We start from the raw sequence: 68,400 nt of genomic DNA, 5'->3' as shown, positions 1-68,400 counted from the left end.
CCGTAGCCGCATCGCACGTGGTCGCTGAGGGCTGCGGTCACGCCATGTCTGTCGACCGCCGGGCGGGTGAAGGACACTCGGCGAACGCACCGTGGAGCGTCGTTCAGTCCTGAGAAGGGACGTGTCCGGCCACGGGCCGCGTGGATGAGCCTGGAGGCCACCGCGCTGAGTGAGCGAAGCGTCATGGAGGGTCGGCACTGCCCCCCGTATGGGGCCTCGAGAGGACTCGGGAGCTAGAATGGGGGAGCGGTGGCGGGGGAGGGTAGTTTCAGGGCCGGAAGACAAGCGGTTCTGGAGCCTGTCTCCCAGCAACGTGGGTATAAAAAAAGCCCAGGAAGGGCACTGTATGCCCATATCTGTTGAGTCCGGGCCCCTCCCCCAGGGGCCCCCAAACAAGGGGTGTAGATGCATCCCCACTGGAGGTGACAGTCCTGTGCGGGCTTTTTGGGGATGCTGCCTTCCAGGCCCTGGGGGCAGCCTCACTCAGCAGCGCCTGACGCGCAACCTTTCTCCTTCTGTAGCCGCCATGGTGTGGACGGTGGGCATGGCCAAGCTGGACCCCTCCTCCCAGGGAGCCCTTCAGCTGCCCTACGACCCTGAGATGGGTGAGTGTCGGGGGCTGCCCTCTCTGGGGGGTGCAGAGCCGGGTGGGGCGGAAGGGAAAGCAACTCCTCCTGGACGGGCGCGTGCCGGGGACTGAGCGAGGTGGGGACATCCAGCTCCGCCCCCTTTCCTTGTGACACATAGCAGAGAGCTTTTCTGTGTGTCTCGGGGGGCGCTGACTGGTGGGTGAGGACTGGGGGAGCCCTGAGCTCAGAGAGCCCTCTGACTAGAGTTTTGTCTCTCTCCCTCGCCCCTGCCCCCACCTCACACCGTGACTGTTCTCGGTTCTCTTCGCGGACACCCAGAAGAGGACTCCTATGACAGTTTTGGGGAGCCCTCGTACCCGGAAGTCTTTGAGCCCCCCCTGCCTGGTTACCCAGGGGACGAGCTGGAGGAAGAGGAGGAAAGTAAGGTGCCCAGGCCCAGAGGGTCTGCGTGGGCCCAGGGGTGGGGGCAGGGGTGGAGCTGGGGCTCCCTGAAGTCAGGGAAGAGTGTGGGAGAGAAGCACCCCCCTCACGTCAGAGGTGGGCACAGAAGTTCCAGGACCAGCCTGCCAGAGGTGGTGTCTTGTTGGCTACGCCGGGCTGCGATGGGCGCTCTTCCCGCTTATCACACGGGAGCAGGCGTGGGTGGTGTCTGTACCGCGCTGGGTGCGAGCAGTAATCCAGGCCTGGCTCGGGTGTACCTGCCGTGGGCTCTGATCGCCCCCACTGGGCCCAGGAGGACCATGCGGGAGAACAAGGGGGCCAGAGCACAGTGACCCAGCTCCTTGACCTGGTCTCAGGCCCTGGGGAAGTTACCTGAGGGGCTTACTTCTGAGCTGAGCTCTAGGGGTTGAGCTCTGGGAGCAGGGGATGCAGGGGTGGGAGTTGGGGTACAGAGGCCAGGGGCCCACAGTCCAGGGTGAGTTAGAGGAAGGCCAGGAAGGAACCCTAGAACAGAGGTGCAGACATGGGACTGGGAGGCTCTTGGGCACTCAGAGGGCCTTCCAGATCGAAGTGGGGGGTTCCGGCCTGTGCACCATCCCCAGGGTGGGGGACCCCGGGGGGTTTTGAGTTTTGTGGGAGGAAGGACATGACCCAGTGGGGGCAGGGTTGTAGGTTGTGGAGAATTTATCCTAGTATGCACTTGTATGGCCTGTAGGAGGGCCCAGTGTATCTATGGGAGCACAGGGTATGGGTTCGGGGCTCAGGCAGGCTGGGCAGAACAGCCACTAACAGCGCTGCCCCACACTCAGGCCACCATGGGCTGTGGAACACAGGGTCCCATGTGCCACTCAGCACAAAGCAGGTGGGCTGCGTCTGTGTCCTGGTGGAAAGACTGTTTGCATCCCCCTTGGCCATGTGCTCTTGGACCTGTCGTCAAGGCCGTCTTCCACACAGGCCCTTCCCTGTCTCTCCCTGGGAGTCACTACCCAGTTCTGCCCCACTACCCCTCCAGTTGCAGTAGTCCCCTAGGATGACTCCGGGGGCCAGGAAAGTCCTGTACTTACAGTTTTATTGTAAGGGAGATAACTAAGGACCAGCCTTGCGAAGGGATGTGGAGGGCAGATGTGGGAGCTGTGGAGAGCTCTCTTCGGGAGGCATGAGGGCGGGTTACACACACACGCACACGCACACACACGCACACACACGCTGCCGCCGCCGCCGCCGCCACCACCACCACCCACCCCCCAGCACGTGGATACGTTCATCAGGCTTCAGGGATCAGAGTCTTACTGGGTTGCATTACATAGATGTGACTGAGTCCTCGCTCAGGGCCTGTTCTGTCCCCCCAGAGGCCAGCTGGGCCTAGTCCTGGCCCCCTTCTCACAAGGTCGGTCTTTCTGGTGGAGCAGCCCCTCCAGGTCCTGTCACTCAAGGGTTTAGGATTCTGGGTCTCCTGAGTAACAGATGCTCCCGTTACTTGGGAAATTCCGGGATGTAGCCTCCCTCCCAGGGACCAGGGACAAAGGCCAGAAAATTCTTCATGTCCCAGCAGCACTGGCCGGCTTGAGGAAGGAGGAGGGAGCCTCGGGGAGTGCCGGGAGCAGCTGTGGAGGGCCAGCCCTTGGGGGTTATGCCACACTCGTACTCGGGGTGCAGCTGAGACTCTGCCCTGGAGGCAGTGGGGAGCCCTTAGTGGCTTCTGGGCCTCGCATAGGCACAGGATGGGAGCATGGAGCTCATCTGAGATGTGACTGAGAGGGAAGGGCAGAGCCTCACAGTGGGGGTGGAAAAGCAGGGGGTGGGTATGAGCGAGAGGGACACTGACAGACCCCCGTAAGGGGCGTGGTGGAGACGGACAGACAGCAGAGGAAGGAAGGAAAGCAGGCTGCGAGAGGTGGTGAGCCGGAGGCCTGCTTCCTCTCTGGGGGCTGGAGCCAGCCTGCGGGGTTCTGGCCTGACCAGGGAGCCCCTGTGAGCCGTGGGAGGCAGCAGAGGGGCGGACAGGCAGCAGGCCTGTGTGGGCAGCCTCGTTAGGTAAACGTCTGCCGAGAGCCTTGGCCTCTAAAGGAGGACTCCGTGGGGCAGGCCCGCCTGAAGGAGACAAAGTCTTCTGTGCACTGTCAGTTCTCAGCTGATAACCGGAGATAAGCTAATTACCAAATAACGCTTATCTCTTGTCACCAGGAAGGGTCGCCCAAGGCACTCACCGCAGTGTTTGTGCTCTGGAGAGGAGTGAAATTAACCTCCCTAAAAAATATTTCTAAGTTAGCCCTAAATTTTACAGCCTCCCACCAACCCCTGCAAGTACGTTTTATTTGCTCTTTTAACTAAGTGTCAAGCACCAGTTTTACCCCAATTGTCAGAAATGCTAGCTTTTCACAGCCCGGCTGGCAGGTGGCCCCGCCCAGCGGCCCCTTTTTCCCCCTGGCCGCTGGTTTTCCACTGCAGCCAGTCCCTGCCCCAGAGGCCAGGTGAGGTGGGCTGGCAGCGACCCTGCCCTGGGTCTCAGACTCAGGACTCTGGTCCCAGGTCCCCTGGATCCCTTGGAGTAGGCAGAGCAGCTAGGCTGTGGGCTGGCCTCTGCCTTCACCCCTTCCTCTTGGGGCTCCCGACGCTGATGGGCTCGCTCTGTCTTCCCCGCACAGGGGGCGTGAAGCTCGGCCTGGGGGACTTCATCTTCTACAGCGTGCTGGTGGGCAAGGCGGCGGCCACGGGCAGCGGGGACTGGAACACCACGCTGGCATGCTTCGTGGCCATCCTCATTGTGAGTGGGCTGGGTGTACCCCTGCTCTGTCTCCCCGGTTTGGGGGGGAACCTAGATCCAAGGAGAGTTTCAGAGGCTGCTGTCCCTTGGAGGGGCAAGATGGTGGGGGCTGGGCAGGGCTGTGAGGAAGCCCCTCGAGATGAGACCAGGCTTATAGGAGGGTCTGGGCCAGGCAGGTGTGGCTGAGGGACTCCGGCATCATGGACCACACGTGGCCGCGCAGAGGCTTGGCCGACATTGTGTGCGGTCTCATGATGTCTGTGAGGCAGGGAGGGGGCCCTGACACTTTGAACCCCAGTGGTGACTCAGTTTGGCCAGACACCCATGTTGCGGGAAGTGCCCCAGGAGGACTGCATCTAAGGAGAGGAAGCTCCGAGCAGCATGTGCTCCACGTTCCAGCCCCTTGAAGCCGGGTGTCCGGGGCGTGTCAGGGATCGGGTAGTGGACCCCCAGACTGACCTGAAGCCCTGCCCTCCCCAGGGACAGGGCAGCTTTTCTAGTCCCCTGTCCCCTCCCTGCACCACTGCCCCCGTTGGCCAGGACAGAACGGGCGGCCACTTCCAAGGGGATGGGTCACACGGCATCTTTGGTTTCCTTGAGGTACTAACTGCTGAGAACCTCCCCGGCCTTTCCATGGAGCTTGTGCAGTTCTTTACAAATACATGTCCCTTAAGGAGAGGCCACCGGCCACTGGTCACACATGTCACCGCTGTTGCCAGATGGGGCGGTGGTCTGGGAGTCGGGAGGCTCCCACGAGAGCATGCAGGTGTTAGACGGGGTGAGCGCTCCCCCTCTGGCGCAGCACAGAGCTTCGAGAGGCCCCGGGAATATCAGGTGTCCAGGGCTGTTGTCCGACCCGTCCCTTGCTGACACCAAAGCCCGGGGGTTGGACCTCAGCTGCTGCCCGTCATCCACACCGGCGGTCACCACCCCCCTCCCCTCCGTGTCCTGCAGGGTTTGTGTCTGACCCTCCTGCTGCTTGCTGTGTTCAAGAAGGCACTGCCCGCCCTCCCCATCTCCATCACGTTTGGGCTCATCTTCTACTTCTCCACCGACAACCTGGTGCGTCCGTTCATGGACACCTTGGCTTCTCATCAGCTCTACATCTGACGGGGCCGGCAGCCATGGGAAGCTGTCGTGGGGGCCCTCACGTAGTTCTACACTCTAGTGCCATATATTTTTAAGACTTTTCTTTCCTTAAAAAAAAGAAAAAGAAAAGAAAAAAGTGTCGTGTTTACTTGGCGAAGAGGAAGAACCAACTTTCTGGTGCTAGTGGTTTTGTCACCTGACCATGGCTCACTGGCTGGAAGCACCGGGAGTTGGTTGGGGCGTGCCCTGGACCGCTGGGCCATGTGGGGAGGGTGTGGCGAGGTCGCCCACCCCATGCCACAGCCCAGGATGCTTCAAGAGCCAAGGCAAAGGAAGGGACCAGGAGCTCGTGCTCGGGATGGCACCTAGCACCTGCCCGCTCTGGCAGGAGAAGAAAGCCAGTTTGCCCTGAGTGTAATGTCCCCAACGCTTTGTCTGTGATGTCATCGTTATTTTACTACCTTTAGAAACCAAGTCCTGTTCTTGTTACAGCAGTTACTGCTGGGAAGTGGCTTAATATCAATAAATAGGTGAATCTTCCTGGAATGCTGGACTTGGGCATGTGTGTGAGTGTGGACCCTGCTCGCTGGATCTCGTGACCTCGCCTGGGAGGATGTGTGGGAGAGGATGGGGGAAGATTCACCCCACTGCAAAGGAGAGCGGTTCATACTCATGTCTGTCTGTAGTCTTTTCTCCAAGTCCAAGGCTTCCTGAGCGGGGCTGTGCAGAGCCAAGACAAGCAGTATCACTCCTTGGCAAACCAGTGCACTGTGGGAGGCTGGGAAGGGGCCCATGTTTGGAACCCAGTGTCATCCCTCCCATGTCCATCTCTGGGCGCTGTGACCAGGGCGTGGACCAGTCAGCTTCTCCCTTTCCTGCCCCATCGTCCCAGGCCAGGGAGAGAATCTCAGTGATGCATCTGGCCAGGGCTCGGGTGCTCAGGGCAGCGCTGGTGGCCGCTGGTGGTGCAGGGCAGCGTGGCCAGCCACTGAGCCAATGCAGGGCCCGTGTTTGCAGTTCTGACCGGTAGCCCTTCCCCAAATGGTCCGCATTCCCCAAATGGCATGAGTGCCAAGCAGCTGGCGATTTATTGTGAGAGAAATAACTGTTTTGATGTCTGGTATAGCTTGCCGTTCCCTGGGCTGTTGGTAGAAGCGTGGAGGGAATGGGGGAGCCCGGAGGCCAGGTGCAGACGGGCGGGAGTGGTGTTTTCTGGGCTGGCGGTTGGGATCCGGGCACCAGCCGTTGCTGACTGACTCATGGTCATGGTCAGAGCCCAGGGTGATGGCATCACAGCCCGGAAAGCGGACCGTAGGTTGGGGTCTCAGAAGAAGAGGGCTGGCCCCTGGTGGTAAAGGGGAGGAAGAACTGGGATTAACTTGTTCAATTTGGCAATCAAAACAGTAGTTGGGGGGTGGGGGACCCCCAAAGATTAGCTTTGATAAGTTCTGATTTGTTAGGTGTAGCGATGTCTTTGTCAAAGGACTGGCCAGGATGCTGGGGGTGCAAGCCACATTTAGGGGCACAAGCAGAGGCTGGAGGGCCCCACGTCCCAGCAACCAACCAGAAAGCAGAGAGGAACGGTGCCCACGAGGAAGGGCCAAGACGGGAAAGCCAGTGAATGTGAGCGGCCCCAGAGTGCAAGCCCTTGCGGGGGAAACAGCTACTGAGGACACCCAGCCTGGGGAGGCCATCCCAGGGGCTGGGAGTCTGGGACCCTGACACAGAGTATGGGGTGGGGGGAGGAGGACAGAAAGGTGATTCAGATATTCTGGAAGGAATAGAGAACGGGATGCACGTGCCAAGCCCTCCCACCCCCATGTCATCAGCCAACTAGTCCTAGTGTTCTTCCGTATTTGCTCCAGATTTGTTTTTAGAAATAAAACCTTATCATCCCAAAGTCCCATTTGCAGCCCCAGGGCCATCTACCCACCTTCTGCTGTCCCGAACACAGCTCATATCCGTCCCTCCACGTTCAGCACAGCTCTGCGTGCCGGCGCGTTCTTTACGCTTGACAGAAACGACACATCCCACACCATACTCACTTGACGACTTCTGAAGTTTTCATATTTGGTTCTTGAGATGTTCATGGACGTAAATGAAGCTCTGGTTCAGTTATTTGAACTGTTTAACATTCCGTCTTGTGACCGTCCGCCATGCACCTGTTACGCTGTTGACAGATGTCGTGGGTGTGGTGGGGTTTCTGGGTTAGAATCAGACTGCGGGGAGAGCTGTTTCAGGCATCCCGGGTGAGTGCGTGTGGTCCCCTCGCTGACGGCATGTTCATGCTTGCTCCCCAAGGTCACGGGACCCTCTGTCCTCTGGCAGTGTCCCCCCCACACTCCCCAGCTGGACCAGCACTCGGCATCTTCGGATTTTTCATGTTTGTTGATCGGGAGGGTGTTCTGTCCCTGAGGTTTGAGTCTGCCCCGAGCCTGAGCCTCGTCTCATCGTATGCTCTGGCTGTGCGGAGTTCCGTATCTGTTTCTCCTTCACGCACTTTCCATTGGGACAACTTGCCTTTTCCTTATGGGTATTTATGTCTGTTAAAATATATGTTCCGGAGAGATGCTAACGTTTGGTCAGTGACAGGCATTTCGAACATGCCTCCAGGCGGTGGCTTATCTCCCTCGTGGTCTTCCCTGGCACCAAAGTTGCGTTTAAATGTTCCTATTAAAAAAATAAAATAAAATAAAATAAAATAAAATAAATGTTCCTATTATTATGCATGTCCATCCTTTACTTTTGGTGGCTTATGCTTTTTAGGCTTCTTTGAGTGATCCTTCCCTACCCTTGAGGCTTTCTAAAAGCTTAAATTTTAATTTTCAGTGCACCTGGGTGGCTCAGCTGGTTACGAATCTGACTCTCATTTTCGGCTCAGGTCATGATCTTAAGGTCCTGCGATCGAGCCCCTGCATAGGGCTCTGTGCTCAGTACTCTGTATGGAGTACTCAGTACTCTGTGCTCAGTACTCTGTGCTCAGTGGGGAGTCTGCTTGAGAGTCTCTCTTCCTCTGCCCCTCCCCCCTCTCTGAAATGAATAAATAAATCTTTTTTTTTTTTTAAGATTTTATTTATTTGTCAGAGAGAGAGGGAGAGAGAGCGAGCACAGGCAGACAGAATGGCCGGCAGAGGCAGAGGGAGAAGCAGGCTCCCCGCCGAGCAAGGAGCCCGATGTGGGACTCAATCCCAGGACGCTGGGATCACGACCTGAACCGAAGGCAGCTGCTTAACCAACTGAGCCACCCAGGTGTCCCTGAATAAATAAATCTTTACAACATTTTTAATTTTCCCATAAGGATATTTTATACATATGAAACTTATGTATATGTATTGTATTTGGTGAGGAACTGAGTTTTATTTGTCTGTATCTGTAGCCCTCTTTATCGAACAGCCTCTCCTTTCTGTGCCATCTTGTAGAACTGTCCAGACATTGCCAGGTTTCCCTGGGCCGGGGGAGCGGCCCACAGGTAGGTATGTCCTGTCCCACAGGTATGTGAGCTTTCCCAGGCCGACACCTCGCGAAGTGGGTGGAACAGAGAAGTTCCTGGGGAAAAGAGAGGTTGGGGATCCTCCTGAGCATGGCCATTCCCGGGGTCCTGGAGGTGGGAATGGGCTCTGGGTGGTAACCAGGGGGACCAAGGTAGATGGTCATCTTGGAAGTAAAGCGAGGTGGGAGCGAGAGAGACGGAGGGGAGCCATGCTGCCATCCGGGCAAGGCGGGGTGCCTCCCCCCCGTGGCTTGCATTATGGGTGCAAGGTGGGGTCCAAACCTGCGGCCCCTGCGTCTCCTGCTTCAGGCGGCACAGGCCCCCAGGAGGGCAAGCTGACCAGCCATCCAGTGTAGAAACGTGCCTGTGGCCTGTGGTCCGGAAATGGGGGTTTCTTTTGAGTTGAGGAGGAGGAGGGAGGGTCCTGGGCCACCTACTGGGAAGGAAGGGCCCTGTAAATCCCCACCTTCCCCTTGGCTGTTCAGGAAGGGTCGCGTGTCGGACGCAGGACCTCCGGACAGCTTTGTATGGTGGTGGAGAGGGAGGATCCAGTCTGAGCGAATGGTCAGAGGGCTCGGCGGTGGCTTGCGAGGAAGTCCGGGAGTGGGGATGGGGGGACATGGGGTGCCTTTGGGCCTGAGGCAGTGGCCACGGACTTCCCAGAGAGGCGATGCCGGCAGCAGACCCTCCCCCAGGCGCATGCTACGTGAGTTCGTGTGGTTAATACCTTTCATCCTCATGCACCGGGAGGTGAGCTAACATCACCTGGATAGGAATTACGGCATCCGCGTGGTGAGGGAGGGAAAGGAGCTGAGGTGTGACCTCACTGGACCCCCAGACTCTGTGCCGAGGACGCACCCTGCACAGTGTGTGCGCTGAGGACTCCAGAAGCCGGGAACCAGAGTTCCTCACCCCCATGGTCCTCAACCCCGTCATCCTCCGGAGGGAGCGGTGCGTCTGCTCACAGTCGGGAAACGTTCTCCTTGGATTTCCTCCGCTCTCTGCAGGAGTTTTATTTTTTGAGACCTCGGTCAGATTGCTCGGACTGTTCTTATCTTCTCCGAACAGTTCCCTTCTGCTCTCCATCCCTTGGTGTCTCTTCCCCACCCACATTCTACAACCTATCTTTCATCTTTGCAGTATTTTATTTTGGGGCAATTCTACATTTTTATTTTTATTTTTATTTTCAGTAAGCTCCTTTATCCAACGAGGGCTTGAACTCATGACCCTGAGCTCAAGAGTCGCTCCACGGACTGAGCGGGCCGGGAGCCCCAGCCATCATGTGGTTCTAACTGGGGTGTCGTCACTGTGACCGACAAGCTGCAGCAGGGGGGCTCGCTGTTCGCCTGTGCTGCGCAGTGACCGCCACCCCGCGTCCGGCTGGCTTGGTCACTGGGACACGCTTACAGGATTCTGTGTGCGAGGAAAGCTGATCGTTTCTAAAACTTCCCAAACCCTTCCTCTCCACCTGCTCCTCGCCCGCAGCTGGCTTGTCACTTTTTACACAGGCAACGTCTTCTCAGATCTCCCGGGAAAAACAAAGGCACTTTTATTCCCAGAATCCCATCCGTGTTCTCCACGGTCATCGCAGTGGTCCACCTCGTCCTTCCCTCTCTTACATCTTCTCAAATGGCCAAGGGTGGGATCTGTGGATGAGGAACCAGTAAGGGCACTGAGCATGACCCCCACCCCATCTCTGTGCACCGGGGACCTGGAGGGCGGGGCTGCTCAGGGGTGCCCCCTCCCTCCCACCTGGCTTCCTCTCCCAGTCCCCCTCCAGGTGAGCTTATGGGTGGGGGGGCAGGTGGAGACAAGCCCTGCCCCCACATAACCCGGGGCCCCCTCTCTTCTCATCAGGCGATGAAGGCTTTCCTAAGGTAAACCCAACGCGCAGGTGGGACTCCCCTCTGGTCACGGTTCCCTAACAAGAGAAGAGCGAACACAATCAAACACATGGGAGTCTGGTGCCTTGAAGGCTGATTCCTAGTCTACCACCAGTAGCCGCCACCTGCTGGCCGGTTCCACTCTCTGGGTCTCAGTTTCTCTCATGCATAAAGCGAAAGACAAAACACAGTAGTGACAGGGGCGCCTGGATGGCACAGTCGGTTAAGCATCCGACTCTTGGTTTCCACTCAGGCCATGATCTCGGGGTCTTGGGATCGAGCCCCACGTCAGGCTCCACGTTCACCAAGGAGTCTGTTTCTCCTTCTCCCTCTGCTCCCCCTGCTTCTTCCCTCCCTCCTCCTTCTCTCTCTGCTCCCTCTGCTCACACACTCTCTCTCTCTAATAAAATCTTAAACACCTACACATTAGTGATTCCACGGCTAGTGATTTGAACTGTTGTGCAGGTGACCCTGAGGCATTTAAATGATTTTTAGAAGCTTGGGCAAGGCTGCTCCCGCTGTCGACTAACGTACAGTGAATTCTGTACCAGAATGAAATAGAAGGTGGGTGAGGGATACGGAACTCTGGGAGAAGGGAGAGCAGGACCCTCCCCCCAGGGGGCGCTCTGCCTACCCAGGCACCCTGCTGAGGACTTCCTGCCTCAGGCTTGGCCCTACTGGGGGCCCCGTGTGTCCAGGGTAGTTTGCAGGGGCTAGTCTGGGTGGAGGGGGACTCGTCACCACGGAAGGGGACTATTCTGGGCACCATCTGCTCTGTTTGCAAGAGGCAATTAACTGATTCATCCTAGAGAACGTACCCATCCTTGATGTAAACCAGGCAGCGTGGAGATGCAGAAATGAAAAGTGTCTGGTCGCAAGGGGCTTGGAGTCTGGTCCACTGAGAGAATTTTTAGTTTCCAGAAGCCCAGGCCAGAGGCAAGAGGGTGGCAAAACCAGCAGCAGAGTAGAGCTGGGGAGAGGCATCCGTGCGTGTGGGGAGGCCAGCCTCCTTGACTCCAGGAGACCACGCTGCGGGATGCGGGGGGACTCAGCTAACCCCCGTGTGCAGGTGTGAAGAAGTCATCAAATGTTCTGGACACTTGGGCTGCAGGCACCTTCACGCCCTGGTGGAGGGTCACAAATTGGTTAAACTAGTGAAGCCTTGGCTTAGTTTGGGCTCCAGGGGGCTCATGCAGTCGGGAGTTTCTCTCCGTTGCAAGAATGGGGTGCACTGGTCTGGTTTGGTTTATTCAGTTCAGTGAAATCTCATTGATAATTCCCTCATTCTTCCCATTTCCCTCTCCAGCGTTCCTCCCCCCTGCACAGAGCCAGGTGTGCAGAGCCGAGGGGAAGGAGAGGGGAAGAATAGGGGAAGAATGAACCTTCCCATGTCATTTTTTGAGGTTGGTGAAAATCATTCTTGGCCCCTGCCCCAGGCAGATTTCCCCCTGAATCCCATTGGTGGGATTTGTGTCTCTTCCCTAGGTGACGAGTGTGGGGCTGTCAGGGCCAGCAAACACCAGTTGGGACGTGACCCTGAGTCTCATGGGGGCAGGATGGGCACCTGAGTAGAATCAGAGCTGTGTTGTGAGGAGGAACGAGAGCGGAGAGGGGAAGGCTTTACATACGTTGGCAAGCACCAGCACCTGCTACAGTAACTTTCTTACTTTTCCGCCCCATTTTGCTCAGCGTTAGAAAATAAACTGGCCAGCTCAGCTTTGTGGGCCGTACCCTGCTCTCTTCTCCTGGGAATAGCACCTGCGTGATGGGGAGGTTGTGCCTGGGGTCCTGGGACACCCCTGTCCCTTACAATGTATCATTTAATCATCTCACGCTTGCCCTGGGATAGTGTCACGGGGCTCACCCAGTTGCGAGTAAGGTCTCCAGAACTTTCTCATCTTGCAACACTGAAACTCTACCCAGTGAGCTACTCCCTGTTTCCCTCCCCCAGCCCCTGGCAGCCACCATTCATTCTGCTGTCTGTATGATCCTGGCTGCTCTAGATCCTTCCTATACGTGGAGTTGTGCGGGATTTGTGTTTTGGGAACTGACCGACTTCACTCAGCATAGTGTCCTCCGGGATCATGTGTATCGTGGCCTGTGACGGCGTCTCCTTCCTTCTGAAGGCTGATTCGCATTGCATGGTGTCGATCGACCACATTTTCTTCCTCCGTTCATCCGTCCGTGGACGTCTGGGCTGCTGTGAATGCTGCTGCAGGGAGCATGGGTGTGCAGACACCTCTTGGAGATCTTGCTTTCAGTCCTTCTCCATATAGACCCAGAGGTGGGACAGCTGGATCCTGGCGTAGTTTCATCTAACTTTTTGAGGAGCCTCCATACTGTTTAGGCAACAACTGCACCAGTTTGCATTCCCACTGCCCGTGCATGAGGGCTCCCCCTTCTTGACATCCTCTCCAGCACTTGTGATTTTCTTTTTGACTGTGCCCATCGTAACAGCTGTGAGGCAGTAGCTCTTTGTGCTTTGGGTTCACATTTCCCTGATGATGACTAATGTCAAGCATCTTTGCATGAGTTTGTATATGCCATTTATAGATCTCCTTTGGAGAAATGTCTTATCCGAGTCCTTTGCCCATTTTAAATCGGATTTTTTTGTTGTTGAGTTGTAGGGGCTCTTTGCATATTCTGGGTATTAACTTTTTTTTTTAAGTAGGCTCCATGCCCAGCATGGAGCTTGACATAGGTCTCCATCTCACAACCCTGAAATTATGACCTGAGCTAAAATCAAGAGTCAGACATTTCGCCAACTGAGCCACCCAGGCGCCCCTGTGTATTAATTTCTTATCAAATTATGTATTTTGCCAGGGTGCCTGGGCAGCTCAGTTGGCGAAGTGTCTGCCTTCACCTCGGGTCATGATCCCAGAGTCCTGGGACCAAGCCCCCCCATCCAGCTCCCTGCTCGGTGGGGATCCTGCTTCTCCCGCTCCCTCTGCCACTTCCTCTGCTTGTGCTCTTTCTCTCTCTCTCTCTCTGACAAAAAAATAAAGAAAATATTTTTTAATTATGTATTTTCCCCCATTCTGTGGGTTGCCTTTGCACTCTTAATAGTTTCCTTTGATGCACAGAAGTTTTTCAGAATGATAAAGTCCCATTTGTCTATGTTTATGTTTGCTTTTGTCACCTGTGTGTTTGGGGTCATGGCCAAGAAACCATTGCCAAGTCCAATGTCATGAAGCTTTTTCCCTATGTTTTTTTCCCTAGGAGTCTTATGGTTTGAGGTCTTATGTAATCCATTTTGAGCTAATTTTTGCATATGGTGTAAAATCGGGTCCAGCTTTATTCTTTTGCATGTGGAGATCCGGTTTTCCCAGCACCATTTGTCAAAGAGACTGTCCTTTCTCCATTCAGTGGTCCTGACATGCCTTATTGTTTGACGCTTCACATTGAGTTCATCTCCGGGTTCTCTGTTCTGTACCATTGGTCTGTCCACACTGTTGTTTCAATAGCTTTATAGAAAGTTTGAAATCAGGAAGTGTGGGGCGTCTCAGCTTCTTTTTCAAGACTGTTTTGTTTTGGGGTGCCTGGGTGGCTCAGTGGGTTAAGCCTCTGCCTTAGGCTCAGGTCATGATCCCAGGGTCCTGGGATGGAGCCCTGCATCGGGCTCTCTGCTCCGCGGGGAGCCTGCCTCCACCTCTCTCTCTGCCTGCCTCTCTGCCTGCCTCTCTGCCTACTTGTGATCTCTGTCTGTCAAATAAATAAATAAAATCTTTATAAAAAAAAGACTGTTTTGTTTTGGCTATTTGGGGGTCCCTTGAGACACTGAATTTTAGGATTTTTTTCTATCTCTGCAAAAAAAAATGTCATTGAGATTTTCATAGGGATTACATTGGATCTACAGATTGCTTTAAGTAATACTGACACCTTAACGTTCTTTAATCCATGCTCACAGGATATCTACCTGTATACTTACAGCTTCTTTAATTTCTTCTAGTGGTTTCCAGCATACAAGCCTTTCATCTCTGTGGTTAATTTTCTTCCTAAGCATTTCATTCTTTTTGATGCTGTTGTGAATGGCATTATTTTCTTAATTTCCTTTTTGGATTGTTCGTCGTTGGTCTGCTTTGGTTTTAACTGAGGTGACCTCTGACCGTAGGAGCCACCTGTCCCAACTGTGGGACCTCATCAGTCTTTCCGTCCCCGCCCATCTGTGGGATTCTGTGCCCATCGTGCGGGTGCAGGAAGGGCACTGCTCTCTGGGGCTGCAGGAAACCCAGGGGAGTCTTGGATTCTGCCTGTAACTCTGCTCTGGAGTGTCCATGTCTTGATAGGACAAGCAGGAGGGGGTGGGTCCCCTGTGTTGTGTGGGGCTCTCCCACCTCCTGGGAGGGAAGCCTGAGGAGGGAGACGAGGGCACATGGAGGCTGGGCTCTTCACAGACATCCATGCCAGAAACATCGAAGCCCCCACTGTCTGTTCCTACAGAAGTTTGCTCTTGGAGCAGAGGCTTGGGCTGCTACTCAGTCTGAAAGCCAGTGAGTAGGAACGAAAGGAAACGGGGACAGGGGGCTGTCCCCTCACCAGCCCTTCACCAGCCCGCTTCCCTTCCTAGCATCCCCTCCTCCGAAGAGGACCCAGAGTCAGGGCTGGATCCCAGTGTGGTCCCGGGGCCCACGAAGTTAAAAGAGTGTGATAATAATGCTAAGATACTCTTTCTCTGTATGTTCTCCTCACACAAATGTGAGCACTGGAGTTTTCCAGAAGCTGCCTGATGCAGTATTAGAAGGGATCGAAGGTGAAAGGGAGGAGAACCCAGCTGTCTTACTACTAGACTCTCATGTTGCAAAAATGTAACTAAATGCCACTCTTTTCATCAAAATACAGCTATTTTTTGTAGCCATGCTATTTATGCTAACATGAAACATTGTTACTTTTCAAGGAATTAGATAACGTCTCTACTTTTAAAAAAAAAATTTAGCTGTGATTTCTAAAGAGGATAGAATTATTCCATGTAACAGAAGGTCTTTGGAGTCCTGAGGAATATTCATGAGTGTACAGGGGTCCTGAACCAAAACGCTGGGAGGACCACTGCCTCCATCTGGGGGCTTTTGACTCAAAGGCCCTCAGGTCTGGGCGGCGCCCCCCTGCACCTGGACTGGCCCGTTCCGTTGGCGCCCGCGCGGGATGGCCACACGGGGGCAGCAGAGTCTTCCCGGAGCCGGGTTGCGGGGTTCCACCTGCTGCTCTGGGCTTCTGCCCAATCGGCTGTGGCTGGCCTGCTCCCTGCCCTGAGCGGGTGGGGGGGGGGAGCCTGGAGAGGCCTGAAACAATCACAGGCCCAGGCCAGAACCTGATCCCAGGGCCGGGGCTGACGTGGTCCGTGAATGAGTCTCCCTCGTCATCGTGAGTAGCAGAGCAGGGAAGCTACTTTTCCAGATTCTCAGCCTCACCCTGTAAGAGGTAGTTCTCCTGGCCTCACGCACGAGGGAAGGGCATCCTCACTGGAAAGTCGCCCCTTGTTACCACGCAGGGAAGAGGGGAGGCGAGAGAGCGAGAAGAGGAAGCCCACCTCCCTTTTATCTCGTCCTGCTTGAAGCTGGTGGGGAAGGGGTATATGCAGATTTCACACAAACCTGGGGTCTTGCTTCTCATCACCTCTAGCAATGAGAAAGGAAGCCTGTGGCCATGCCACACAGATAATCCCCTCCCCTCCTTTTGGCCTCTCCTCTCCTTACAACCGTATAGCTCCCTGGCCCGGACAGCAGGCTCCAGTGTCGGTTGGTACAAAGATCATGCCATTGAAACCTGCGAGACAGGTCTCCAAGGCCCAAGACTCCGGCTGCGGCGCCATGTTCCTTCCCTCTTGCCTTAATGGCAACCCCACGCTGGATTTTGTCCTCAGTATATAGTTAGCCACAACACTACACAAGAAATCAGCAAGTCATCTGCCTGATTCCTCACCTTTGTATGGCCCAGTGGTTCAGGGTCGGTTGAAGGAGCAGGCCGGTTATTGTCCTAGTTCCACTGGGTGTTAGTTCCGTGACCTTGGGCCAACTGGCTTCACCCTGGTCTCAGTATCCCTCCCCCTGGCGCCAGTAAAAAGGGGATGAGGGAGAATGTCATGAGTTTGCCGGAGGATCATATGGCTTTTCATCTCTAAAGGGCTTAAATCAGTGCCTGTCTCCTGGTAAGTGCTCGATAAACAGTAACTTGGAAACATTCAAATGGAAACTGCATTTGAAATTCATAACTTTTTCAGATGCCAGAGTCTGAAAGGACCTCAAGTCATTGATTTCAGTGTTTTCTAAAGTGCCTTTGAAATGCTTTCTTCCTTCAATATGTTTTGTGAGAAAGGGCTCTGTGGCCAAGGATGACAGGGCATTTAAAGTTCAAGGTCACATATTAAAGGCTCAGAGAAGGCACAGGGTCAAGAAACTGTTCAACTTTGATTGTTCCAGAGTTGATCAGACTGATCAACCACAGGACCTTTGAACATGATCCCTTTTAACTTTTAGGTTGTTAGTATAGCACAACACCTCCTAACCATGCAGTAGTCTGTCCTGTGACTCTTTCCATTAGTGATCATAATGATTCTGTCGGGACATCCAGTGACAAGGCGCTCTATCCCCACCACAGGCAGCAGGTAACAGTGGGGAAGGATTTGTTGCACGCCCGGCACCACATAAGCACTAAGTGTGCATTATCTTATTTAATTCTCACAATAACACTATGCATGCATCCTTATCTCCTGAATCTGAAGAAACTGAGGTTAGAAGAGCTGAGTGATCTGCCCGAGGTCACAAGGCTAGAAAGCACCAGGACACAAAGATCAGCCTGGCTCTGGAATCTCCACCCCTCAGTGCTGCATCCCACGGCTGCTGGACAGTCCTCCCTGTCTCAAGTTGTCGCCCGATTCCCGTTCCTCCCCTTGCTCCCTGGGGCACACACTCAGTTTCACTTCTGACATCCTCTGGTCTTCGTTGTTCCTGGAGCTTTATCCACTCTTTATCCACTTTTTCTTTTGCGTTAGGTAACTTGGCATCCCTTTTGTGCTGTAATACTCAAAACCGAACACCATTCTGTCCACTCCACTATCATACGATACTTACCCTTGTAGGAAGTCACGCATATCAAAAAACAGAAGAATTTTCCTTTTTTGGACAAGGTTACAGGATAGAAAGTTCTTGATGCACAATAACAAAAATTTCCCATCAAGACTTCTGATGACAGCTGTTTTTCATAGCTCCAGTGGTGTTGCTCTAGAACCTTCAGCCTCACTAGATTCCCGGCTGCTGCTCTGCCCTGCCCTCTGGTCCCCCACCCCCAACCCAAGCACTGGTTTGCAGCTTCTCACCAGGCTTGCCCTTTCTTTTACCCCTGTGTCTCATCATTTTGGTAAACAAGGCACAACGCCCTAAAACCTAGCAGCTGAGCTTTTACCAGGCTTTCCTGTCCTGGGCAGCTGGGATCTGCTTAAACCCATAGCAGTGCCTAGTGACACAAATTGCTTTTTTTCCCTTCAATCAGTAGCACCAATTCCAGTTCTGAAAACACCACTGAGGGAAAAACACTGACACTCTCCGTGTGATCTGACCCTCATTCCAAGCCCTCTACTTCATTAATTCAGCCCAAGAGCGCATTGTTTGGGGGGAGCAGCATTACCCCATAGATCTATAAGGAGCTGGTCTTTAACCAAAATTAATTCCCCCACAATTCTGCCATACACCAGCAAGTGTATTTTAGAGGCTCCAGATTGTACGTTTATATCTGCTCAAGTTCATCTGATTAAACCTGTGTCGTTGCACCAGCCCACAGTGAATTTCTGGGAGGCTGGTGGTGAAGGAGAAGCTGGTCTCCTCTGCAAAACTGACAGGCGTTACGCCTGGATCAGCATTTTACAGCTAAGCTGCACACCGTGGTACCTACCTAAGTGGCTCGTGAGTCCCCAAAATAAGGCTAGTGCGACTGAGACCTGGGTTATAAATTGTATGGATCCCTGATTAAGTGTTAATAGTCACATATGGCTAACGGATCCCACATGGGACAGTGCACATCTAGAGGTCTTCCTGACGCAGAGGCAAAGATTCTGAGCAGAACAGGGGCTGCTCCCGGCACTGGAGACCCAACTCTAGACTGAAGAGGCTCGTTCCGTGCTTATCAGCCATCTGTATGTAGAGAGATTGAGTTGCACTTCCAGAGTGGCGGACTTTGCCAGATGCCCTCTGAAATCCACACATCCCACATACGTGCCATTGCCCTGCACTGCAAGCCTGGTGATTGTTTCTTAAGGAAAATAGTTGTTGTTTCCTCTATTTGTAGAAATCATTCATGCCCACGGTGGCAAAATGCAGGAAAGCGCGTCGAGGAAATTAACAATGACCAGCAATCCTGCCACTGGAGACAACCGCCACTCCCAGTTCGGCGCCGTGCCTTCATCTTCCTTCTGCGGTGGTATCTTTCCCATCTCTGAGAGTGTACCTTCTCTCACATTTGCAGCTTGACTTTTTTTCATTAACAGCATTTCATAAGTACTTTCTTTTATTAAACATTCTTCCAAAACAGTCTTAAATGCTGTGGTGTAGTTCATTATGTTAGTGATTAATACTTTGCACAACCATCCCCCTACTGCTGTACTTTTGGGTTGTATCTAACATTTTTGCTATTATAAATAAAGCAACGAAAATATGTCTTGGTCTGAAATAGCTTTGTTCATAATTGGCATTGATTCCTGAAGAAGGGGTATTAGTAAGTCTAAGGATAGGAACCTCGTTAGAGTGTATTCTTGCAAGAGAGGACAGAAAGTTGGCCTGCACCACATGCTGGCTCTTTGCGGCCCATGCTTTCCTCCAAATGTTCGAGAAGGTTGCTTCTGTGATCCCAGTTTCCTAGCCTTTCTGAAATCAGGGCGACCCTCGGTCCTCCAGCAGCACTTCTACGGTCAGCTGGTCTCGAGTCTGCTCGGTACGTTCATCCCAGGCCGTCCTGCTGCCTCCTGCTGTCCTTGGAGCTTCAGCTCTTCTTCCCCACTTGGTTCTTCCATTTTCCACACTGGTGTCTCTTTCACCCTAGTAAGGACAGTGGAACGAGCATGTGGCAAAGACTGACAACCACTGGACAAAATCCACCTTCTTCTCCAGCTTCTGAGCACACACCCGGACTATATCCCCCAGACCCCCACGGTTGGGTGGCCGGCCGTGTGACTGACTGCCCGCTGATGGCACATGAGTGGAAGAGCCTGTACCCACTGCCAGGCCTGGCCCATGACAACCTGCTCTGTGGAATGGCCACATCTCCCAGGGCGACCCCGGAAGTCCCGTGATGAAGATGCCAGCGCTTTTGCCAACGGGTTTGCACACCTGCTGATCCATTCACCTACCTACCATTGTGTTTGGTGGTTTCCCCTCTTTGGGACCATCTGCAATTTATAACTTCATTTAGTCCTGCTTGAGCTGTCCTTCCTTTCTTCTTGGATCATGAGCTCAATGACACCTACCTTTTCTCCAAATATCATGGGATTCTCTGTCCTAAGTCTTGGCACACACTTGAGCGTCCAGTAGGCCATCCCCTGGCTATCCCAGACTCCTGGATGACTGGGAGCTTTCTCTCACTTCACCTTACAGACACACACCCATGGTTGTGTGGAATTTGATCTGAAATGGTGCTCCTCTTCATTTTCTCTGCTTTCTAAGAAATGGAACTGTCCCTGTGGCAAGAATTTAGCAGAAATGGGCAGGGGAGGACAGGGGAAAACTGGACACCCCATGAGGGGAGACAGCTGGTAGAAGCCCTCAGAGGAAGGGATGGCCGAAGAATCCTGGGGAACAGAGGTGTCTAATGGTGCAGCCGTCAGATAGATCCTCCATTCCCCTAAAGGGCTTGGCCGGTTCTGGACAGGGACAGCCTGCCGATAGCAGGACGGCCCACAGACTGACGGGACTTGGCGGCTGCCAGAGCTCAGGGCCAGAGGTGACCACGTGGATGGGAGCCTTCTTCTACCTTCTGCCAAGCCAAACTTTTGGGGAGGATTTGGAGTCCCATGGGATGTAGAGGGGACGTGTGAACCTATTTTATTTAGGGAGGCTTCAGTTGACATCTGAGTTACGCCATCAACCTAGCCATTGCTAAAAAAAAATCATAATATCATAAGGTAAAACTAAGGATTAGGTAGGTAGTCAGGTATTTGGCACCTCAGAACACTGAGGCCCGAGAGGATCTGTCATGTAGCTAAGGGACCTGGTGCCCTGGCAGAGCTTTGCCCTGTTCTCGGGTTCTCTGGCTCCCGGCCCCTCGTTCTCACTCCATGTCAGGGAGGAGAGAGCTGGGGTAGAAGGGGTCCAGCTCCTCCGGCCCCGGGGTCTCCCGGGGGCTCCCGGGCACTCGTGGACTCAGCTCTTCCCTGAGTGGCTCCCACAGAGCCCTTGAGGGGTTGATGCTCAGAGCTCAGGGGTATGGATGGTGCGAGTAAGGAAGAGGTTCCGTCCCACCCTGCCCCAGGGAGATAAACATTCCCCAGTGAAGAGAAGCACTCAAGAAACAGATCCAGGAGTAAGCTCATTAGGGTCATAAAGCTTTCTTGTCTGAATGTCAGAAACGGTCCTTCATTTCGACCAAAGGATTTAGGCCCCAAGCTGAAAGCCTGGAGATGTTGGGGCCATGCAGGTGGCCATGGAGGGAGAGAGTTTATCAGACCCGCTGTTCTCCTCTGTTCCAGATAAGCGTGCGTGTTGACTGGTGTGGAGAGGGGGAGGTTTCCTGAGTGCAAAGTACCAAGGGACAAACCCTGAGATAAAAAGTCATAAATAGACTGAGGGCCTGACCAGTGCCAGGCTCAGTGTCCTTGTGCTGGTAGGACTCTCGGGCCAGGTCCCAGGTGGGGGGAGCCGGGGCCGAGCAGCTGCTGTGGAAGTTTCCACGGTCCATCCACCCAGCACCAGCGCTGGGGCTCCTGACAGCAGGGGGTTATGAAAGAGACTGGAGATGCAAGACAAGTCCCAGCTCACGAGGAGCTCGGCCCCTAGAGAAGACGCCCAGGGACGCGTGCCAAGAAAGCAAGTGAACAAGCAGGTTGGGAAAATCTTAAAGTTGTAAATAGCGTCAAAGCATGGGATTAGTCAAGAAAAATGTCAGTATCACCTCTCAAGTATTAGAACCCCATTTCACCTTTTGAAGAAAATGTTGAAAAGTACAAACTTCACATTAAGGTAGAAGCTGACTTTGGGGCATGCCTGGCTGGCTCAGTAGGAAGAGGTTTCAAGCCCCACAGCGGGTGTAGACATTGCTAAAAATAAGTAAATAAACTTTAAACCCAAGCTGATTTTATTACTTTTACTAAAAAGGGTCACAAACAATATATTAATTTTTTAAAAAATTTTAAGGATTTTATTTGTCAGAGAGAGAGAGAGAGAGAGAGAGAGAGAGAGAGAAAGCATAAGCAGGGGGAGTGTCAGGCAGAGAGAGAAGCAGGCTTCCCGCTGAGCAAGGAGCCTGATATGGGACTAGATGCCAGGACCCTGGGATCATGACCTGAGCCAAGGCAGAAGCTTAACCGACTGAGCCACTCAGGCATCCCTATATTAATTTTTTTAATGGAAAAAAATTTTATAATTTGTTAACAGTTGCTAGAGTCTGGGATAGTCTTAATAATTCAGGTTAAAATTGCATAATCATTTTTTTAAAAAGATGTTAGTTATTTATCTGAGAGAGAGAGAGCACACGTGCGTGCACAACCCAGGGGAGGGGCAGAGGGAGAGGGAGTATCTCAAGGAGACCCCTCACTGAGCATAGAGCCTATTACATGGCTTGATTCCACGACCCTGAGATCATGACCAAGCGGAAACCGAGAGTCGGGTATCCGCCCAACAGACTGTGTCACCCAGGTGCCCCAAAATCATTTTTAACACAAGAAATTATTAGAAGACATCAGTTCCATGTCTTATTAATTGTTACCAAAGGAGGTGTGGGGGGGATTTGTCTCCCAGTAAGGTGGGGTGTGTGTGTGTGTGTGTGTGTGTGTGTGTGTGTGTATGCACACGCACGTGTGCAAGCCCACCGTACTCACCATGGTACTGCATTCCCAGTATATTGGTCAGGATGATGCTTGGGGGGCAAGAAGGAGAAACCATGGAGAGAATTTATTGTTTCACACGGCTCCAAAGGTAACTGTTAGGGCAAGCTTCCAGTAGGTTTTAACCAGGGCTCCACTCTGTCTCTTGGATTCTCTTCACCCTGTCCTCCTTCATGAGCCGGATTCCCTTCCAGGTGGGCTTTCTTCCTGGTCCCTGATGCTGGTAAACAGAGGCTCTGCAGGAACTCAACAACTTAGTTGGAATTTCTCGACAACGAGTCTGGGGAGCGTGGGGCTCTCGCTTCCAGGAGCCCCTGAGCACAAGTCCTGAAATTTATTCTGGTTGGACCACCCAGGGCCAAGCGCTCTGGGCACGCCATCCACGTGCGGATCGGCTCAGCCTCCAAAAAACCTATCACTGCGGCAAGTGGTTTGAGATGGGCTTAGGTATAAGGCCTGGAACTGGGTGACGCCAAGGCCTCTTGCACTGGTGGTGACTACACAGCGAGGGGGAGTGCAAGAGGTGTTGGAAAGACACTCCCAATGCCTACCGCACCTTGACAGCGATTTTTTAGGATTTTATTTGTTTATCTGAGAGAGAGAAAGAGAGCGGGCCCCACAAGCAGCGGGTGGGGCAGAGGGAGAGAAGCAGACTCTGTGCTGAGCATGGAGTCCCACGCTGGGCTCCATCTCACGACCTTGAGATCATGACCTGGGCCAAAATTGAGTCAGACGCTTAACCGACTGAGCCACCCAGGCGTCCCACAATTTTTTTTTTTAAATAAAAGGGGTACTTCCTAGGTACGAGGCACTATGGGAAATACCAAATCATACAGTTTACAATGTATTAGATATAAAAAGACGAGTTGGCTCCTAACTACAATACACTACTGGATGTAATGGGAGAAAGAGGCATGCACGTACTAAAATGCAGTCCTGTAACAGTTAGAGGAGACCGGCTGCGTCTGGCTGAGGGACCAGAGATGCATCACGTAGCCAGTAACATTGGAATTAGGTCTTAGAGAGTGAGTGGGAGTATGAGGCTTGCAGGTGTGAAGGGAGAGCATGGGAGGCCAGGGGAGCAGTAAGAATAAAGCCCCAGAGGCAGAAAGCCAACGGGCATGGCAGCCCAGGTTAGTTGGAGCACAAATTCTAGAAGTTGCTGTTAAGGCAGGAAGGGTTAGCTCAGTACAGAGAGATCTCGGGGTCAGGTGAGGCCTGAATTGCCCCACAAAGTCAGATTGTGGGGCAATCCTGCCTTATATTTTCCCCAATGAAGAACTGGCTTCATTCCCCATTTGCCTGATTAGCAGCAAGTTTAGTCCGTCTTTCAAACCCAGAGGCTTACGCAGCTTGTAGTAGGGGCCACAGTCAGTCTGACCTTCAGAGGCAAGCGGGGACCACTGGTCTCTAGTCTGGCAGTCATGTGAGTCCCCAGGTCCCTGTGACCCCTCAGGAAGGACAGTTGCCCTGCTGTCACTCCGAGCTTGGCTAACAGTACCCCTTCCCTGTGGTCCAGAGCCATGATCTCAGAGCTCTGCTCTTCTGTTAAATTCATAGCTCCCCACTCCCACCCAGGCACCCGCTGCCCTGGGGACTCTGGGTAAGAGGTGCCTTGGACATGGTATCCCCATGGATGCAGAACTCTTGACCTTTACTATTCCTTGGGGTCCATAGCACTGGGAGGCAGCGAGCTTTTCCGTGTCAGCTGAAACACCCACCGTTATCTGTTCTTGCTCCTACCACTGCCTCCCTGCACACCCTTTCCCCGCTGCACACACCCCTGGGGTTCTCGGGGTGAAATGCTTTGCCACGACTAAGGTGACTGAGATCATCTCTTGCACCAGCACAGAAAAAGAAAACAAAACCCCAAGTTCAATCACCAGTGGGACATTCTGCCCTCTCCCTGGAAGGTTCCCAGCTCTCTAGCAGGGATTGCTTGTTTCCCTGAGGGAGCCAGGCTTTCTCTGTTCTTTACCGAAAGTTCATGTTGACCTTCAACCTCCTCGGTCACTGGCAAAGTGGAGTCTTGCGTGTGCCCTTGGACTGTCCTCACCTTCAGGCTGCAGTTCTTTTCCCTTTAGGCCTCTTCCTCGCCTTGGGCACATGGCTTTTCTCCTTCCCGAATTCCCCCTTCACACCCCTGCTGTCTTCACTCTGGTTCTGTATGTCTCAGACGGATGGGGTGCGAGTCACCAACACACGGTTTGGCTCTGTTCACAACTTCCAGTTTCCAGCATGTTGCTGCTTCTTTAATCTATGAACTGGGGGCCCAAAGCTAAAAATTACTCTAAATACAGGTGAATTAAAATTTTTAAAAAATATTTAATTTATTTATTTGAGAGAGAATGAAAGAGAGAGAGAGAGAAAGAGATGGATAGCCTGAGTGGGGCCAGGGGAAGGACAGAGGGAGAAGCAGACTCCCCACTAAGCAGGGAGACCAAGGTGAGGCTCAATCTCAGAACCCCAAGATCATGACCTGAGCTGAAGGCAGATTCTTAATCAACTGAAGCACCCAGGTGCCCCCCCCCCAAAAAGTTTTAAGTAAGTATCCAGTGGCTGAGGGAGAACAAAGTCAGATACATACTCAGCAACCAGGATGGCTTCCCACACTAACTCAAGAATTTAAGGACAGGAGAATGAATTACCCGCCCTTTTTTGATTCACGCTTTGCTACTTCCCCATCCCTGTTGTAGAATTAGCTGTTTTTCCTTAATAAAATCATCTTAGAACAGTTGCCCGGGGCAAGGTGGGGGGTGACTGGGAAGAGGGCATGGAGGAACATTCTGGAGGGAAAGAAATTGTTCTGCGTTCATTTATACAAACTGGTGACATAGCTTAAGATCTGCGCCTTTTACTCCGTATCAATTTCATCTCAGTTTAAAAATAGAAAAAAGTCAAACCAACAATTTGGCTACTGTCGCTAATGTCCATATGCAGCAGTATGTTGACAGAAAATTAATGTGAAAAAGAGAAATAATACGCCATTGAGAAGCGTGTTGCAAGCATGGGCAGGCGTGATTCGTGGGCGGGGTCGGGCTGTCTCCAGTCACAGGCCGCTGAGCCACTTCTGTAATGTGCTTAATTCCTTCCAATTGTGCACTTGGCTAATTACAGTCATTACTCTTCCTTTCATTGAACAAGCTTGGGGATTCCTTGAAGTGATTCTCTTAGCAGGACTGGGTTGGATTTTCCCAAGTCTGGTGACCTCCTCAGATGGTGGCATGTGGTGGTCCATCGCCGGTGCTCAGGAAATGATCTGTTCTCACCACGGGGTGTTTAGCGGGGGGTGGTTGTGTGGTGAATCTTGGAGTCAGCAAGTCATGCCTGTCAGGCCTCCGAGCACAGTGAGGATACTCATGGCCTCTGCCCGCCAACCCAGCCTCACCGAGGTCCAAGCTCATCATGTTTCAAAAACCGGGTTATTCCCTACAGCACTCTTTGAAGTAGCAAGAGTAGAGACAGTCTGCATGTCCATCAGTGGGAGGTTAGTTAAAGAAATTATGGCTTGTCCATATAACGTAATACTGAAAAGAGAGTGAAGATGCTTCTCTGTGTACAAATTTGGAAAGTTTCAGGCTATATTGTTCAATAAAAAAAACAACAGAGTGTATAATATGACTGCAATAGAATATGAGTGCGGGTGTGTCTTTGCCTATATATAAAGGAACATTGAGCGGCATCTGGGTGGCTTAGTTGGTTAAGCCTCCGATTCTTGATTTGGGCTTAGATCATAATCTCAGGGTCGTGAGATGGAGCCCTACCTCAGGCTTTGCCCTCAGCAGGGAGTCTGTTTCTCCTTCTCCCTCTCCCTCTGCCCCTTCCTGTCCACTGGCACTGCTCTCTCTCTCTCTCAAATAAATAAATCTCTTTTTAAAATTGCATTTATTTTATTTGATGGGGGAGGAACACAAGCAGGGGGCATGGAAGAGGGAGGGAGAAGCAGAATCCCCACAGAGTAGGGAGCCCCACACAGGGCTTGACCTCAGATCATGACCTGAGCTGAAACCAAAAGTTGGATGCTCAACTGACTGAGACACCCAGGAGCCCCTCCTAGCTAGACTTTAAATCAGCTATTTTAAATATATTTAAAGAAGTAATGAAACCATGTCTAAATAATGAAATAAAATTTTGAGAATGTTATCTCCCCCAATAGAGAATATCAGTAAAAAGATAGAAATGATAAAAAAAATCAGAAAGGAGTTCTAGAGTTGAGAAAAACATGGACTAAAATGAAAAATTCACCCCCATGTTTCCACAACAGGTTTGAGCAGGCAGGAGAAAGCATCTTGACTTGAAGAAAGATCAATTCAGATGATCCACTTTGAAGGGAACAGAGGAAAGAGATTGAAGAAAAATGAACCCAGCCCCAGAAATCTGTGGGATATCATCCAACATACCAACATACATGTTACAGGAGTCCCACAAGGAGAGGAGAGAGAGGAAAGAGTGCGCTAAAGAATATTTGAGGGGCACTTGGGTGCATCAGTCAGGTAAGCGTCTGACTCTTGATTATGGCGCTGGTCATGACCTCAGGGTCCTGAGATCAAGCCTCACATGGGTTCAATGGGGAGTCTGCTTCTCTCCCTCTCCCTCTGTTCCCCCTTCTCTCTCTTTTCTCTCTCTCCCAATCATAAATAAATAAATCTTAAAAAAAGAATATTTGAAAAAAGTGTCAGAAAACTTCCCAATTTTAATGAAAAACATTAATCTGTATGTCCAAGATGTATATCAAACTCCAAACAGAATAAGCTCAGAGATAGGATAAACACCTAGACACATGTCAGAAGACAAAAACAAAGAACCTTGAGAACAGCAAAGAAGCAGCCACTCATGGGGTAGAAAGATCCTCAATAAGATTAACATCTGATTTCTCATCAGAAACCATGGATGCCAGAAGGCTATGGCATGATCTGTTTAAAGCACTGGAGGAAAGAAACCCTTTCAACTAAACATTTTATAACCAGCAAAACTATCCTTTAAAAATGAAGGACAGGTCGACTTTGCTAGATGGGGGTGACTGGGTGGCTCAGTAGGTTAAGCCTCTGCCTTCCCCTCAGGTCCTGGTCTCAGAATCCTGGGATCCAGCCCCACATCAGGCTCTCTGCTCAGCAGGGAGCCTGCTTCCCCCTCTCTCTCTGCCTGCCTCTCTGCCTACGTGTGATCTCTATCCCTGTCAAATAAATCAATAAAAATCTTAAAAAAAAAAAAAAAGACTTTGCCAGACGAGCAAGCACCAAGGGCATTCATGACTGGGGCACATCTGCCCTGTAAAAATAATAATAATAATAATAATAATAATAAATAAATAAATGGAATCCTTTAGGCTGAAATGAAGGGACAGTAAATCAAATCTGCATGAAGAAACAAGGAACCCCGCTAAAGGAAACTATATAGGTAAATATAATAGGCAGCACAAGTGTATTTTTCGTTTGTAACTCTTATTTTTTCGCCTGATTTAATGGCATAAAGCACTAATACGTCATCTGTAGGGTTGGGTAACGTATAAAGCTGTAATTGTAGGACAATACCAACATGGGAGGGCTTGAGAATGGAGATATAGAGGAACAAAGTTACTGTGTATTATTGAAATCAAGCTCGTATTAACTTGGACCAGGATGTTAGTTACACCCCAGGGCAACCACCGAGAAAACAGAAGGGCGTGGCCCACTGTGTCACCTGCCAGGGACTGTTTAGATGAGCCCTGAGGACCGACTGCTTGGTTCTGGCAGCATGGAGGTGCCAGGTGCACTGTTCTGGGGGTGGGCGGGGGGAGGGCTGACCGGATGGGTTCAGGCAGAATGCGAGAGAAGGAAGTAAGAGAAAATGAATACAGGTAACGCTTCCATGAACCTTGCTGGAAACGGAAGCAGAGAGCCGGGGATGAGGTGAACGGTGAGAGGTAGCTCACTGGGTTTGCATGCTGGTGGAAAAAACTAGGTGCCGTCTCTCTTTGTGTCATGCGGAAGAATTCTGGAGATCGCCGACGGACTATTGGAGCGTCGTGCTTCCCACCCGAACGCCCCAAGCACTGCCGTCTTGGGTTATTGGGGCGGGGGGTATGCACACACCCACTGCAGGACATACTAATATTTGGAGGGCGGGGCGGGAGGCGGGAGAGGCGCCGTGAGCTCCGGCCGGGGCGGAGAGCTGGCGGAGGGTCGGTCCCAGGTCCATGCCCCCCGGCCCCGGCCCCGGCCCCGGCCCCGGGAACACCCCTCCGCGCGGCCCGCAGCCGCAGTTTCCCAACTAGGGCGAAGGGCAGCGCGGAGGGTGAAGGGGGAGGGGGCTCCTCCCTGCCCGCGAGCGCTGGACGGCCTCCCATTGGCTCCCCTCGCTCCGCCCTCGGTCCCCATTGGCCACGGCGCGAGCGCACGGGCCGAGCACGCTGCCCCGCGCCACGCAGCGTGTGGCCGGCCGAGGCGGTGCGGCCAATGGGAGCGCCCGCGGGGCGGGGCCGCGGACGCCCGGAGCCCCGGCGCGGGCGAGTCGGTAAACAGATCCGGGGCGCGTGCGACGCCGGCGCTGCGGCTGGCGTGCGCGCGCAGGGGGCGCGAAGGTGACCGCGGAGCTCCGCTTACTGCCGCGGGGTAAGGCCGCGCCGCCGCGCGCTCCGGGGGCACAGCGGGCCTCGCCTTACACTCGCGCGCGCCCTTCCCGCGTCCAGCTCCACCGCGGCGGCTTCCCGTGGCCTTTCCGCTCGTCCGCCCGCCGCGCCTGCCTCTTCTGAGCCCCCTCCCGGTCGTCTCCCTGGCCGGGCTGTCTCAGGGTCTTCGCTCCCGTGGCCCGGCCCCGCTGTCGGGTTTCACGGGGGTTCAGGGTGTACTTGGAGAAGGGGGCCCTTCTTGGTCCTTTTCTCCGTTCGCTTGTCCTGGGCCTTTGGGCTAAATTCCCTGAGCTGCTGCCTCTCCCTAGCCCCAGCTCCCCGCCACACGCAGTGTGCCCGTCTGCCTCGGGGACAGGAATGCTGCCATATCAGGCCTGGGTGCTGGGGCTCTCCACGTGGCTGAGAGGTACCAGCCTACTGAAGGGCGAGGGGCTCTCGACTGGCCGGGCACAGCCCATTGGAACACATGTCTTGCTTCCTGGGGCATTGGGTGTGCGTGACACAAGACCCAAGAGCCGGGCCTGCCAAGCTTAAGTGGTTACCAAAGGAGCCGAGAATATGCGTGATACCAGCCTGCCTGCTGTCCTGTTGTGGATGGACAAGTCATCCTTCCAGGAGGGCCCTTCTGAGAAGAGACAAGGGGGTGCTCTTGGTTCACAGGAGCAGAATCCTTAAGACTCTTGCGATGGCTCTGGGTATTTTGTTCCGCCTTGCAAGTAATGCAGGCAAGGGTTATTAGAATTTTTGGCCTAACCTTGTGCACCTCAGAGGAAAAGTGACCTAGGTGGTCTGAGCACATCCCTGTGTGTCGCCTGAGACAGGGCTTTCCAGTCTTCAGACTCCACGTTTGGGCTGGACAGTTCTTTGCTGTGGGAGGGTGACCTGAGCTTTGTCCACTAGAGCCTGGAAGCAGCTCCCCACCCCAACACACATACTAGTGTGACAACCAAATATTTCTCCAGACGTTGCCGAATGTCTCCTAAATGTCAGAATCGCCCTTGGTTGAGAACCATTGAGCTAAGACTCTAAAGAGTCTTTTAGTGCTGCCAGAGAGGTGTGCTGGGACCTGCCTATGAGTAGTTGAGAGGTTTGGCCCAGGGTAGTGCTGTGCTCCCTGCCCTAAACCAGGGATAGAAGCCGTATAGGTGGGCTTCCAAGGGGACCCCACCTCTGCGCCTGGAGGGACAGGAGAGCGATAGGAGATAGAAACTCATGGGCATCCACTTTGCCTGCTGGATGCAAGGCAGTGATTGGCTGGGTCCAGAGTGCAAAAGGAGAAGGCTGGTGGTTTCTGTCTTTGGAGACTTTGCAAGAAGGTGGGGGGTAGGCATGTGAAATAACCATGGGACAGTTTTTAAACAGTGACCAAACAAGTTCAAGCTTCTGAACCCTGGCAGAAAGGCAAACTCCGTTATCCACAAGGTGATACCTTAGTCATCTTCCTGTGTCTTGTGATGTGGGAAGGGGCCGGCCCTGGGTGTGCAGAGTAACTGGCTGCATTTGAGGCTGACGTGTGGGGATGTTTACATGTGCTGTGTGCCCCTCCATGAGAGCTTGCAGCACGGACACCTGTATCATTTGTAAAGGGCCTCTGTGGTCGATGGAAGCATCGGTGTCAAAGATGCAGAGAAAGATGCTTTACGTCTGAGTCTAGATGTTGCCCTAAATATAACCTGGAGTTTATTTCCCAAAGTTCTAAGTACCAAAGCAACGGGGAATGCAGAATAGCTGAAAAACAGTGATTATGGCATAGAGCAGGGAAGGCTATCTTAAGCTTCTCCCTCCTATGAATTTCCCTGTCTTGTTCACTCATCCTGTGGGTGTGTACCTGGGTTTTCCCGTTACATTCCTTGGTTAGGTAGGCAGTCTTTTGCGTTCCCTTTGTTGCCAGTGGAAAAGGATCTGGACGGAGAGCTCACTTCTCCTTTCTCAAAAAGAAGTTTAGAGAAGTCCAAACTTGGCAGGATAATTTTCCGCCAAGAGCTACGGACACTGAGTCATTATCTTTGTCATTTGAAACAAGAGCTGTGTGCAAAATTAGACAGGAATATTTAGAGCGCTATCTTGATCTGACAGTGGTGTCTGGAAATACTTCGTACATTCCTGCCGAGTAACGGCCAGGAACTTGGAGCCAGTGGAAGGGAGAGAGTGGCGTGGGGAGTTCAAGGGCCCACATCTTCAAGAGTGGCTCCTCTGGGATGGGTGAAGTCCGGGGACCCTGAGGCAGGGCCAGTACCCTGGGCACAGGACGTGAGAGGGGGGCTTCTGCCCACACTTTTTACAAAGCTGAATGGGTACCCGCTGGTCTGTCCGCAAGGATATTGTTCCTTGTGTGGTTCCAGGTTCCTGAGCCCTTGACCTCTTGCTTTGAGGTCAGGGGCCCACAGAGTATTTTAAGTTGGAAATGACCCTGAAAATGTCTTTTTATTCTTCATACTTGGGAGTGATTTATTTTCAGTGGGTGCATGTAGAAAAGATTCATGAGAGAGCCAAGTGTTTTTCGCTCAGATTTACATTTCGGGGTATTATAGAATAGTGACTGTGCTCTTGTCCCGAAAGTCCTAGACTTGTGGGGTTTTTGTTTTTTGTTTTTTGTTTTATGTCCTCATATCCTACCTGGGCTGGGGCAAAAGGACTACACTTAGTCCAAACCTGGAAAAATCCCTGTGTGCCCTGAGGGTCAGTGCCCTTCCACACCTTGCCCCTGAGGAAGAGCCCACTCTGGAATTGTAGGGGGATCTGGTTTTTACTCCTCATTGAACACCTCTCGATGGATTGACCTCCTCAGGCACGGCATTGGGAATGTGGAAGTGAATGGCTCCTGGGTCCCTGAACTGGGGGACCTTATAGTAAGGGCCCTCAGTGTGGTTTGGACTAGGAGCTCTGGGTGGGAACTGAAGGCTTCTTGGAGGAGGAGCGTTGGCGGGGGCTTTGAGGATGAGCAGGATTTCAGCAGGAAGAGGCAGGAGTTTGGCGGGGGTAGGGTCAGGGGTCAGTGCTTCCCAGACTTCCCAGCAGTAAACATGGCTCGGCGTTGCTAAGTTGCAGTGGAAGTTTCTAGGCACTCACTCCTGGGGGCTGTTAGCGGTCCAGGGACCACTGTGTGCCCCGCCCTTATGGTTTGGGTGAGTTCAGGTGAGGCAGAGCAGTGCTTCCACACATTTTCTCTCAGCACTGGGGTCGGGGGCCAAGAGGGCTTCGCTCTGTACTTGCAGCAGTTTCCAGCTGAATTCCGTTCAGGCCAGAAGGGTTGCTGAGCACCCGCAGCTCCTGAGTCCAGCGGCAGCCCAGAGGGCCCCGGAGAGAGACAGACAGAGACAGAGACTGAGTGTGAGCCACCTGCCCTGATACGTGCACAGTCCGGGGGCTGTAACTTGGCAGGACCCACAGGGGGTACTGGCCCTCTGCTGTGGGGACCCAGGGTGGAACACAAGCTGGTTCTGCTGGAGAAAGGCTGGGAGAGTGCTTGCTGGGGCCTGAAAGGTGGGTGCACCCCACCCCGCCCCGCCCCCCAGAGAGAAGTGCTTAGAGGCTGAGGCCAGCGGGGGCAAAGGTCTGGCGGCCAGTGGGTGTTGCTCTGGGGAGGGTGCCAAGGTGGGCTGGTGTGTGCGGAACGGGCAGGGAGACCAGTGAGGCGGGTTGTGAGAAATGAGTGTGGCCTACGTCCCATGTGGGGGATGGCGGAGCGAGGGCGGGGGCAGGTGGGGACATGGAATGCGAGGCGTGGATTGGAGAGAATAGAAATCTGTGCGGGTGGAGGTCCAGATTAAGTGGCTGGCTGGGCACTGACGGCTGAGGTTTCTAGTTGTGGGGAGGAGCTGTTTGGGGTGGATGGCGGTGTCCCTGCAGAAAATGGGGTGCAGGAGGAGGGCTGGTTTGGGGGAAGACAGACGGTGATGTTCTAGACACGAAGGGGTTGAGGTACCTCTGGGACTCCACTCCCCCCCCCCCCTTATGTTAAGATTTAATTTGTGTGTGGTGGATTCACCCTTCCTACTAAGTAGTTGTGCAGTTTGAGAGACATGTATGATGTCGGGGCACCTGGATGGCCCAGTCGGTTGGGCAGCTGGCTCTGGTCATGATCTTCGAGTCCTGGGAGGGAGGGATCGAGCCCCGCATCAGGCTCTGTGCTCAGCGTGCGGTCTGTGTGAGATCCTCTCTCTCCCTCTGCACCCCCGGCCCCTGTTTCTGCACACACACTTTCTCTCTCTCATAATAAGTAAATCTAAATGGTCACATAATCCTTACTACAGGTGAGGTGTAGAACAGTTCTGTTCCAGACACGTTCCCTATGCCCGTTCATTGGTGCCTGTGGGACTTCGAGGGGTGCTGTGGTGCGTGTGTAACTGGGTTCGTTCTAGAACCGCCTTGGTGGTTGAGATGGCCTGCCCCGGCTGACAGCAGGGATGCACAGACCTAGGGCAACTCCGGCACAGGGAGGAGCAGTCAGCAGGGGAATTTTTATATTTGGCCCAGGAAGGCAGAGAGAGAGGGTTTGTGGATGTGAGAGGGAACGTTTTTCTGGAAGGAGAGAGTGAAGGCAGAAGCAGGCTGGGTGGGGAGCGACCTTGTGGAGGAGGGGGAGGAGCTGGGCTGGAAGGGGTAGGCTGGTTCTGAGGGCTCTGAGAGGTGAGCTAGAGGGGGTGCGCACAGCACATTGCCTCTCGGGGAGCAAGGAGGCAGCTGCAGGGTGTGGATGGGAGCCCCGTGGGCTGGGGCGCCGGAAGAGAAAGCAGGGCGGGCGTCCTGTGGTGCCCTCCCGCCCACCAGGCCCTGCTTCTGCCCGCTGCTGAGGAACTGGTGGTTCCTGGTGGGCAAGTGAGTGTGCGCGTGAGTGCATGTGAGTGCAAGTATGTGTGTGAGTCCTTGAGTGTGTGTGTGCCACTTTGCGAGTGCACGAGTGTGCATGTTTGCGGAGGTGAGTGCAAGTACGTGAGTTGTGGGAGTGTGAGGTGGTGTGTGAGTACACAAGAGTGCATGGGTGTGTGAATGTGAGAGCAGGTGAGTATGTAAGCATGAATGTGTGAGAGCATGAGTGCATAAGTGGTGGGTGTCCATGTGTGTGAGTACAGGTGCATGAGTGTGGGCTTGGGTATGTGAGTGGATTGTGAACATGAGTGCGCGAGTGTGTACCCATGTGGATGTGTGTGAGTGTGAGTACGTGAGTGTGGCGAGTGGTGTGATTGTGAGTGCAGGTGCATGCGTGTGTGCATGAGCATGTGCCTGTGTGTGAACGAGTGTGGTGGAGGGGCAGGGTGGTGGGTTTCCTGGAGGCATAAGAGACCCAGACTGGACACCCTCCTGCCCCCAGGGTCTGTCTCCCGACTAGGTCTCTTGCGGTGCCTGGACGGGGTGGCGCTAGGTTCTAGGGCATCATTCTTCCCAGACCTTGTGAGCTCTGCGTGTGCCGAACAGCCCTGGCCAGGGATGAACAGCTTCCTGTGCTCCAGGGATGCATGGGTCCTAGTCTCTGGGAGCTGGAGACCACTGTGGGTTTCTGAACAGAGGGAAACGAGGAAGCACAGGCCCGAGAAGGAGGGCGGGTGTGCCCGAGGTCACACGTGGCGGGTGTCCCTGGGAGTGGGGGGGCTCGACGTCCATCCTCCATCCCCACACTGCCCCCATCTGGGTACTAGAGGCCTGGTGGGGACATCCTGCCATCAGTGGGGCTGGATGCAAGGTCATGGGGATTGTTCACACACACATGCAGCTCTTCAGGTGAGGTCCAGAGCCTGGGGTCAGGCCTGGAGTTCCTTCCTCCTGCCTGGTGCGTTTGCCCTGTGGCCCTGGCCCTGGCCAGCAGGAGGGTTGGGGTTGGAGTGGATTGCCCTGTGCCCCACAGGCGGTTACTATTTAATGGGAGCCGGAGCAAACATGTCCTGTCCCTGAGGTCGGGGAGAAGTCTGTGGCTCTTGCTCCTATGCATGCTCACTGCCAACATGTGATAAAGTGTGGGGCCGGTCCCCACATACAGGTGGGACCAGTGTGGACCTCTGCGCTGGGGGGCCAGGCCTGCCGTCTTGCCCCTCTTTTTCCTTTTCGATTTCTCGTAAGCAAGGAGTGGGGCAGGACAGCAAGCACTAGAGGTGCTTCGTCCTGCATGGGTGCCCTGGGGGCCGTGGACGCAGTGCCAGCGCCCAGGTTTTCGTCCTCTACCCCCACCCTGTGAGCACAGGGCTGCCGCTGTGTGTGTGTGGGGGGTGTCTCAGGGTGGTTGGGGATGGGACCCCTGGATTCCAGGTGTCGGGGCTCCATCAGTTAGCAAGTACCGTGGGTGCAGACAGGTGTTCAGCTCCAGGGGCGGCCCCCTTGGGGAATGGAGAACTGGGTAAGAGAGTCCCCTCTCTAGGAGCTCACCGCACAGCAAGGGAGACGGGACTGCTGCACGGTCACACAGGCCAGCTGGAGGTGACCCCAGGCCATCAAGAGATGCGGGAGTTTAGACGGAGATGAGGGTGGAGGCCTATCATTCTGCAGGGTCTGCTGTTCTGTCATTGGGCAGAGGAAGTGGTATTCTGGGGGTGGGTAGGAGGTACATGGAAGTAGGAAAACCCCTGTGTGTGTGTGTGTTTGTGTGCATGTATGTGTGTGTGCATTGGGGGAGGCCATTCTGGCAGAAGCACTGGGGCATTGGGGGTGACCTAACCCCGGTGATCCTCTTCCCGTTTCTGTCCCTGAGTACAGTTGTCTGTCAAGGGTGGTTTCTTGTCTGGGTGGGGTCCCTGGTTCTAAAAAGCCCTGGGCTTTGTATGCACACATGGCAGCAGCGTCCCTGTCTGGGCTTGGTGTGGTATGTGGAGGGGCAGCTAGTAAAGGCTGGTACTGGGTGTCCGCGTGGCGATCTGAGGACCGTGTGCCCAGTGTCACCTTCTGGTTATGCACACGGTGAGGTGGCCTTCAGCGTGGGGCTTCTGCCTCTCTCTGCCCTTTGTGTCTGAGACAAGATTCAAGCCAGCCCCGAGGGGCTGGGCCTGCTGGTTTTGGGAAGCTGATGCTCTTAGTGCAGGTACCTTGGGAGCTTTCCAGAAGGGGCAGTTCTGAGAGGCCAGTTGCCCCTTGAGAGCCCTGCCAGCTCCAGAGTTCCTGTGTCTCCAGGAGACTGTTGATTTAAAATGTTGATTTACTGCTGTGGGGCAGGTTTCTTAGCTGCTTTCGTCTCTGCCTCCTGGGCAGCAAGGAAAGGGCTGGAGCCTGCGGTCAGACCAGGGTGGAAGGCCCAGCGCCTGACGCCCTTGGGAGCCGCGGAGATGTCTGCTCCTTGCTGAGCTCGCTCCCCGCTGTGCGTAGGGACAGCACCTGTTGTGGGCGGGCAGGGAGTTGAGTGAAGTGATGGGCACACAGAGGGGTCTGTGTTTGCCACTCCTGACTAAAGCGATTTCTCTGGAATAGTCTATGTGAAGTGGAAGTGTTTTGGAAGATGAAGAGGGTGAAGCTGGTGAAAAGCATTTTGGGAGTAGGGCCTGCTCCGTGGGCTCTGTGGCACCCCTAGGCTGTGCACGGTGCCTTGTGGGCAGCGGACCCTCAGAAGTGGTTCGGATGTTGAACTGAGCCTCAGAAGCCGTGGGGCACCTTGGTCCTGAGAGCCAGCGGGACTCTGCTGTTGGGAACAGGAGTGTGTTCTGAGCTGGCTCCGGGGTAGTCCAGCCCCAGGCACAGCACTTGGCACATGTTTGGCACCCAGGGCTGTTTGTGGGGTGACCAAAGAGTGATCTGGAAATTATTCTAGAATACAGCCTGCCCCTCTTTTTCCTTTAAAAAAATAGACTCCGTATTCGTTTCCTATGGCTGCTGTAACAGATTACCTCAAACCCAGCAACTTAAAACACTGCAGATTTGTTATTTGATGGTTCTGGAGGTCCGAAGCCCGAGCTGGGATGTCTTTTTTCTGGAGGCTCCAGGACAGAAGTGACCCTGGCCTTCCCAGCCTCCAGGGGTTGGCCGGCCTCCCACCTGTCTGACACCTGCTCTCCAGCCGCTGCTTCTGTCACCCCTCGCACGGACATGAGGGCCCCGTGATCATTTGGGCCCATGTTGGTAATCCCCTGTCTTAAGGATCTTTACCTGAATCCCACGTGCAAAGCCCCCTCTGCCCTGGAAGCTGACACTGTCACTGGTTAAAGGGCTCAGAGTGTGGACATGTCTGTGAGGTGGTGACCCGGCCTGTGCATTTCAACAGACCCCTTTCAATACCTGATTTCACTTTAGAGGAAACTCCTCGACCACAGCTCCAGGTCCCCACCCAGGGCCCTGTCCACCTTCCTGCGCGACAGTGCAGTGACAGTGGTCGTTCCTGTGGTCACGATCAGTGGGTGGGGAAGGAGTCGGGGTCAGAGATAGGAGCCTCCCACCAGGGACTTGGAGTTGGGCTGGAGAGAAGAGGTATCTGTGTGCCAGAGAGGGGATGTGCAGAGCAGGGCAGGACCTGGCCAGCCTGGAAGATGACAGTGAGGGGAAGACTCCCCGAGAGCTAAGGGTCAGCTCACGCCCTCGAGTAAATGTGGTGTGTCTGTACATTTCGGGGTACTTCGCCTCTTCTGCTTAGATTGGATGCTGCTGTGATTTCCAGGTGAAAAACAGGTTCCTGTGTGGCCCAGGAGCAGGCCTGCATTGGCCAGCTGGTCAGGGCAGAGCTGGTTCCCAGGCCCCAAGGCTGGCCTCATTGCACACAGGGCTCTCCCGGCCTCAGAGGGGGTGGGGCGCAGCTTGGGGTCCAGGGGCAGGCTTGCTTGCTGGGGCTCGGGGCTCAGAGCCGCACTCAGAGTGGTGCTCGGGCATGGGGGTGAGCAGAGGCTGGGTGGGAGGCCTGGGGTCGTGACTGCGGTGCCTCCAACCTCAGGCCCAGGAGCTTGGGCATCTCCTGTTGATCCTTTAGACAGCTCGAGCCATCTGAGCAGGGGCTTAGCGTGACGAAGTGGATTTGGGGACGGTTATTAGGTGGTAGAGTGTGTGGTGGTGTGCAGACAGAGAGGTCGTGGGGATCAGAGGCCTCCCCCCCCAGTACTGTTCCTTCCATAAAATACCGTGAAAGCTTCCTGTTTTCTCCTCTGAGAGAGGTGTTGACAGTGGTAAGGATCACCAGCGGGTGTTTATTTCTGGCCTCTAAGCACGCCCCGGGCACCACAGCAACAAGTCACACAGCCCCCCCACCCCACCCCCGCAGAGGCTGGACTGCCCTCCCTGAGTCCGACGGAGTCCGACGCGACTCTGTCCCTGGCCCGAGCACCGGGGTATAAATAAGTGGGATTGTCTGGTCTCCCGAGCCTGAACCTCCTTCCAGAGCGTCTCTGCTCACAGTGATGAAGCCCTTCCATGTGCCAGCCCCTCGGGGCCCTGTGTGCTGCTGTGTGGGTTACCTGACCCGCTCCTGTGGGGAAACTGGCACAAAGAGACACTTGGTGACTTTAGTTCAGCAGCAGAGTCAGGATTTGAACCTGGGGCGCCTGGCTCTGGAGCATCTCTGTGGGACAAGCACTGTTTTCAGGTTTTAAGCAGAAAACTTGGGGGAGTTTTCGTCAGAAAATGAAATTGCTGTCAGGATCCTGTGCTTGACAGGTGGGCATTTAAAAGGCCCCTTCTGTTTGTTCACCAGAAGAAGGAGGCACCGCTCAGGACCCCTCCACCCCCCAACTTGCTCCCTGCGCACCAGAGCCCTGAGTGTCGTTAAAGTGGGGAGCTTCTCCTGCTGCTTCGATGAGCCACCCACCCCAGCCCAGTGCCCACCTGGAGGCAGCACCCTGGGAAGCCTGAAAGCGTGCTAATCTCCTGGGAGGCGGGTACCGTCTAGGGTACCCAACGCTCTTCAGCTTGGGTTTTCCTCTTACCTGTTAGAGCCGACAGACTCAAGTCTTTCCTGGCTCCAGTTCTTATAAGCTGTGTGACTTTAGCCAAGTTACGGAACCTCTCTGTGCCTTAGTTCCTTCATCTCAAACATGGACATGGTAACAGCACCGAGCTTGTAAGAATGATTGAGGGAACACTTCGCTTACAGCCTGGTGGATGGTGGAGTCTCAGGGATAGCAGCTGTGGTTAGTGCACTGCAGCATGGCGACATCTGGGGACCCGGTGACAGTCCAAGTGCCTGCTACCCAGCAAACCCTTGTGTGTGCTAGCACACGTGTTTGCTCTTCTCACCAGCTCTAAGAAAGAGCCCTCCAGTCTAGAAGCAGCTTCCAAGGGAATGGGAGGTCCTCAGCCTAGAAGCTGTCCCGAGGCCAGCTCCTTTCTGCGGGGGAAGGGGGACTTCCTGGGCGACGTGCAGGTTTGGGGCTTCTGGGGGTGACTGGCAGCTGTGGGGACTGCGGGGCCCTATTGGCCTATCCCCCAGCAGGAAGGCGACTCTCCAGACCCCTCTGTGGGTGACGGACAACAGGGGCTGTTTGTCTCTGTGTCTTCCTGGTCTGTCCTTGTGTGTTCAGTTGCCAGCACGGGAGGCTGTTTCTGAAGCCGCGGGTGAGACCCTGGGTGGCCCTCACCACCCTCACTGGCCCTAGGCCTAGAGCCCCTGCGAGAGTCCAGTACTGGCCCCTGGACGTGATTTGGATGGCCGAGGGGAAGGGCACAGCCGCAGAATTTTATGGCTTCGGGTCCTGAGGTGGTCTCTTCCTGACGTACAGCTTCCTCTGAGTCCCCTGGGGAAACAGTCACCTGGTGTTTCTTTTCTTTTACTCAGAGTAGAAGAAAAGAAGAAAGCTTTTAAGCACCTAAAGGAACTTTTCAGGGCTCATGCAGGCTGGAAACTGAGAACATTCCAGACCAAAGTAAAGTTTATTCTTGGCTGGGAGGGGGCAGAAGAAGACCACTGGTGCCCCTGCCCTGGGGCCTCTGGAAAAGGACCTTCAGCAGCCCTGTGGGAGGTGACAGTCGGGAAGGCCTGTGGTGGCCCTGAGGCTCCTTGTCTTTAAGCTCATTCATTTCTTTTCCAGCTTCTTGAGGCAGTAACAGGAAAAGAAAGGGCAGGTGGAGGGTTTCCACAGAGCCAGGCTTTGGGGGAAGGGCAGCAGGGAGAAACTTGGGAAGGATCTTTGCCGCCAGGTCTCTGCGTGGGCCACCTCTGCTCCCTTTCCCCCTCGTCCTCCAGAACAGGGATCTCAAAGTGGGGTTCTAGCCCGGGCAGCAGCAGCACCTGGGAATGTGTGAGTTCGGCAGGTTTCTGGGCCCACCCCAGACCCACAGACCCAGAGATGGGGGCGGGCCCAGCAGTCTGGGTTTTCACAAGCCGCCTGGGGGACTCTGCTGCCCCCTGAAGCCTGAGCACCCTGCCTCCGGCCACACCCCCCAGGGGCCTCTGATTCTGGATCTAGATGAAACAGCCCGCAGGTGTGAGCCCATCCCACACACAGCAGCTTGTTTGAGCCTTCGAGAGACCTGCTGAGTTCATTCTGTTTCCGAGTGTTTATGACCTGCCTGCTCTGTGTTGAGTAGGGAGCTGGGAACGGGAGAGGCAAAGACAGGTGTGGTTCTGGCCAACAGCCCCTCGGGGGAGGAGACAGTGACTCAGACAGATTTACAGCAGGCACTGCTGTGCTGGGGGAAGGACAGGCTGGTGGGGGCAGGGGGTGCGTGCGCGGGTTTTTAGGGTGGGACGTGTTGGGGGAGGGTGTCCCAGAAGAGATGATATTTGGGCCAGGAGCGGGGATGGGGAGGGAAGTGTGCTCCTGGCTCCTGGGCTGAGGCCGGCAGGAGGGCTGGGCTGGCCTGACTGAGACACAGTGAGTGCAGAGAACAGGGAGATGAACTGGGGTTTGGGGTGGCCAGGTCACGAGAGTCCTTTCAGCCCCTTAGGAACCTGGAAGAGCTTGGAAGTGATTTGGGAGCAGGGGCCGGGGACTAGGGGCAGGAGGGCCAGCTTGGGGCTGGGGCAGTCGTCCTGCCAGGGGCGGCCAGGGAGTCACCTGAGGTGAGGAGTGGGTGGTGGTCACATTCCTCAGGATGAGGAGTCCGGGAGAGGGATGTGGGGGTGGTGAGGGCCATTTGATGCCTATGGGACATGGGGGTGTCGTAGGGATGACGTGTGTGGGGCAGATGGCTGGATGAAGCTTCACGCATTCCCCAAGACAAAGAGCTTTCCTTTGGGGTCCTTCTCCCAGCCACCCTGAGGCTTCGGGGCCCCTCGGGGTGTGCGTTTCGGAAATAGAACTACCCTGGCTTTGGTCAGTCCGAGCTGCTTGGCCACACCATGTTGTAAAGCCACAAAGGCGATTCAACCCTGGCTTGGTACATCCCCACCAGGTCTCCAGCTCGCGGTCCCCTCAAGAGGAGAGGCGAGTGACCCACGGTGACTCTGTCCTCTACCAGGAGTGAGCTTGTGTCCTGAGAGCCCCAGGAAGGTCGGAGAGTGAGGGGTCATTGGCGCATTCTCGGAACTTGGGAACTGTGTTTTCCAGCCTCTGTCCCTGGGGGTGGTGAGCTGTGTCGATTTCTGTTCTTTCTCCAGATAAGCTCTTTATTTCCATCCTTTATGGCAGTTTAGCATGTTAGGACCAAAAAGGGGAGCCACCCAGAGCTCTCTTCTCTGGAGAGGGAGGAACTAGCGAATGACACACTTAGTGACCACAGCCTTGGCAGAGCTGGGACCCTGCGTCCCTTTTCCTAGGACTCTTGTGGGGGTCTGCGGCTGCCTCTGCCTCTGACCCTCCTGTGTCAGCCTCCGTTGGCCTCTGGCCCTCTCCCTGGTGTCTGTCCCACTATAGAAGTGTCTGCATGGCATCACAGCTGTGTGCGCCCTGGGGCCAAGGGCAGGGTCACCAGGGCCTGCAGGGACTAGCCCAGAGCACCAAGGGGAGTCTTCTGGAATGTGGGATGGATCACTGAATGCCTTTTTGTTTTGGTGCTAGTCCCTAGTAGGCACCCCCAAAACCCCACATCTGTTTGCTCACCCAGCACTTTTGGCTGTCCCTTTCTTGGGCAGAGTGGCGACACTGGGGACTTCTGGGGTCCACCTACCAAGCAGGCAGAGAGCCGTGTGCTCAGTTGCTCTTTTACTTCCGGGTGAGGTGTGGAAACCGCTCAGCGGCCAGCAGGAGAAGTGGGTGGGTGGAGGGCTCTAATACTTGTAGATGCGTCCTGGTGCAGACAAGGTTTTGCTTTTTAAGCGGTTTATTTATTAGAGAGTGAGAACGAGCAGGGGTGTAGGGTGGGGTCGGGAGGGGCAGAGGGAGTTTGAATCCCAAGCAGGCTCTGTGCCCAGCATGGAGCCCAACACAGGGCCCAATCCCAGGACCCTGGGATCACCACTGGGGCCTAAGGCAGATGCTTAGCCAACTGAGCCACCCAGGTTCCCTGGGGCTTTTGCTTTTTATTTACTTAAGATCATGATGAAATGGTGCCTGCTGTAGGCGAGTGCCTAGTTGTCGTGCATTCCTGCAGGAGTTGCAGCAAACTTCAGGGTAACTGAATTCTGAGTCCCACTGGGATTCTGGTGCCTCAGATCCCTGAGACCCACTTTTTGAAAACTGGAAGGTGAGGAAAGTTCTGGAAAGGTAGTGCCTTCTGGCCGTTGTTCCGCTTCCTGCTGTCCCTTGCTCAAAAAAAAAAAAAAAAAAAAAAGAAGTACTTGGTGTTGATTAGGTGTGAAGGGCTGACTCTGTACTGACCGGAGCAGCCCAGAGATAAATATTTGTCAAAGTGAGGGCAGGCCTGGCCATCCACATGTGAATCGGCTCCCAAATGACCAAGTGTTGATTCGTAGCATCTGTTGATTTGAGGACAGCAGGTTTTGCCCCACAGTGAGCAAGACGATGGAATCTCTGCGATGTTATTCACACTGGCACTTAGCAGAGGGCTAGCTGGAGTTGCCCTCCTCCCCGCCCTGGTGCCTGCGTTCAGGGTCAGACTCGGGCCCGTCCTGGCTTTGCGGGGGATGAGGACGCAATCGTTCACACAGAAGAAGGCATAACTAAATAGTTCTTTTTTTTTTTTTTTTTAATACTTATTCATTTGAGCCAAGGGGTGTGGGTGAGGTGAGAGGAGTGGGGAGAGAGAGACTTCCGAGCGGATTCCCTGCTGAGCACGGAGCCCAACATGGGGCTCGATCCCAGAACCCTGAGATCATGACCTGAGCTGAAACCAAGAGTTGGATGCTTAACTGAGTCACCCAGGCGCCCCCACAGCCAGTTTTCAGTGTGGACCGTTTTTAGATGACTTACTCATTTGTCCCCTTGAAAGTAGTATACATGAACTAAACAAGTCAGGAGAATTGTTACTCATTTCTCCCAAATGCAGGAATTAAAAAAAAACTTTGGTTTATTTAGCATTTTTTTTTCCTCAGAAACTTTTCTAAAGCATCCTTGTGAAGTGGGTGTAATCCCAGCCTATCTGCGGGCTGTGCTCATTGCCACCACGCTCAGGAGCTGGGGGAGTGAAGACGGGCCTCTAGTGGGTCCCAGGCCTATGTCTGCAGCGTTCAGGGCCGGAGGCTGGCCTTCCAGTTGGATCGCCGGTGGATCTGTGCAGGGGGCTGGTGAGGTCAGCGCCGGCAGGGCAGATCAGCCCCACGTCACTTCTCAGCTCTGCTCTAGTGACACTTCCGTTCATGCTTATAACTCGCATGAGAAATTCAGGGAGAATTAATTTTCAGCCTGGAAACAAAGTCTGAATTAAATAGGTCTTCGGAGGGTCTATGGAAGATGTGGGATCCATTAGCAGACAAGCTGAGGTTTTGGAATTATCGGAGACTGTGGCTCGTGGGTGGGAGGCTCCTGCCCTCGTTAGCTGGATTGCACTGAGAGGTGAGCAAGGGAAAGGTCTGATTTGGGGCACTTGGGGACAGTGGGGTACAGTGGGTGCCCTGGGCCACCAGCAAGGATCTTTCTGAACAGGCGTGGCTGAGGCTTAGTCTCCGTCCACCCTTGTATGTCCCCACCATCTCCTTCAGGAACCTCCTCTCTTGCTGGGGTCTGTGGGCTGACCAGGCAGGGGCACTGCGTCCTGTGTGCCTGTGTGCTGGGGGTGGGGCCGGGGGCTGGCAGTTTGAGCACGGGCAGAGCCCTGTGTGAGCCCTCATTATGGGCTCTCTCCCCAGGCCTAGACATTGGTCTGTGGGGCTCAGCTTTGTTTATTGCCATAAAGTGTGGGATCCCAGATCAGAGCCCTGGGTGTGATGGCAGCAGGTGATGGGCCCAGCTAGCCTCTCCCCTTTATCTTTTTCAAGAGTATGGTCACCTTCCAGAAACCTCCTTGGCTTTGTTGAGGGTGTAGGCAGTTCATTTGTGCCTTACTGGGGTGCATCCCTGAGGGGATGCCCCAGGGCCAGTGGGCCAAGTGCTTAGGAAAGCAGCTTGGTGTGGTGGGCACAGGGCAGAGCCGGGCTGGGGTCAGACCCCAGGACCACCATTCGGGGCACCATTCAGGATCGTTGACTACTCTGGCTTCGGTTTTCTCCTTTGTGGAGGAGGAGCAGTGATACCTGTGTCACTAAGTTGTTTCTAAAGGACCAAATGATGGCGAGTGGAGAGCACTCCAGCCGGGGGCCTGGTGGCTGCTGTCCTGATGGTAGTGGCAAAGGCAGGTAACCGCGGGTTGTCTCTGTTCTCCAGGCTCCTGTGCCTTCATTCTCCTTGTAAATATGAGTAGATGCTCCCTTCCCAAGCTCAGGGTCCCTGCAGGACCCCTGGGCTGACCCCAGCTGCTCCGCTGTGACAGGCGGGCTAGAGGCAGTCAGCTGTGTTCGGAGGCCGCTGGAGCTATGAGGTTCTCAGAATCGGAGCTTCCCTTCCCTCATGTGAGGAGAATTCGGAGTCTGCAGCGTCTCTGTGCCCTCGGCCTCCTTCCTGCTGGTCCAGGCCCCTTGTCCAGGGTGTACCCGGCCCTTCCTGGGCTCCCCCACAGCCTCACCCCTCCTCGTAGCAGGTCCCAGCTCCTCCCTGCCCTGGCCAGAGTGCTCCCCATCTGCTTCTCTGGGGTCCCCTGCTGCTCCTTTCCTTTCTGTGGGTTTTCTTCAGCCCCAGCATGTCACCGGGACCCTATCTCCCCCCCCGCCCCCCGCACACAACCCCGCGTAGGCTGTAGGAAATACTTGGGGGACGACCGCACATGCTCCCCTGGGAGGCAGCCCTGGGTACGGTGGCTTTCTGGCTCTTTGGCCCTGGCCGACATGAAGGGACGCGTTTTGCACTGCAGCGGAGTAGAGGGAAAAGTATGGGTGCACGCGGGGGAAACAAGGATCCGGAGAGGGCCCCGCCCGCAGTGCGCTCCAGTGCTTTCCTGGCCCTCCCGCGTCCTGCTGCTCTCGGTTTCATGCTGCTTTGGATTTCCCAGACAGAGGTGCTGGACTGCAGTTTGCAGACCCCACAGCTGGACCATTCGTGGAGCTTGAGGGTGGGGAGGGGGCTCTGCATGTCCCTGGACCTGTGGGTGTCTGTCAGAGGCCCGCCGGGCAGAGCAGGGGCAGCCGGGTCAGGACGGGCAGCCCAGAGGGGTTGGGGTCAGGGCGCCCTGGGCCCTAGAGGGAGGTGCTTCAGGGTGGACGCTCCCTTCCCGACCTAGTTCGGCTCCAGGGGAAAGAGCACTGGGCTGAATCAGGGCACCTGGCTTCATGTCCCTCTTCTGCCACTTGGTCGCTGGGAGACGTCGGGTAACTCACTTCACCTCTCCGTGCCTTGGTGTCTCCTACGACCCAGAGCCCTGCCCCCATCCCCCACTGTCCTCTCTGTCCATCAGCCTGCACCAGAGGGGTCCAGTGGCAGGACCAGACCTGCTGATACCTCTGCCCAGACCTTGGGGTGGAGTTGCTCTGAGTGTGGGGCACACCCTGACCGGCCCACTGTCTTGCAGCCCTCCAGGATGGCCGCCATGCTGGGGGACACCATCATGCTGGTCAAAGGCCTTGCCAAGCTGACCCAGGCGGCCGTGGAGACCCACCTGCAACACCTGGGCTTCGTCGGGGAGCTCCTCGTGGCAACCAGGGCCCTGCAGTCCACGGCTGCGGAGCAGACTGGCTTGGTTCTGGGGCAGGTGCGGGTAAGGAGGCTGGCAGGAGTGGGTGGCAGGAGGGGCTGGCCTGGAGCTCTTGGCGAGGCCAGGATGGTGAACCAGGACACAGCAGGGGCGTCGGCTCGGGAGACCTGCTGTCCTTCCGGGTGCCTCACGGAGCTGGGACAGCTCCCCGGGAACTGGTGGCCCGGACCCCAGCTCCCTTTACAGATGAAGAACTTGCTGCCCGAGTGTGGCAGTCCTCCCCCGGGCCTGGCGAGGCACCCACCGGGTGCTCAGTGGCTGTCTGAAGGACACGTCTGTCTGAAGGACACTTCACATCTGCAGGACCAGGGAGCGGGGCTTGTCAGGAGCAGGGCAGAACCTGGGTCTCCTGGCTTCAGGCTGGGAAGGAGCAGGAGCTCCCCTACAGATCTGGCTGAGGGCTGCTTACCCGGTGGAACATGGGCCGTCCCATGTAGGGCGTGGGGTGGGCACAGGTGCTTCTCTCATGCTGGCTTCCCTCCCCACAGGGTCAGGATCAGCGCCAGGAGCCTTATGCTGAGAGCTTCAACGACCCAGAAGCAGAGTTCGCTGGGCCTCAGACTGCGGGGGCCCCCACAGATTTCTCTGCGGCCTCCTCTCCTCACCGGTCACCGCCCCCACCCTGGGATCACACTGGCAGTGAGGGCCCAGCTCCAGCCTACGTGGCCAGTGGACCCTTTAGGGAAGCCGTGCTCCCGGGCCAGGCTGCCTCCCCTCTGGGCATGGTCACTGGGAGGCTCTTTGGAGACCCCAGACACGCGCTTGCTGCCACAGGCCTTCCGCGAAGGTTCTTCCACCAGGACCAGCCCCCCGTGGGGGGCCTCACCACGGAGGACATTGAGAAGGCCCGGCAGGCCAAGGCTCGCCCCGAGAGCAAGCCGCACAAGCAGATGGTGCGTCCCGGAGGGCCAGGTGGAGTGGGACTGGGGTGGCCGCTGCTCCCGGTGGCGCTGGTGTCAGTCCTTCCTTTGGGGACGTTCTCGGATGCCGTGGTCTGGAGTTCTCGGGGACACAGAGGTCCTCTCTTGGTGGAGTATGCCGCCAGGTGGAGCGGCCGACTTTGGGGGTGGAGCGGAGCAGTGGGGGGCTGCGCGGACCCTGCCGGCTCGTCCCGTCCCGCTCGCCGATTCCGTGCGGTCTCTTTCCTTGCCCCCTCTAGCTCAGCGAGCACTCTCGGGAGCGGAAGGTGCCGGTTACACGGATTGGGCGGCTGGCCAATTTCGGAGGTAAGGTGGCCGTGTGCACCCATGCCGCCTCGCCTGCCCTGGGCCATCCGCTCGGCCACCACGGGGCCTGCATGGAGGTGGGAGAGGGTGGGGACCCAAGGGGTCCTGGGGAGGCCATTGGTGCCTGACTCAGCTGCTCCTGACCCTTCTCCCTGGGGGATGGTCCAGTGACTGTATCCCACTCTGCCTCTGTCACCCCTGGGGGACCGTGTCTGCGGCAGCAGCCTTTCCCTCCTGTCACTGAGCCCCGCTGCCGGGACAGGGCTGGGCAAGTCAGCCTTCCTCACGGAGCCGTCGAGCTCCCAGGGGGGTTTTTGCCCCTGACCGGCCTCGCAGGGATCGTCGGCTCTCGACCCGCACAAGCTGGCAGGTGTCAGTGGACGGCGAACCAGGGGCTGTGGCCTTGAGTTCTGTCGGGAAGTCTGTGCGGTTGGGGGCTCTCCTTTTCTTTGGAGCTTTGAGTCCTGTTGTGTCCAGTACACCTGTGCTGAGTCGCAAGATGATTTTGGAGTGCAGCCCCCGTACCTGCTGCAGTGACCTCACGTTGTCCTTTCCACTCGCGAGCAAGATGCAGGTCGCTGTGTGTGTCTGCACCGTGACCTGCTCGTCTGGCGCTTTGCTCGGGTGGGCTTCTGAGTGTCCTGCCCATGTACTGCCGTCACGCACGTGCTCTGCAGCCGCTTCTCCCCGAGACGCCATCCTGCTCCTCATTCGGGGTTGGCTCTGTGCCCCCGGGAGCCTGGCCCTCGGAGCTGGACCCGCGTGCGGGCTGACACAGTGACGGCTGCTGGTCTTCCCGATGTGCAGAGCCCACTCATTGGATGGAACTTTCTCGAAGCTTTCGTTCCGTTGCTGTTCCAAAATCTGCATGTGCTGCTGCTTAGCTGCTGAGAGTCCAGCCCAAAGTGCCATCTGCACTTTAGGACAGAGCCGTGGCTTTATTTCCTCACGCGGACTTGCATTCAGCCAGTTCCTCACGCAGCATGGTGGCTGCTCCTGAGACGGGTTTGAGAACCTGGCGGCCTCCGGGGATCCTTACCCCACAGGAGCCTGGGCACGTCCCTGCTTCCCACAGGGGCTGCTGGGTGGGCAGCACTGGTTACCGGAGTGTGGCGTGGAGGCCCGCTTTTCTCCCCAGTAAGTCTGAGGCCGGAGCTGTCCCTTCTCGCTCTGTGGTCTTTCTCTCCAGCCCTCTTCCCGCCACTCCGGACGGGGCTCGGCACATAGGCTTTGCTCCACCGACGGGTTTGGAGTGGGGTGGATCCTCTCATGGGGGCTCTTTGTGGGTGAGGCTAGTGGAGGGTCTCTTTGGGAAAAGTGGTCAGAAGGAGTTCGTGGTGGCAAACTGAATTTGATGGAATGCAGTGCGTTCCGGTGAGGGGGCAGAAGCCAGGAGCGCAGCGGGAGGGGTTCTGGGGGAAGGTGTGTGCGGCCGACAGGCAGCCTCAGTAAGCCCCGGGGCAGGGCTCCCCGGGGCCAAACCCCACCTGGGATGGGGTCAGAGTGAGCAGGTGTCCTGTGCCATCAGAAGCCTCTGGAGCCCGTGCTCGCAGCTGCCTGGGGCCTGGAGCCGTCCTCAGCGTGCGCACACTAGGGGTTTGCTCAGCACTTGGCCCCTCCTGTCGGGCTTCGAGGGGGGAGGGTGATGGCAGGGAGCATCCGGGTCTGGGGAGAACGTGGCGTTCTGGCCTTGGGGGTGTTCTGGTCTTTCCGCTACACCCCAAGGTAGTCGCGCTGTGTGTTACGACCCTTCCACCCGTGTGAAATCAGTTTAGTGGGTCAGGACTGGCATTTAAAAAACAGAGTAAAACTGAATAGAAGATCAGAATTAATATCATAGATTTTAGAACTGTTTGTGTTGCAAAAAACCATTTTTTCTCCAGAGCTACAGACATCCTGCTTTATACCTGTGGTTCACTGTATTGCGAAGTTTGTGGTTTACTGGTGGGTTGTTGTCTAAACAGAGTGAGGTAACACTCCTGCTTTGTTCTTCTAGAAAACACTTCTGACCTTTCTTCCCCTTGTGGGGTGTGATGTGGACCAACAGGTGTAGGGATTTTTTGCAGGAGGGGCATGAAGGAAAGGGATCACTGTAGATCCCCTGGGAGGCAGGCTTGACCTTGAGAAGGTCAGCGGCAGGTATCCAGCTGGTGGACGTGGATGGGGTGGGAGTCCTGGGTGCACCTCGGTTCGGGGGGTGTCATGGCTGAGATGTGAGCAGGGCGAACTGTGGAATTAGGTCTTGTTAAGGAGTGATATGAAAGAAGGGGTCAGAACTGGGCTTTAGGTCGTCACAGTATCAGGTATCCAGCCTTGCTTCCTTATGACCTTGGGCCCTGCTTAGGTTTTCCCTTTTATAAAATAGGGATTCCGAGAACCAATAAGTTTTTACATGTTCATTTACTTTCTCAGGGTAAAGAGAGAAGGGAGAAGGGTCAGCGTGTGTGTTAGAAACACTAGCAAGTGGGAAAGGAAGTACCCAGCCCAGCAGAGTCAGCCACCCAGGAAACACTGCCGGAGGAGGAGTCAGTCACTCAAGCCCACGGGGGCTTAGTGTTCTGCCGCTCCCGAAAGGAGGGAATCGGGAAAGAGCAGAGAGCTACACGCTCTCCTTGCTGCACCCCCCCGGCCCCTGCCCCCTAAATTCAGGATTGCACACAAAGCTGTGGTTTCTAGTGCTTAGCATGGAGCTGCCTTCGTCCTTCTCCCGCTAAACAGTCTTGTGGCCACTTTGACAGAAGTTTCTTGCACCTGCATGGAAATTCCTGAGTGACGTGGTTGTACGTTCATCTTCCGTCTGGTCCCCCAGCCCTACCTTCTACATGGAAGGCCCCTCCCCACCCACCGTTGCTTCTGCTTCTCTCTCCCCTAAGATTAAAGATTTAAGTAGGTTTGATGCATCCCATAATGGGTGTGGGTGTGTTAGTACGAATCCCAGCAGGGAATGGTCCTGACACCAGAGACTAGGCACAGAGGCTGGAGTGTTCTTAGCTTCTTCAGGACTTAAATGTGTGTGTGTTGCTGGGAAGAGGGGGCTTTTTTGGGAGAAGAGGAGATGGGGTGGGAGTCAAGTGTTTGGGACAGAAGATCTGGCCCAAAATAGAAGAGGGGACCCCAAGAGAAAGGAGGGTTCAGGACCCCCACCACTGTGAGAGGGGTCACCAAGCTGTGGTCCAGAGCCTTCTGGTGTAGAACTTTTTGTCAAAGATGCTCTGGCTCTTTTTCTCAATACAAAAGAGTTTATAAACCATAAAACCCCAAAAGAATATGGAGACGACCAAAACATATTTGTGAAGTCCTGCAAAGCCCCGGCACGTACGATCATTGGAGCGCGTAGTGACTGGGGGGAGACAACCCAGGATCAGATGCGTGTCACCCACGGGGCTCTGTTGGATTTGCTCCCTGCCAGCGCAGTGAGGTAGGTCTGTGGGGCTCTCCCAGCACATGAACAGAACCTGCTTTTCTCCTTTAGGCCCCACGACACTCCTCCTTGCCACAGGAGGGCGGGACCCTGGCAGAGAAGCCGTGGCTTATGGTCTTCTATAAGCCAACGAGAAAAGCCCAGAATTTACAAAGGTTAAGACATGTTGCCTCTGCCTCAGACCCCCGTTCCTGGGCAGCGCGAGGTGGGCCCAGAGGTATTGTTCTGAGACCTGTCCTCGCGCACTCGTTCTCAGAACCCGCACAGGCATGCGCTGTGCGCTGTTGGCCCAGCCCAATGCCCCGACGGATGGATCGGGTAGAAGGGAGTCCCGGGTCCTGGGATCACACGTCTGGAACAGGAATCCTCTCTTACAGAGATGACCCTCAGCCAGTCCTGGCTTCCCCTCCGCCCCATCCCCAAGTGCACCCTCACCTCGCCTCCCTGCACCGGCTCTTTTGGTTCAGACCAGTCCTGTCTTCGGGCAGGAGGAGATCACACCTCGCCTCCCATGGAGCAGGGCGGGTGGTGGGCTTTCAGGGGCCGGCTTTTCGGCCCTCGTATCCTTACTGGCCCGAACAAGGTGGTTGCGTGGGCTCTGCCCTCCCAGTAGTCGTGCTCCCTGGTGCTGGAGCAAGTAGTTGCTGCCCACTGAGCGCGCTCAGGCCCCGAGAACACTGCCGGACGGAGAGCCTTAATGATTACAGTACACGACACCGCAGGGCCAGAATATTTATATTATGGGGAAAAGGGTTAACACGCACGGGATCCGTTGCTTGTGCCCAGCTGGAGCCGTTGGCCTGGCGGGAGTGGAGCCCAGGGTGCAGTTATCCAAGGGAGCAGACGGCGCGGGGAGGCCTGCAGCTGTCCCCCCGATGATCTGCTGCAGCTGCCTGTGGCTCAGGACGGTGGTCGGTGGGCAGGAGGGAAGGAAAACCCCTGCTGCACCCTCGGGAGACTCCCTCCCACACGGTGTAGTGGCTCGTGGGTCGGGCCCGTCCATCTGGTCTCCCGCTTCATCTGTACACTGTGGCCATTGGGGAGATCACAGTCACGTCTCCGCCTCTGAACGGGAGGCCGCCGCCCTGTCTGGGCCACTTGCAAGACCCGGAGGCGCTGATGGCACCCAGCAGGGGGGATTTTCTCCCCGGTGTGTGGCTGGAGTTCATTTGCCTCCTGCCTCCCCCGGCCCCCTGCCAAGAGGGAAGGGGGGGTGATGCTGTGGATCCTGACTGTGTGGCTGAGTCAGCCGCCCCCTGCCCACCCTAGTCCTGCCTTCTCTGCTCTGCCGACCGCTGCCTGCCCTGCACGGTGTCCCAATCACGGGAGGCTAACCCCCACCCACTGTAGCTTGGTTCGGGGCCCCTGGGAGCTGTGCAGGGCTGGGGAGGAGAGCAGGCTGCCTTCCCAGCAAGCTGGGGGCCTGCTTCCGTGGACATCAGGCCCCCGTGTGACCGCTGCTCTGGAGGGAGGGGCACTTTTGGGGCCGGGGTGGCCGCTTGTGCTGCTTGGCCTGGTGGCCTCGTCCTCTTTGGGTGTAGCACCTGGCTCCCTTGGGTCTGCGCTCTCCTAGGACAGAAGAGCCCACCGGGGCCAGTGACCCAGATTGGTTCCAGGCCTTTAGCAGACCTTCAAAGGCCTGCTCTCAGGCTCTGGAAGCCCGCCATGGGTGGCCGGCCTGGTACACAGAGACTTCCTCAGGGGGCCCGTGGACAGGAAGACAAGCCCGTGTGCGTGCCGGACCACTTGCAGGGCTCCTCCAGTGCCTTGACACTGCCACCTGCCAGCAGCTGGCTCGACACAGAGCCCAGGGTCGGCGGCTGAGCCCGTGGCCCGGGGAAGTCAGGGGTCTTGCGTTGGCTTTGGTGAGGCTATTTTGACCTGTGGCTTAATGTCCTTCATGGGCGTTGGGAAGTTCTGGTCATTTCTTCTTCCAGTGCTGCTTCTACCATGTTTTCTCCCCGACGTTTGTTAGATGTGTTGCATGTCCGTGTCTCCCATGTTCTCGTATCTTCTGTCCCTTTTCCACTTCGTGATTCAGAGCAGTCGTCTTCCCGTCTCCTGTGTGTCTGGAACCTGAGGGAGGACAGGAGGGTGACAGGAGACCTTAGTGGGTCAGGCCCCCTGCAGAGGGGCTGCTCTCAGAAGGAGCCAGGCGTGGTTCCTCCATGGTTGTGGTGACCAGGCCTCCGCCAGCGAGGCAGGAGTGAGGGACTGCTGAGGGCACCAGGCCGGGGTGGGGGGGGGGACGGGACGCGCAGGAGCAGGAAGAAGGAGGGCGATGTGTGGAACGGGCTTGCGAAATCAGATCTAGGGAACAGATGTGATAAGACTGGGCCAGGGGTGACAAGTAGAGTGAAGGGACCCTTGGGAACCCTTGTAATTTTAGAAGGTGAAAGGTTAAGGGATCCCTATTCCCAGAAAAATGCTTTGCCTTAAAGAAACAGTTCACGAGGGGTGTCTGGCTGGCTCAGTCACAGGAGCGTTGACGTGATCTCAGGGTTGTGGGTTTGAGTCCCGTGTTGGGTGTGGAGCCCATTTAAAAAAAAAAACAACAAAACATCAACTTGAGGAAGGGGGAGGGGCGCATGTCACCCTCTGTCCGGTTATGATGTGCCGCCAGGTGTCCACGTATGTTTCTGCTGCTAGTCACGGGCCTCCAGATGTGAAAACTGAGTAACGTCTTAGTAAAAAAGGAACAAACATATCAAGAAAGAGATGCGGCCACAGAAGAGTGTCCTCTCTGTTGGAAAACAGGGGTGCGGGGGTGGAGGTTTGCGGCGGTGGCTGTGGGGTGGCTCAGCAGCAGCCCGTGCCCTGGGGTCGTTGTGCCGCCACCCCGGGCTCTCACGGCCCCGGCCCCGCGGTAAGCAAACAAGCACAGGGTGACTGGGTGTACTTGGTTTTTTGGTTTTAATTTTGCCAAGAACATTTAAAACAAATCAGATTCCCTCAGCTATTCTCATGTTTTAGTAACGCAGAAATGCAACGCATGTGCTCCCAAGACCAGTGACAGGAAGTTGAGTGGCGAGTTTGGTGACCGACTCGCCGTGGGCGCAGGCAGGCCCAGGAGCCGAGCGGAGCCGTCCCTCGGGGTGCTGCCATGAGACCTGGGGCTGGGACCAGACGGGGAGGGGAGACTTCGGGTCTTGTGTGGCAGAGCCGTGCGCCTGGCCCTCTGGCTTCATGCCCCTGGGTTGCTTGTCTGAAGTCAGGCCTCTGCTCACACAGCTGGATCCCTTGGGCTCGATCGTCATCGAGGCCGCGGCCATCGGAGGTCCCGGGTCTGGCAGGCCACGTGCAGGGCTGACTGCTCGTGGGGTGGCCCACGGGGACACCCGCTTGCCGCCCGCATTCCTGGGGGCGCACGGTTTCTGCTTCTCCAAGAGCTGGTCTACAGGGGGCACAGGAGTCCGCCTCGCCCCTGAGGAGCTCTGAGGGAGGTGAGGGCGGATACGGTGATGGCCGCTTCCCCAGGGCCATGTGCTTGCTTGTGACCGCGCAGGGACCTGAGCTGAGTCCGAGCCTGCGGCGGGCATCCCTGGCTGGGCATGGGTGGGGGGGCGACTCCTGACCGCCTGGGGGCACGCTGTCCAGGGGACTACACAGCCCTCCTTCCTCCTGGCCCTGCTCCTAGCCCGCGCTGTCCCCCCGGGCCAGGACTCAGGGACAGCTTGCTGCAAAGCCGGCGTCCTTACCTCCCCACGCCTGTGTGCCCTCTGACTTAGAAGGCGCTACGACAGCGCAGGCCCAGGGGGGCCTGGCACACAGTCTGTTGTCCGCGGAAACCTGGCCCGGGGCGGTGCCGCAGAAACCCCCGTGATCCTTGCTCTGTAAACAGCCTGGGGCTTCTGGCAGGTAGCGCTGCTCCTTCCCCCTCGGGCACCTTGCGCCAAGCCTCCTTCCCAGCGGTGCTGTTTGTCGGAGGGTGTTTGGTTTCTCCTTTTCTCAGCCTCTGCTGACGTCTGGGCCAAAGCCAGAGTCTGCTCCAGGGTGGCCTCGTTTAGCTCCGATGACCTCCGGGGGACTGCAGGGAGGGGGAGCTGGGGCTGCGGGCCTGGGAAGCTGGCCCGGGGCCCCCCTGTCTCTGGGGAGAAGCCTGCTGCTTCCCCGGCGTTTCTGGGCTGCAAAAGCTCTGTTGGTGAGAGAAAGGCCAGCAGCCTTCCTGGCAGGGGTGGCCCCTCCGCGCCGGCCAGGACGAAGGCCAGGCTGGTGACAGCCGCCCCCGGGCTGCAGGGCCGGCTCCGCGGGCTGCCGGTCATCTAGCAGGCCTTGCTGCCCCGCGGTGTGGGCCAGGCGGGTGGTGCCGCCCTGAGCGCTGGGGGCACTGAGTGGGGCCCAAGGGCACGGGCTGCACGTGGAGTGAGCAGGTGGGGCTCTGGGCGTCCTCACCAGGCCTCAGCGGGTGCAGCGGAGGCCTCCGGCACCGCCTGGTTCTGGGAGAAGGAAGAGCCTGGTTGGGCTCGTGCTTCCCTCTCAGCGAGGCTCTGAGAATGGCTGGAAGCTTGCCCGGTGGGGGAGGGCGGGTTATTCTTGGTTCACTGGAGCAGGAGCTCCTGAGGCCACGGTCAGGGTGGCTAGGCTGGCCGCAGTGGGGGGGGCCTGTCAGTGGGCACCTCCAGCTGCCTGGGAGCGCGCAGGCCACGAAGGAGCCTAACGCCATCTTTGTGGAATGTTCTTTTTGTGATCTAACTTGACAGGTCCTTGTCCTTGGAGAGCTCTGGCCCTGCCGGGTGACCTAGAAATGGCCGGGGAAGGGTGTGACAGAACGTCTGACGGGGACAGTGGGCAGGGGAGCTGGGGGAGGCGCCTCTGCTTGCGTGGCCTGGCCGGTGAACCCTAGGCTTGTCTTTGGACTTGATGCAGGTGAAGAATCTAGATGCAGAGACCTTGGTGGAGGTCACTCGTTCGAAGGTTAACCCTTCTTGTTATCACTCACTTTGCAAAGGCAAACACCTCGCTGGGTGGGGTGCGTGGCCCCGCGGAGTTAATGTTTAATGGCAGGGCTGCTCCCGGCCCAGGGCCCTTGGAAGCTGGTCCGAGTGGAAATAGCCCCGGCACCCAGATGGCCTTTCTGGGTGCCTGGCTTCTTCCTGTGGCTGCTGGAGCTCGGCTCACCCTGCGCTGGGCGGCATGTGGGTGCTTGGAGCGTGCGGGTCCCAAGCCGGCGGCGCTCGGAGCGGGCAGTACACGCTAGATTCGGAAGACTCAGTACAAAACCAAAACAGAGCTGTGAAGTAGCTCGGGTAATTTTTACACACGAGGGGACTTGGTAGTATTTCAGTTGTATCGCGTTAAATAAAATACATGATGCACATTGACTTCGCATGCTTTTTTTTTTTTTTAATTTTACCGTGGCTCTAGAAAATGTACCCTGCTGCACGCGGCTGGCCTTGCATGTTCTCTAGGCAGCCCTGTTGTCGCCCTGTTGAACCGGAGCAGTGACGGTCGTAGGAAGCTGGAGCGCGGCCTGGCCTCACCAGGAGCTCTTGCTGGACTGAGTCCTCCCCACGACCCAGGGGGCCAGAGCCCCTTCCTGCTGTTGAGCCGCACCCTTGCCTGAGGGCGGCTAAGATGATTTGCAGGGGAACGTTGTAAGGTTGGGTTATCTTTGGGTTTTAAAAATTATTGTTCTGTTGTTTGTTGGCTCTTATTTTTTGCAAAATAAAATTTTCAATAAATTCAGTAATATTTTTCAAAACAGTAACAAGTAATGATTGTGCAGAGCTGGGAAGACAGAGAAGCACTTGCTGGTTTCCTCACCTGTTGAGCAGCGGGCCCTGGGGGAGCTCACGCCGCGGCGTGGGGGCTGCTGCGCCCCCCCCCTTGCCACGGGCTCAGGGCCTCGGGTCTTCCGAATCCGCCAGGGGTCCCTGCGGTCCCTTCTGATGTGGCCGGTGCGCTCACGCACGTGTCCTCCACTCTCTGCTAACAGCGCCCCCGGCCAGCGAGAACCGCGCCTCAAGTAGAGGCAGCTGTAGGTCCTAGGCTTTCTGTGTGGCCTCCGTGGCACCTGCTGGGTTCCGTGGCTCTCCCCGCCAGCTGGGGTCGGCACTCCCCACCTTGGGACAAGAGGGGTGTGGACGAACTTTGATTCTGAAGATTGCGAAACACTTTTTAGATGAGACGTTGTCTGCTGCCCCCATTGTCCTCAGACCACTGTCCACCAGCCGGGCCCTGCCGGTGGGTCTCCACGGCTTGGACCCGGGATGCTGGCCTTTGCCTTGGCAGAATGTTCTGACTCCCACCAGCGACTGCTTTCTCGCCACACTGACGCCTTTCCTTTAGCGACGGTGGGGTCAGGGCGATTCTAGCGGTGGAGCCCTCCATGCCGAAGCGGTTGGCTGCTTTCTGGGGGTTGCCTGTGGGGTCAGGGTGTCCTCGGCCCGCGGACCGTTGCCGCTCCGTGTTTGGTTTGTGCTGGGAAACCGCGTTGCCTTTGCCGCCCTGCGAGCAGGGGCTGGAGGAGGTTCTCGCACGGAGGTGCCACGCCTCGGAAACCGCGCACGTCCCTCCTCTCTCCCTTCTCAGAATGTCGGCGAGGGTCTCTGGGGAGCTGCGGCCAGTGACCATATGGGGCTGCCGCTCAGGGCCTCGCAGATGGAGGGGCGGCGGGCAGACCCTGCGCCAGCACCCAGCGCCCCTTCTCTTCCTTGCAGGTCTGGCCGTGGGCCTGGGCTTTGGGGCACTGGCTGAGGTAGCCAAGAAGAGCCTTCGCCCCGACGACCCTTCAGGTGAGCTGGGCCCTCGGAGGTGGGCCCGTCGGCCCCCGACCCCCGTGTTCCTGGAGTGCGGGCCTCCAGGAGCCACCCCCCGCCCCCCGGTTCCTCCGGCGGCCGGCACACCTGCCCACTGCGGACTGGCTTTGGCCCTGCGGCCGCCTTGCTCTGTGGGGGGCGGGGGGTTGTCTGTGCTGCTGGACCCGCCCCTCAGGGCCCTCGGCGCCCCCGCCTCTGAGACCCGCAGCTGCCCCCCTCACCCCAAGCCCTCTGTCTCTGAGGTGAGCACCACACCTCTGTCCCCTGCCTCCCAACCTGTGAGGTCACAACCGTCAGTCCCCCCAGCCTGGGTGGCAAGGCTGGGGCAGGACTCCGCGGAGAAGGTTCGGCAGACTGGCTCTCAGGCCATGTGGGGGACACCCCACCGTGCTCTTGCATGGTGACCCCCGGAGTCCAGGCTAGGGACCCTGAGGGGGGCCTGCCTCACACCTGGACGGCCCCTCTTCGGCTGCAAGACCCTCCGGTGGGGACGAGGGGCCTTGTGGAGAGAAGGCACTGGGCTGTCCCCACAGGCCCGAGAATGGGGTGCCCAGGGCGCATCAAGTGTCCTTGGAACAGGAGGGGCTGGAGGACAGAGAGGGTTTAGTGAGGGTATTTTTAGTGTCAGCTTTGAGACACTTTGGGAAACGAAGCCTGGCTTTCTCTGGAACAAAAAGCCCATGTTCTCTGCGCCTCCAACCCCCGGAAACTGGCTGCTCTCCGGGCACCTCAGCCAAGCGGAAAAGAGGCAGCACTGGCTCCAAGGTTACAGCTGGTGACCTTCGTCAGGGAAGTGGTGACCCTGCCTGGGGGTCCAGGGGCCTAGGGACCATGGCCTGAGAGCCAGGGTCAGGGGGCCTTGGCACCCCCCAGGCTGCGTTCCAGCTCCAAGTGGGCTCGAACCCGTGGCCTGGAGGACACTGACCAGCCCAGCTCAGGCGGCGCCAGCAGAGCCTCTCCTGAGTGGGGGCCGCCCACCATGGCTCAGCTCTACCAGGCGGTTCTCAGAACCGGCCATGCCCAGGTGGGAGCACCTACCTCCGGGCCGTGGGGAGGGGCTGCCTGGAACGGCTGAGGGGTGCTGCGTCCCCACAACTCAGGAGCGCTGCAGGTGGCCCAAGGCTGTGTGTGCGGGGAGCACAGCTCTGCCTCCTCCCGGGCCTCTTCCCCTCCCCTCCTCTTCCCCACCTTTCCACAGGGGCCCAGGGGCTGGGGGGTGGCAGTGCACACAGAGGGGTCCCCCCCTTCCCTCAGCTCTGACTCAGGGCAAGGGGGTGATGTGGGGCCCCTTCTTGGCCCAGCTTCTGGGGCAGATCCGGCCTCGTGCAACTGCCCTTGGGGTGGGGAGGGCAGAAGATCCACGGGTGCTCTTGGGAGCTTCTTGTTCGCAAACGGAGTGTCCCTGGGGCTTAGTTCCCATTTAGTGCCCATGTTGCCCCCCTCACCCACCTCCCCAATCTGTCACAGGCCGGGCTGGATGCAGCGCCCGGGGTGGAGGGCGGGAGCACATTGGCCACCCGATCTGTTCCTTCCTGGAGGTCGTGGCTCCCGCGCTCCGAGCACTGGGCCAGGCCTGTGATGATGTGGGCTGAGGACAGTGCGAGGCACCGTGGGGGACAGCCATGGGCACAGATCTAACCAGGCTCACAGGACAGAGTGCAGGGAAAGCAGCAGGTGTCCCAGGGCTGGAGGAGCTGGCGGGGAGGCCTTCTGACCAGGGCCGACTCAGTTTTGGGGCTGGGCCGTGCTGGGGTTGAGGTGAGTGGATGGATGCCAGAATGGGCCCTGACATCCTGTGGCCACAGGGTAGCAGCCCCCCTGTGTCCTCACCCCGCAGGCCACCACCCCTGGTCGTAGTGGACAAAGGTCATCTGCACCCCTGAGGTTACTGCACCTCGTGCGCCTCCGCGGGCCGAGGGGGAAGGCAGACAGCAGCTGGCCGAGTGCTGTCCTTGACCCTGTGCTCTGTCCCTGGCCAACGGCCCCCTCCCGCAGCTAGCTTGCCTTGTGATCTCGGGGATACAGATAACCTTTGTCCTGTACGTGAGGGGGAAGGACAGTGACGGGGACCTCACATGCGTCCCTCCAGGTCCTTCCCTCCTAGTGCCCGTTCCCTATGTGCCACTGACCATGGCCTTCCGTGGTGCTCCCATCAGGCCCCGGGGACAGATCCCGAGGAAGGGGCTCCACGTGTGTAAATGTGTGTGCGTGCAAGGCCCTGCATACGTCAGGCGGCTGCTGGTCAGGCCTGGGAGACCCGCGTGGCCCTGGAGGGCCTTGAACAGCCCCGGGTGGGTGGGTTGCATGACACCCCGGAGTGTTGCATTGCTGGTTTCGGGGGTGCTCAGGAGGCTGGAGCCTGCGTCAGGGCTCCTGTTCCTTCATGCTGCACTTGAGAGCCCCCCCCCCCCCCGAAGTTCTGTATCGTCCCCGTTTTTACGGGGCTGGAGCCTGGGGACGGCGCTGGGTGCACCCAAGCTCCCTGGCTTCCCGGGCTGAGCAAGGAGACAAGCTGCCGTTGCCGCACAGGCGCGCGTGGCTTCCCAGCCCCGGCCCCGTCCTCCTCTCGCCGCACGGCCTGGGGTGGACCGGGTGAGGCCTGCGGATGCCCCGGGAGGGGACAGCAGGCGGCGCTGACCCGGCTCCTGCCCGCAGGGAAGAAGGCCGTGCTGGATTCCAGCCCCTTCCTGTCGGAGGCGAACGCGGAGCGGATCGTGCGCACGCTGTGCAAGGTGCGCGGGGCGGCGCTCAAGCTGGGCCAGATGCTCAGCATCCAGGGTGAGTGCATGGCGGGGGCCACTCGGGAGGGGCGGGTGTGCCCCCCGCCACCGGCCCCTCTCGCTCCTCTCCTGGCTGTTGACCAGCCGGGATGTTCAAAGACCTTAAAGTGGGCGTCCGTGGTGGTTGCTCTTGCTTCCCTGGGGGCGTTCGGCACCTAGAGGTGGTCCCGGCCTCCCGCAGGCTGCTGTCCGCGCCCCCTGCTGCTTGCGTGGGTGCAGGCCTGTCGTGGCAGGATGCTGGGGACGTGGGGAGCGTGGGCCTCAGCAGGGAAGGCCGGGACAGGTGGCTGAGCAGAAGGGCCGGGGGCCGCGGTGGGGGTGCCCCAGAGGCCTGGCTCCTGCAGGGAAGGGGGTTTGAAGACAAGTCCCCTTGCGGGTGTGCAGCGGGGCTCCCGGGAGGGCATGGGATGGCGTTAATCCCCAGGGCAGGCAGGGTGTGTCTGAGCCCACGACCCCCACGTGGTGACTCCTCCCACGGCCAGGGTCAGAGATGCACGCCCGGCTGCCGGGAAGCCGCCTCTGGGCCCAACACACGGGAGCAGCGCAGAGCGGGCAGCAGGGGGCCAAGGCATCGGCTCGCGGGACTTGTGTGCAGGACGTGGCACTCCTGCCCACAGTTTGTGGCAAATCATTTCGGAACACTGCCACTGCCTCCGCAGCCACACTCCCACTGTGGGCCACCACTGTGGGAGGAAAGCTGACCGGGGCGGCCTCGGGCGGAGCCACCACGGCTCCAAAGCAGCACATTGGGCATAGGGTCCGAAGGGAAGAGCAACGGTTCTCTCTAGGTGGCCAGGTTCTGGGTGTGTCTGGGATCTTACTCTGCTTTATTTCTGAAATTTGCTCCTCCTGTAACCCTAAAAAGCTTTGCCTGTTATTTCTAAGAAATCCACTTTCTCAGGTCCCTGGGTGAGTCAGTGAGCCACAGCCCCTGCTGCCCCATGCTGGGGCCCTTGGGGTGCGCAGATGCCCTCTGTGCCCTCCGTTGTTGGCTGTGGTGCGTCCGGAGTGTGCGCAGCCCAGCCCATGGGCCTGTGTCCTCCCTGGAGCCTCTATCCATGGCCCCGGGGGCCATGGAGGGGGCTGCTCTGCTCCTGACCCCTGCGCCTGCTCTCTGAGGGGTTAGCCCTCTCTAATTTCTGGTACCTTCTAGATGATGCTTTCATCAACCCCCACCTGGCCAAGATCTTCGAGCGGGTGAGGCAGAGCGCGGACTTCATGCCACTGAAGCAGATGACGGTGTGCGGACGGGGCCTGGGGGGGGTGGGTCTCTGGGTCCTCTGCCCCTCCCCCCTGCCTTGGGGGGCAGCTGCGGCAGTCTGTAGGAGGGTGCAGCCTGGGGGTGCTTTTTGGGGTGTCCCGCACGCGGGCTGTACTCATGGCCCCTCCCTGACCCCTCTCGCCAGAAAACGCTTAACAATGACCTGGGCCCCGGCTGGCGGGACAAGCTGGAGTACTTCGAGGAGAGGCCCTTCGCGGCTGCCTCCATCGGGCAGGTGCACCTGGCTCGCATGAAGGGTGGCCGCGAGGTGGCCATGAAGATCCAGGTAGGCAGCTGGTGTGAGCCTCCACGCTCGGGGGAGCTGCAGAGGGCCGGGCTAAGGCCCTGCAGTGTTGGGGCCTCTGTACCCTGCACCCCTGCACGCACCCCCGTCTTCAGGGCAATGCCCGGGTCTGCTCAGCACCGGCCCCGGGAAGGACCTGCTGAGCGGCGCGGGTAGAATGGCCTCCCTGCGAGCTTAGTGTGGGCGGGGCCAGGGGACAAGCAAGCATCTGCTGGGGGGGCTCTGGCTGCTGTGGGGGACAGACATGGAGAAAGAAGTCATGAGGGGACCTGGGGGGGGTTCTGGTAGCATCGTAGCGTCATATCTGTCACTTGCCCGAGTATGGGGTCTGGGGGTACTGGGCTGGGAGAGCAGGGCTCCCCTGCATGGCCCGGCCCCGCCTGCCCGAGACCCCTCTGCTCCTCCCACAGTACCCCGGCGTGGCCCAGAGCATCAATAGTGACGTCAACAACCTCATGGCTGTGCTGAACATGAGCAACATGCTTCCCGAAGGTTCGAGACTGGCTGCGGGTCAAGGGCAGGCATGCAGGATGGGCTCTGGGGACCCATGGGAGCGACCCTGGGGAGCCGTCAGCCCCCGCTGACATCCTCCTTCCCGGCGCAGGCCTGTTCCCCGAGCACCTGATTGACGTGCTGAGGCGGGAGCTGGCCCTGGAGTGTGACTACCAGCGGGAGGCCGCCTGCGCCCGGAAGTTCAGGTGTGGCTCATGGCTAGTGGCTCCCACAGGGGAGAACACAGGGGCTGCTCGAGGTAGTAGGCCCCTGGGGAGGGTGGTGAAGGCCCCTGTGGCTCTGAAGGGTGGGTGGCGGTGATCATGGCCCAGTGTCATCCCCGGGATGGGGGGGGAGGCTCTGGTGCCAGGGTGTGACCCCCCCAACTGCCCACCAGGGAGCTGCTGAAGGACCACCCCTTCTTCTACGTGCCCGAGATCGTGGATGAGCTGTGCAGCCCCCATGTGCTGACCACAGAGCTGGTGTCCGGCTTCCCCCTGGACCAGGCGGAGGGGCTGAGCCAGGAGATCCGGAACGAGGTGTGTGCGACCGGGGTCTTGGGCCCCGAGTGCCCTTGTGGGATGAAGGGACAGAGAGGGCTGTTGTGTTCCCCCTGCCGGGGAACACCTGGAGTCAGGAGTCCCTGTGCGGGCAGTGGGTGGGGCGACCCGAGGAGTGGGGGGGACGAGAGGGGCTCCCCAGGCCCCAGACTGGGCCTGGCACTGCCATGACCGGGGCTGCCCTGCCAGATCTGCCACAACATCCTGGTCCTGTGCCTGAGGGAGCTGTTCGAGTTCCACTTCATGCAGACGGACCCCAACTGGTCCAACTTCTTCTATGACCCTCAGTTGCACAAGGTGAGCCCACGGGAACTGCATGGGAGAGGGGTCTCTGCGATCGGGGGTCTTGGCCCCCTTCTCCCCCAGGCTAAACCTCTGAGGTGTCGCCCCTTCCCAGGTGGCTCTTCTGGACTTCGGGGCGACTCGGGAATATGACCGATCCTTCACCGACCTCTACATTCAGGTTGGCCGGTGCTGGGGCCTGGGGTCGGCCTGGGGACGCTAGGAGTGGGGAATGACGGGGCTGCTGTCCCCCCACCCCCAGTGACTCTGGGTGAAGAGGAGGCCTGTTGGGTTCACAGGCCGGGGGCTTGGAAGGAGCAAAGGGGACAAGGGTTGGGGGGGTAGGCCGCTGGGCTCCCTGGCCGCCCCGGGAGCACCTTCTCCCCTGCTGCTCACGGTCCCTCCCGGGTGTCTGTCCAGATCATCAGGGCGGCTGCTGACAGGGACAGGGAGGCAGTGCTGAAGAAGTCCATCGAGATGAAGTTCCTCACTGGCTACGAGGTCAAGGTCAGCTCCCCACGGCCTCTTGGGCTCCGCAGGCCCCCGTGTGTGGGGAGGGTGGGCAGTGGGCTGCTTGTCCCCAGACCTTGACTGGTACCCTCGAGGCCTCTCCTCAGGCCTCCCTTGACCCCTCCTCCATCGAGGTCCTGGGCGTGGCGGGGTGAGGGTGTGAGTGGAGCCTCGGGGAGGGTCAGGAGGCCGGCACCCCTCTCGCAGGCCAGTACATCTGGAGCTGGGGCCGGGTGAGCGTGGGCGGATGGCATAGCCCGGCCCCCCTTCCGAGGTCAGGGTGGCCCGGCAGGGGCTGGAGCCGGGTCTTCAGCGCTTTAAATGGGTGGTGCCAGTCTGTGTTCCCGTGCCCTGAACTGGCACCGGAATTCCCCGAGAGCAGCCCTTTCCCCTTCTCCCCCCAAGAGGGGTGCACGGGCCACAGCCAGGCCTCCAGGCGGTCCGGCTTCGGCCCCCAGGTTGGGCCCGGGCCCCGCCCATCCGCCCCCCGCCCCCCAAGCGCACAGCGGGCTCCCCTGGCCCAGCCACGGGGCCTGTCACGTCAGTTTAATACTGAGATGCCCCCGAGCCTCGCCCCTTCAACGCCGCCTGCTGGGAGAGCTCTGGGCCGGCCACGGGCCCACCCACCCCCTGCACCCCGCTTCAGGCCATGGAGGACGCCCACCTGGACGCCATCCTCATCCTGGGGGAGGCCTTCGCCTCGGAGGAGCCCTTCGACTTCGGCACGCAGAGCACCACCGAGAAGATCCACAACCTGATCCCCATCATGCTGAAGCACCGGCTCGTCCCGCCCCCCGAGGAGACCTACTCCCTGCACAGGAAGATGGGGGGCTCCTTCCTCATCTGCTCCAAGCTGAAGGCCCGCTTCCCCTGCAAGGCCATGTTCGAGGAGGCCTACAGCAACTACCAGCGGCAGGCGGCGCGGCCCTCCGCTTGAGCCCCGCGCCCCGGCTCCCCGGGCAGGCTGCCCCGTGTGCGCAGCCTCTGCGCGAAGCAGAGACCCGACGGCAGGTTCCTCCCTTGTCGGCGGGCGGTTTCCGTCCTGTGAACGCTAGCGGGGGGAGGGGCGGGCCTGCCGGGGGATCCCTGCCCCCAGAAATACGGAGATTGTTGGATTTTACTGGACGTACGTAGAGGATGAGGCTTGTGTGATTCTAGGAGATTGTGTTCTGTGCTCTCTGCTCCAGCCTGTCTCCGAGCGGTGCCGCCGCGCACTGCTTCCCTGCGTGAGGCCCCGCCTGCTCTTGGGCTGGGCTGTGCCCTCTGGACAAGTGGAAGTTTCTGGACCTGTGGAAGGGGTCAGGAGCAGTCCGTGCTAGACGTCAGTGTGTGGAGGCCCCGCTTTCCCCCTCCAGGCCCAGGGGTCACCTGGTTAGACCCGAGGGGTCACCACAGGCTGTTAATTTTTGTACAATTCTTGTAATTGTCTGATTTGTTTCAATATTAAAAAAAAGACAAAAACGCACCCTCTTAGCATTGTGGTGTGAATTTCTGTACACTTAGTGGGCGCCGAGCTGATGGGTGACCAGCCCGAGGTCATGTCACACTCCAGGCCACCTCCAGATGCATCTGGACACTCAGCCCAAATTCCTTTCCGGGAGGGGGTGGCGGCGCATGCCCCCTGCACCCCACCCCATGTACGGAAGAGCCAACTGCCTGGCTTGCTTCCCAGGGCGAGAGGCTGCGGCTGGGGGATGCCTCCCCGCAGCAAACTAGCGTGGGCATCGGGGAGCCCTGCCGCGGGACCCCGACAGGTGCACCAGGGGGTGAAGGACGCGGGGAGGCCGCTCCAGGACAGGATGGGAGGTCTGACTGGTCTCGGTGACAGCAGCTGGGGGCCTGGCGCCTGATGCCACCTGTTCTGAACCCTTGTCAGAGCAGTCACGGCCCTTTGGAAGGCCGTTTTTGTTCATTTTTTATATATATTCTGCCTTCTGGGACATTCGGGGGCTGGCAGGGTACAGGAGCAATGTGGCTGCTGAAGGTCGGGATCCTGGACTCGACCTGGAACGAGGAGGGCAGCCACACGGCCCGAGCTCCCTCTCTGCTCCCCAAGAGTCAGCAAACTGGTCCACGGTCGGGCCCTCTGCCTACGTGTACAAGTCATCATCTGGGGACACAGCTGCGCTCGTTTGTTCCCATGCTAAGGCCACGTGGGGCCACGAGAGTGGCCACAAAGCCCGCAAAGCGGAAGCTTTCACTGGCCTTTAACGGAAAGCTGGCTAAGCTCACGCTCACCTGCCGCGCTACTGTCTCTCCCGCAGGGCGCTCTGACAGAGCAGTGACCCGCCAAGAAAGGTCAGGAAGGTCATCGCGTGTGATTCGGAACCAGGGAGGGGCCCTCAGGGTAACCAGGCGCAGCCGGCTTCACGTTGCCTCTGGTGCGGGCTGGCCGGCTTCCCCAGACGGGCCGTTCTGACCAAGTCAGGGACAAGAGTAGAGACACTAACGTACCCGCAAACAGCAGACAGCAAACCAGCCTGCCACCTGGTCTGAGCAGGCACATGCGACAACTGGCGGGTGGGGGGTGGGGGGTGTCTGGCTGTGCAGAGGGTCCCCCGCGGGGCTGGCGCACACGGAGCAGGCCAGGCCTCACTCACGGCCTGATGCGCGTTCTGGAAATGCTGGCCGGACGAGAACGGAATGCCGCCCTTACCTGAGCTACGGGGTGGAACTAGGAAAGTCCCCGGGGAAACTACTCCCGCGTCCTTCCGCAGGCTAAGGCGGGCCCTGGGTGAGGAGGGGCCTGGCAGGAAGCAGGATCTAGGAAGACGAGAAGAGTCAGTCACCTTTCCTCCACGGCTCAGACCTTTCCATCAGGGAAAGACAAGACCAGACCGTCAGGTCTAACAGCTCCCTGTTTTATTGCAATACATCAAATTCTGGTTAATATTAAGTGATACCAACATAAAATATTGGCGAGGAGTCTTGTTACATTTTTGACCATTTGACCATCCCACCTTAAATATTTCTGTGCAAAAGAATCCACACCATTGTCTGGTAGCAGAGAATCGCTTATAAACCTCCCTAAGACATCGAGGGCATAAAACCGAACAAAAGGAAATGGGCCAGAGCAGTATGTTTCCCTTCCATACACAGATTCGTCAGCATTATATTCTAAACAAAAAAAAAATGATTACACCTAGGCCATGCAAAACTGTACAATAATATTACAATGAGGGAAAAACCCTAAAAAATTTATAAAATAAATGATACTACACTATCAAATAAAAAAGCAGGTAAATTTGTTTCATGAAGTTTCCAGGTTTGTTCTCGTCAGTCACCCCCATAAGTGACGTGGCTCCTCGTGTGTGGCACTCGTTCCTGGGAAAGGGGGAAGGGCCGGCCCGCTGGCCAGCGCTAAGGGGCCGAAGGCTCCAACGGAAGCCGGCCCTCTGATCCAGAAGGACTCTGCGGAGAATCTGGACTCGTGATCAAGTCGGAACAAGGGAAGAGGTCTACCGGGCGCAGCGGGTCACGCAGCTTACCTACTCACCCGGGGGCCGGGCCGGGGCGCGGGGGCCCGACTGCTTCCCTGTCTGCCCAGCCGGGAGGCCGCAGCGTGAGTGACTGCCGCCACGGACAGACAGATGGCCCTGCCGTGCCGGGCGTCGGCGATGCCCGCCGCGCCCTCCCGGGCTCTTCTGGAGGGGCCCCGAGAGTGCACAGAAGTGCAGCCGGACTTTCACAGAAGTCGACATGGCCACTGAGTAGCAAAATGACAGGACTCTGCCCATACGGAAGGCAGAGGGAGGCCGAGAGCCAGCCAGGAACGACAGATTGTTGCTGTAAACCTAACAGGGACTTCGGATTCTTCCCAGAAGCCTGGGTATGAGAACCGCGTGGGAAACCGGACAGGCGGGCCCTTCCAGCTCCGGCCCGACCCTTCCCACCGTGCTCCGGGGACCGGGCGCGCGTCGCTGCCGCAGGGGTGTGTGCATGGCCCGAGAGCCCCGAGAGGGAAATTTACTTTAGCGAGCACTTGACGAGGAGGAAGGCTTTTGTTTTTGGCAAAAAGAAATGTATGTATATATATAATTTTTATATACCCAGAGCACACACGACTTCGTTAGAATTCAAGGGTAGACAAATTGGCTGCACACAGATAGCACCAAGTACCAACACACGCGGACTATCCGAGAAGCGTCTCACCGGTCTGTCCTTCCTACGGTGAAACGTGCGCCTGCCGCCCGGTGCGAGTTTAAAAGGTCCCGCAGGAGGAGAGAGCAGGGCTCGGGGCAGCAGTACCTCCTCCCTGATCTTGGCTCCTGACCCCTCTGAACCATGAGCAGCTTTCCTGTTTCCCTGCGCCCACTCCCTGCCTTTTGCAGACCATTCTTCTCAGAAGCTTCTGCTGGTAACTGCTTCGTACCTGAGAGGGGGTAAGCCCAGAAGGGTCATTATCGCAGGAAAAGCCCCCACCCCCCCGCCCCGAGCTGCTCCCCGTGGCACTGTTTCTCCTCCAAACTCCTGCCATCAGGATGGGTCCTATCCGGGGCTGCTCTACGACGACTCGTGCCTACTAGGGACCTACCGGAAAGTGCCAGGGGGCAGGTCCCTGGGTCATCACCGCCTTTGGGGGCTCTCTCCTTTCTGCTGTGACTCACTGCAGTGTTCTCTGCACCTCAGGCAGGGGGACGCTTGGATCCTAAAAGCATCCTCTGGAAAATAAGCACCTACAGGCAACACAAACCCACACGTAGTTGTCGAAGCTTCAACGAATGGCTTAGCGCGGAGTCCTGTGACTCCCTGGCGAGGGGCCAGGGAGGGTCAGGAGGTCAGGAGGCAGCTGGCCACAGGCCCTTGGTGGCGGGCTTCCCTCGCCTCAGTTAAGTGCCAAGTTCGCAGGGCTACGGGGTCCTGGGGGGGGGAACCAAGTTCAAGGTCTGATCCTTGGCGACCCAACCCCATCTCACACGACACGCCTGTCCCTAAAGCGGAAAGCTGGAGAGAGGATGGGCAGTCGTCCG

At 57.0% G+C, this 68,400-nt stretch overlaps 2 protein-coding genes across 15 annotated transcripts in view; both read left to right on the top strand.

Moving 5' to 3' along the window:
- LOC111150660 (presenilin 2) overlaps window positions 1–5,002 on the top strand; it is a 24,421-nt gene extending 19,419 nt beyond the window's left edge. For all 13 annotated transcript variants that reach the window (XM_022508168.1, XM_022508166.1, XM_022508157.1 and 10 more), the window contains 4 exons: window positions 522–605; window positions 909–1,010; window positions 3,677–3,795; window positions 4,750–5,002. In XM_022508168.1, the coding sequence (XP_022363876.1) occupies window positions 522–605; window positions 909–1,010; window positions 3,677–3,795; window positions 4,750–4,905 (461 nt within the window). In that variant the 3' untranslated portion in view covers window positions 4,906–5,002. The remainder of the gene's footprint in view (window positions 1–521; window positions 606–908; window positions 1,011–3,676; window positions 3,796–4,749) is intronic.
- A 23,770-nt stretch (window positions 5,003–28,772) lies between these two features.
- LOC111150865 (coenzyme Q8A) lies at window positions 28,773–64,889 on the top strand. Of its 2 annotated transcripts, none has more exons than XM_022508507.1 (15): window positions 28,773–28,866; window positions 45,654–45,839; window positions 46,325–46,729; window positions 46,996–47,062; window positions 57,143–57,217; window positions 59,897–60,019; window positions 61,175–61,260; window positions 61,428–61,568; window positions 61,997–62,078; window positions 62,191–62,284; window positions 62,476–62,617; window positions 62,828–62,935; window positions 63,036–63,101; window positions 63,341–63,427; window positions 64,077–64,889. In XM_022508507.1, exons 2-15 carry the CDS (start codon window positions 45,663–45,665, stop codon window positions 64,365–64,367), a joined length of 1,944 nt encoding a protein of 647 aa, XP_022364215.1. In that variant the 5' UTR covers window positions 28,773–28,866; window positions 45,654–45,662; the 3' UTR covers window positions 64,368–64,889. The 2 variants fall into 2 exon arrangements, with proteins under 2 accessions (XP_022364215.1, XP_022364216.1); XM_022508508.1 differs by having other exon boundaries at window positions 28,829–28,866; window positions 45,654–45,833.
- Window positions 64,890–68,400: the final 3,511 nt, after the last annotated feature.

This window comes from Enhydra lutris, unplaced genomic scaffold (assembly GCF_002288905.1).
Source record: "Enhydra lutris kenyoni isolate GAN:26980312 unplaced genomic scaffold, ASM228890v2 scaffoldscaffold24, whole genome shotgun sequence".
Classification (NCBI taxonomy): Eukaryota; Metazoa; Chordata; class Mammalia; order Carnivora; family Mustelidae; genus Enhydra; species Enhydra lutris.
The sequence above is the reverse complement of the archived record's forward strand: the minus strand, read 5'-3'. Positions and strand labels throughout refer to the sequence as shown.

Bases quoted from the DNA above. Each gene is read 5' to 3' on its own strand.
- LOC111150865 (XM_022508507.1), top strand. From the start codon at position 45,663: ATGGCCGCCATGCTGGGGGACACCATCATGCTGGTCAAAGGCCTTGCC. The intron at 61,569-61,996 runs GTAGGCAGCTGG...CTCCTCCCACAG, and splicing joins AGGTGGCCATGAAGATCCAG to TACCCCGGCGTGGCCCAGAG. The intron at 62,079-62,190 runs GTTCGAGACTGG...TTCCCGGCGCAG, and splicing joins GAGCAACATGCTTCCCGAAG to GCCTGTTCCCCGAGCACCTG.